General features: G+C 38.3%; 1 protein-coding gene across 1 annotated transcript; it reads left to right on the top strand.

Annotated features, from left to right (window-relative positions):
* Positions 1-11,985: 11,985 nt before the first annotated feature.
* On the top strand, positions 11,986-71,213 carry RNF180 (ring finger protein 180). Its single transcript, XM_030467487.1, is given in 6 exon segments — positions 11,986-12,087; positions 13,987-14,082; positions 17,566-18,507; positions 48,388-48,613; positions 52,022-52,147; positions 71,014-71,213. Coding segments are annotated over 6 exon segments (1,692 nt in total).
* Positions 71,214-72,089: the final 876 nt, after the last annotated feature.

Raw genomic sequence — 72,089 nt, 5'->3', positions numbered from 1 at the left:
GAAAAAACAAACTCCTTTATATCCCTTCTGAAGGATTTAAAAGACATTCTTCAGAAGTTTTGTTTTTTATATACATAGTAAGCACGGACAAAGCAGTGCCTCTTATTGAACACGAAAAACAGAACTAAGCATACAGACACATGCCTAGTTACAAAGTAACAAATTACTGATGATAATCTCCTTTTCCCGGGGAGTATAAAATAAAAACAAACAAACAAATCAAGACAAAACTACCCCCAAAATTGAAAACAACAAAACCAGGTGGACATGTTGTAAAAGAGGACTAGAAAGAAACTTCCAGATTTTCAGGTCCCATTGCTAGCTGCTGTAAGCTTTGTATCATACAGCTGTACTTCATCTTCAGATTATCTGGTATTTTTCCTCAATTCCTCCTGTCTTAAGAAATTTTCAGTAACCTCCCCAGTGGAACAACTACAGCTTTTCAATTTCCACCATAATTTTCTTGATGGCCAACTCATCTCTACTTTTTTTACATAGATGTGTTAGGCAATATAAGGCTGTCATAATGGTTTATTTCCTCACTGACAAACTGAGGAAAAACTTTTATGAAAAACTTTTTTTAGCATTTGCTTTACTGAACTGAGCAAGCAAAGCTCTTTCCATCTTCTCAGGAGACAGACTCAACCAGTTTTTATCAGCTTAGTATTATATCTTTGTCCCTATTCTAGCCCAATTTTCTTTCTTGAAAATTTGATTATTACAACTAATAGTATTTTTTCAAATAAGGAATTACCAGAGCATTCATATTCCCCTTTGTGTACTGGAAATACACCCAGTCCAGGTCACAATTTGCCTTTTCAGATCTACATCATATGGCTAATGCACAGAAATCCTGTAACCAATTAGTATATTCCAATATTTCTCTTTTCTCTTCATTTGATGAGGGCTCAGCTGATAGCAGCTAGCTTTGCCAGCAGTCTCTGAGTGTATAACTTTGCACATTATTCACCTGAATCTCATTCATTTTACACCCCTCTAGCAGCCAAGGTTGTAAAGCTCTTTCTTAATGTCCTTTGCAAGTTCTAATTCAGCCTCAATTTATTCCTGCTCTAAATTCTAAGAAGTATGAGGCTGCTAATCAGTATTTTTAAATTCTTTTTTGTTCTTTTCTATTCCTTGTAGGTGTTCATGTATTTCTAAAATCTTCCTTTAAGTAATTATCCATTTAGGTCTGGCATTCCTTCTGCATGTATTTTCATTGCTCAGATAGACATTCCTGATATTTAAAATAACTTTAACTTCAATTTCAGATTAACTTCAATTTCTCCATTCAAATTCCTGAGCAGTTCAGACTGGCTAAGTTACCACTGCAGTCCCTTCAGTTTATCTAAGCTCACTATTCAAGCATTTTACTTCAAGACACACTTTTGATTGTCTTTCCATTTAATCTAACCTGAATCAATTTAAAAAGCACTGATTAAAATTTTCAATGGCTGGCTTTAATGTCCTTATTATTTACCCAAACTAAGTATAAAACAGTACAAAACACACACCAAAGAGTTGTGCTTGCTTAATGTAATACACTTCAGTTGGTCCTTAAAGATCCATGAAATTCCCTTTCTCATCCAATTTCTAAAATTCTTTGGGCATAAGCAGGTCCTCTTCCATCCCTTGCAGTACCATAGATCATAACATCTTTGAAGCTGTGCCACCTAGGAGAAAAAGAAAGCATGCTTTTATCTTTATCTGTGTAACCAGTATGTTCTCACAAGTTATACATTCATTTGCAGAGCATGTCTTCTTTAAGTCATTTTCTGTTATCCTACTTCAAGATAGCAGGATTCCTGGATATGCAGGATTCTGGAAAGGATCCCTGTGTTCAGCACTGTTCTGGATTCCAAGGAACAAGCAACCACAATCTAAGAAAAAGGTATTAAGAATCACTTTATTAGATCTTAAAATGTGTTTTCTCTAGCTCTAATATAGCCAATGATAGTACACAGCAATTTTAGACTGATCTGATTGTTTTTTTTAAATAAAAAAACAGCAAACGGAAAGCAAATTCTCTGTTAACTGATGGATATTGTGTGTAGCCTTTAGATTTCTTAAAGGAGTATGAGGAGCATTACAAATCAGATTTGAAACCTTAACAGCAAATACAAACCTTTAACTCCAAAGGAAAGGCAAGAAATGTAATTGCCTTACAGCTGAACATCCAGCACATCCCAGGTGCCCCTGCACAACAGATATGGGGTGCTGGAACTGGAGGACCTGTGTAATGAGGATGCTGATAAAAGCCCATCCAGGGAGCTGCCAAGGCAAACAGCCTCTCACACATTAGGACTGCTCCTTTAAAAAATACAAGGAGCATAACTGTCAGAGGACATTCTGTCCTGAGGGGAAGAGAGGGCCTGGTGTGCCAGCCAGACCCATCCCACAGGGAAGTCTGCTAGGGCTCGGGTCAGCAGTGTCACAAGGAAGGTCCCAGCTCTGGTCAGACACTCAGATTACTGCCCAGTACTGGTCATGCAGGTGGGCAGTGACAAAGTTACCAAGAGAAGTCCCAGGACAATAAAAGGGGACTTCAGGGAGAATGGTTGAGGGTTTGGGAGCACGGGTGGTGTTTTTCTCAAGTCCTTTGGTGAAAAGAATAGGAAAGCACACTTGATCAACAGATGACTTGGAGGCTGGCACCATAGGTTGAATTTAGGGTTCTTTGATCATGGGGGTGTTTACATGGCACCAGACCTGCTGGTGTGGGATGGAGCAGAATTATCCACAAGATGGAAAAGACCTTATTGCTCTTTACAACAAATGAAAGGAGGTTGTAGGGAGGTTGCTGGCCTCTTCTCTCAAAGGAACAAGTATGGGACTACAGGAAATGGCCTGAAGTTGCACCTGGAGGTTTAGACTAGATCTGACAAAGAAATTATTTACTGACAGAGCAGGTAGGTATTGAAATGGGTTGCGCAGGGAGGTGGTGGAGCCACTATACCTGGAGGTATTTAAAAACCATATAGACGAGGCACTTTAGGACATGCTCTACTGGGTGATGTAGATACTGATATATATCTTTTATTTGGGGGGGGATGTTGACAGTTGGAAGCAATGACCTTAGAGGTCTTTTCCAACTGTGACAAAAATGTATGTTTTTTAAAAAGTGATGACAAGATTTTAAAGGAGTAAAAGCTCTCTCCCCTAATGGTCTCACTATTCCTTTATGTCAGAAGGTCAAGCCTTAAATGAGCAGCAACTCACTTTAACCTGGATTTTATTTCCCCTATTAGTCTCTCTCTGTTTCTATGCTCCTTCAACAATTAATTTTGCTAGAAAATACAACATAACCTGCAACTCCTTAGGACTTTTTGTAAATAGTTGTTTCAGTTTTAATTTGAACATCCTGTTCCACACTAGATATTATTTCACAGTAGGATTATGTCTCTTTTACACAAAACTACTGCACAATCATGGCAGAGCAAAACAGAAAACAGAATTGAGTATTGTGAGCATCCCAGTTGTGAATTTCTTTACTTAGACCGTCTTTACTGAGTTGACAAGCAAGAAAAAGCAGCAGTTATCACATCTCACCAAATATATAATCATTAAAAAACCTCTAACAACCCTTCCCTTAAAAAAAAAAAAGCACAACAAATTTTTTAACAATGCAGTGGGGAAAATGGCAAAAAAATTGGGTCACAGCACAGAGCAATTTATTGGTTATTGGTTTCTTTTTTGAAAAACAACCATATCCAATAATTTGTAACAAGTTTATAACAAGTATGAAGTAATTTAGTATGGTAGTAGTAGTGCTCTTCTGCACCCATGTGAGCCCAACTTGTCTAGTGAATCCTGTGGCTACCTGATAACAAAACTTTGTCTTTACCTACAGGGAATGTACATTGAAATTCAAGAAAAAAAGAAAAATCACAGGAAATATCTCACACAAATATCAGAGAAACAATGACATGGAGGTTTCAGGGTTTCAAACCACACCCATTCCAAGAGGAGTTAGCTTACCAGCTTTTATTACAGCTGAGGTATAGATGCTCTCAGAGAGGGGCCCACAAAACCAGAATGTCTCTGTTGAAAAAGTCCCTTAAGATCAAGCCCAACCATTACCATTACCCTAACATTGCAAGTCTTAAACCATGCCCCTACGCTCCACATCTATACACCTTTTAAACACCTTCAGGGATAGTGACTCCACCACTTCTCTTGGCAGCCTGTTCAGTGCCTGGCAAGCCTCTCTGAGAAGAAATTTTTCCTAATACCCAACCTAAATTTCCTCTCGAACAACTTGAGGCCATTTCGCCTTGTCCTATTGCTTGTTACTTAGGAATCCTACACCCTCCTTCCTACAGCTTCCTTTCAGGTAGCTGTAGACAGCTTTATGGTCTCCCCCGAGATTCCTTTCCCTCAGGCTAAACAACCCAAGTTCCCTCAGCGGCTCCTCCTAAGACTCGTGCTCCAGGCCCTTCACCAACTTCCATGCCCTTCTCTAGACACACTCCAGCATCCTCATGGTGGTGCTTTGCACTCAGTTGCTCACAGACCTCGAAGCACTATGTCTGCCTTTTTTCCTAGACCCTCCAGCGCTGCATGATTTGCAGCAATTACCTGCAAAGGCTCAGAAGTTTATGTCATTTTTTTGCCTTTCACGATTTATGCAAAGTTTCCTTTTTGTCCTTGCTGCCTATTAAAATTTGGGCTGCTGATGACACTGCCCGGTGTCTCAGTGCCTGCTGGCACTTGTTGGTCCCTCTGATGTCCTTGCCCTCAGTCTTTAAATCTAAGTCCTCTACGCCTGGCCTTGCTCCTCAGGCCTGGATGAGCACATTTTTTTTCTCCTAATTTTTACGGAAAAGTTTAAACTCTGTTCCCTGCAATTCACTACCGCCCCCCTGCACCCCTCTGACAGCTTGCCGCCGGAGCTGACCCCACCCCGGCTCCATCTCTGCCAGTCAGAAGACAGAGGACGTGCCACCTTCAGGCCTCGCCACGGCCCCGGCTGGCGCCGCCGCTGCCCCCTTACCCAGCGACAGAGGGGCTGGCGGCGCAGCGGGCGATGGGCCCGGCCTCCCGCAGCGGCCGCTTGAGAGCACTTGGCCTGCCCCAGAGCGACTTCCAGGGCCGTCAGAGCCAGGCGAGCGCCGCACTACCGGAGCGCCTTCCGTCGCCGTTTGTCTCCCGTCTCTTCCCGTTCGCAGGTGCAGCTGCTGCTGCGCAACCCCTTCCCCGCCTGGCAGCTCTCTCGCCCCCCCAGCGGCGTCGCCTCCTCCTCTCAGCCTGGCGCGGCGCGGCCCGGTAAGATGACCGGGGCAGAGGGGGGGGGGAGCAGCGGGAGGAGGCGCCGCTGCCGCCCGTCGGGCTCCAGGCCCTGGGCTGGGAGGCCGCCGGGCAGCGGGGCGTTTGGGCTGCGGGGTGAGCGCTGCGGTGCAGGCATCTGCCTTCAGCTGCAGGGGGGGCGGCGGCTGCCCGTCCCGGAGCGAGCCCAGCGCCTGCCTGAGGGGGAGCTGAAGAGCGGCTGCGACAGCGCGACTTCTGCTCGGTCAACTTAGTGGCTGTCAGCACCCAGTGTATCCCGGGAGCTCACCGGCGTGCGGGGCAGAGCGGGGATGTCACCCCAGCCCCCCTGTACACCGCTATGGTGGTGGCTGCGGGCCCTCTCCCGCCCAGTCGAAGGCGCGGTCAGGAGGCGGTCGGTGCCCGGCAGCCGAGCGGTCCGGCACCGGCGCCGCCGCCCTGCCCTGCCCTGCCTTTCCTTTCCCTACACCAGGGTTGTGCGGCGGGCTCAGGAGTCCCGACACCGGCGGGAGCGGGCAGAGGCGGCTGCTGCGGCCGTGCTGCTTGGTCACTTACGGCCAGGAGCTCGTGTTACGCTGGGACGTGGTCACCACGTTCCTGCTGGTGTAGTCCTTGATTTTGTGCACCAGCTGGCGTTTGTGAACTAGGCAGCACTCGTCAGAATATTGTGCGAGAAGGAGATGAGGAATGGTTTTCCATTAACGTGAGATCTGTGTCCTGTCAGTGATTTATTTAAACACTCCATGTTCTCTTTCTGTATCTGGTGAACCTGTTGATTTCAGCAGCGTTTTTTTATCAAGTTAAGCAATAAGCACATTGCAAGTAGCATTACCGTTTTTATGTTAATTGATTTTTAATTACATTCATTTTTTAATTACTCTGATTGCATGAGAAGGATATCACGTGCTAGCCACTCTCTCATCAACCACTGGACCATGATATAGAAGCTGATCACCTAACAATAGCTGAACTGTTGGAATAGTTTGCAGTGGAGCAGGAGCTGGCATAGGAACAGGTGGCATCTTGCTGGGTTGCTTTTCTGGCAGCACGGAGGCTCTAGACCTTTCGTTTCTGTCTTCCCATCTAAGTGCTACTCTATTGAGAAACTGCTTAAGTGTGCTTTTAATAGTGTCGGTAAGTAGATCTATACTTTGGGGATCTGAAGCTAGCAAGTTTTAACCGTTCCTGAACACCCTCAGTGGTTGTAACTCGGGCCAGCAAAGTGTCAGTTCCTCCCTTTCTGGGAACTTCAGGTATAGACACTTGTTGGCTAGGACAACTCATCTAGCTGCTGTCATCCTTCAAAGCTGCCACTAATTTAATGTTTTTTCAAGACTCCCTGTAACTAATGCTCAAGTTTCTGTGTCCTAATTTCTTATTGTAACCTAATTATTACTGTAATTTTCATGGCTGCAGTGTTCAGAAGTTTTTTGAACAAAAAAGCATTGAGAACCACTTGTTCTGCTGTCTGTACTCATTTTCTTATTCTGGGCATTTGGCAATGAGGGGCAAGCCAGTTCAAAAGAAATTCCTAACCAAGTTTTCAGTGGAAATACATGGTTTTGTGTTTAGTTTTTCAGTTTGAACATTTGTGAATTTTTTTCTTGAAGTTTTACTTCATGTTTTCTAGAAATATTTTTAAAGAAGAAATGACCAACAATTCAGATTGTATAAAAAACTTACACACAAATTTTAAGGGGGGCTTCCAGATGAGGGAATACCAGAAAAGGAAGTGTCCCATTCAAGGCGTGATGACAGGAAGCTGATCAGCTTTGTACCATTTCTCTATGTCTGGTCCTTAACATATTTTTTGTTATTGTGAATAATTCCACTAGCTTTCTGTGGTGTTGCTTGTAAGGTTTCCCGACAAAGTTGGAGAATGGGAAAAAAAATACAATTCCTGCTTTCCCTTAACATAGTGATGAGCATGTTTGAATCTGAAAATCTTAAGGACCTCATTACTTTCATATTAATTGCTTCTGGGATGTTCTTATTTAAGCTGCTAGTGTTCCCTGCACTTAAAAAATGTAAGAAACAATATTTTCAAATGGATCTAGCGAATTTTGTGTCAGTTTCTACCCTCATAAGGCATCCCCCATGTTTCTTTCCCTTGAAAATATATATAATCTGTCTAGTCCTCTTAGTGCTTATAAGACTTTATTTTGAGTTCTTCATCCAAATTTGAACACTGCTGTACAAGAATAGCTGACTCATTCAGTTCACAGAACAGCAGTGACAAGTGGAGATCAAGAAAGTATGATCTGTGAGGAAAGAGCCAAAGAACTGGATTTATTTAGCCCAAAGACAAGATTGAAGGGAAGCTAATATATAGTAAGTTTAAAGTTGTAAAATGCCAGAAAGAAAGGGAACTGTTTTGTTCTCTGGATTCACAGCAAATAAGGGAAATGGAAAAAGAAATCAAAACAGCAACAAGAAAACAAACAAACAAACAAACAAACAGAAAAGGTTAAAATAATAGAAGAAGCTAATTAAATAGTTTGGGACAGCTGTGAAAGAGGTGAGAGAAGATTAGAAAAATCTGTCTCAAGAAAGGGATCTGAGACTGACTTGGAAAGGAAGTCTTGGGCTCTGCTCCTAGGATTTCTGGGGCTGAATCATAGAAAAATGTTTTAAGGACATTAAACAAGAGCCATGGAGGAACATAGGTTTTTTAGCATTCAGATATGTCTGATATTTTGATATGACTCAGATATATTGGAGACAAATATGAGTTCACACAAAACAACTGCTCTTAAGGCAGTACAGCCACAACAAACACGGCCCTGTGCCAAACTGAAAAGGCCCTGTAGGGGGACATGATATAGTTTCCAAGTGACAAATTGGAATCTTTTCTCTTTATTTGGCATTTTTTGCTGAAAGACAAAGTAAGATGAGAACAAGATGCCTTTTAATAGTTTTAGATGCAAAAAAAGACAATATAACATTAAATACATTCAGAACTTCATGGTTAAGCTGCATTTAATTGTACACACATACACAGAATTTTAACAAGGCTACAGGAATTTTCCTTTTTAAATTCTGCTATGTGAGAGGAACACTTCAGCTTACTCTAATATAGTCTTTAAAAGTAATTGCACTTTGAGGGTTTTTTCTTTTCATGCAGGACACTTAATATTCTCGGTTACACAACATAGAACCTGTGCTGTGTGAGTGATACATATTAGACACTCATGTCTCTTATGACTGTGTATTTTAAAATTAAAAGTATGTGCAGCGATGAGAAGAAACTTTTGCAGTGTGTAAATACATTTTTTTTTAAAAAAAGAACTTTCCTTTTTCAGTAAAACAGTGCTTGCTTGCTAGATACTGTTCAGATGAGGGAGGTGTTTACATCACTTCAAATGCCAGTGATCCTGAGGTAGTCTTTGACTTGAACCTTGTATTTTAAATGTAGCAAGTACATTTATCCATCAGTCCTTTATATATTGGTTCAGAGGTCTATGATAAATTGTTTTATAACCTGCTCCAGTAAGCATCATCAGCTTCAAATGAAGAAGCTGTTTAACAGATAGCAGAACAGCTTTTTTTTCCATAACAATTACCATAAAGGGAATGGAATATGTATGGACACTTAAATATATTCCATCTGAATACACAGGTAGAGAATGTGTTGCTGTATGTTTCTAGGATGCATTTTAGTAGATAGGGATCTGGCTGTATCTGAAAAGCATTTCTGAGCTAGACTGCAAATTGTCTTTCAGTCCTACCTGGCTGGACTTAGGTTCTCGCTGAGCTGATTTAAAATTACATTAATTCCAGAACTGTGTTATGAAGAATAAATGAATTAGAACAGCTCTAAGTTATTTGAATGATACAAATAAATTCATAACTAGTCATCATTATTTCAGTATCCTGTGAAGCCTAATGGATGATTTATCTCAGTGAAGTGATGCACACTGCTTGTAAAAATGTTTCAGAGCCTACATTTACTATTTTTATTTGGTTTGGGTTTTTCTAGAAGTCATTTTGTAGATAGGTCCAGCTTTTTTATACATTCACTTTTGAAATACGTCTAGTACTAGTAGAAAGCAGCAGCATGGACATAGTGAGGCTAATAAAAACCTGAGAGAGAATCTGTTTATATAAAAGGCTCTTGCATATGCACATTTTTTTTGTCCTGAACAAGCCAGGTTTTTTTTTAATTTTTGCCTTTTCTGTAATTGACTTCCATGATCTTTTGCTTGGTTGTCTTAATGTACATTTAAATATGGTCCTAGAATCTTAAAAACAGTAATTTAATTCATTGTGATATTGCAAGAAAATATTTAAATTTTAGCTTAATTTCACTTTCTAAGCTTATAATTAACGTTGTTAAACAACATGTGCACTGAAGCTAGTAGTCTTAAGATATGGACAAATTGTTTCAGTTCTTCCTTGTCAAGCTGTATTTCAGGCACCATATATGTAGAAAAAGTGGGAAATCACTGAAAAGAGACCTCAGATAGAAAGGCAAAATAATGAGTAACCTCTGTGTGTGTGCATCTCATAGTCTCTGATTAATTTAGAAAACAAGGCAAAAAAGGGAAGGGTAGAAATGGGGAAGATGCAAAAGTTGTTCTGCTCTTTTGACAGCTTGTACTGAAGACCTCAAGAGTTTCTTTGGTTACTGAAAACCAAATAAGTTTTTATTGTGGAAATAAATACAAAATCAGATGTTTGGACTATGGAAGAACAGAGGTTCTTTTAATATTGGTTTTAAGTTTTATGCCCCAGCTTCCCTGTCAGTAAGCACTGTGCCCGTTAGCACCATGAGTTAGCACCATGAGGCGTAAGTCCAGCACAATGCTTAAGCTGAGTGACTAGATGTAATTTTTTTTTTTTTTTTAATGTAGCTACCACAAGTGTGTAACAACAGAAGCGGGACCTTTGGAGAAAGCGTGGCAAAGGGGAAAGGCTTTAGAGGGAGATTTTAGAAGACAGAGAGACATCAGGACACAGCCATGCAGAAAGAGAGAAAATAATTTTCTTGTCATTCTTTTTGTCTTAATTTATGTCTCTGTTTCACAAGGAGGTCATTTCAGGTCTGTGAAAAGCTCTGTTGTGTCAGTAGTACTGATTCTTCCCCAGAAAATAATTTCAGGGACCAAGCCTCCAGAGACACACTGAGGAAACAATATTTTTCTTCTGTGGTTTCATGTCAGTGTTATTTTTTATTATGGAGCATCACGTATATATGTGTATGTTTAATGTGTAGGATAATAGTGACATATTTGACTTGTGCAAAGTGTTCATCAGTGTTCCACACAACATTCTGGTCTCTAAATTGGAAAGATACGGATTGAATGGATGGACCACTCAGTGGATGAGGAATTGTCTGGATGGTCGCACTCAAAGGTCAAAGAGTTGATGTCTTAATGGAGACCAGTGCCAGGTTGCATTCCTCAAGGGTCAGTTCTGGTACCAGTGCTGTTTTAGTATCTTTGTCAGAGACATGGAGTTTAGTGCATCTCAGCAAGTTTGCTGACAACATCAGTCTATGTGGTGCAGTCAACGTGCTAGAGGAAATAGATGCCATCCAGAAGGACCTGAGAGGTGGGTCCATGCCAGCCTCATGGTGTTCAGCAATGCCAAGTGCAAGGCCCTGCATGTGAGTTGGGGCAGTTCTAAGCATAATTACAGGGTAGCTGGAGAATGGATTGAGAAAAGCCCTGAGAAAAGGAGTTGGGGGTGTTGGTTGATGAAAAGCTGGACATGAGCCAGCAATGTGTGCTTTCAGCCCAGAAAGCCAGCTGTGTCTGGGGCTGCATTAAAAGCATGGCCAGCAGGATGTGGCAGGCAGCAGTGTTCCACACTCTACTCCACTCTCGTGCAGCCCGGACTAGAGCACTGTCTCCAGTTTTGGAGCCCCTCACACAGGAAGGACATGGAACAGTTGGAGCAAGTCCAGAGGAGGGTCACAAAGATGATCAGAGGGCTGGAGCAGCTCTCCTAGGGAGACAGACTGAGAGAGTTGGTGTTGTTCAGCCTGGAGAAGAGAGGGCTCTGGGGAGACCTTAGAGTGGCCTTCCAGCACCAGAAGGGGCTGACAAGAAATCTGGAGAGAGATGTTTTAGAAGGGCATGTAGAAATAGTGATAGGGGCAGTGATGGGTAGATTTAGGTTAGACATGAGGAAGTAATTTTTTAGTGTGAAGGTGAAGAGACAATGGCACAGGTTGCCCAGAGAAGTTGTGGATGTCTGGTCCCTGGAAGTGTTCAGGGCCAGGTTGGATGAGGGCTTTGAGCAGTGTGATTTAGTCAGAGGTGTCCCTGCCCATGGCAGAGAAGTTCAATCTAGATGATCTAGGTCCCTCCCAACCCAAACCATTCTGTGGTTCTGTGATTCTGTTATCCTGTTTCTATGGACACATTTTGGGAAAACTGGAGCTCTTTAGTCTTCGTCACCAAGGAAGTTTGTTTTTTTAGTTTGCTTTGCTGTCGTTGCTTTCTATTTCTTTATACAACTTGAAAATCAAAGCCAACTGTTTCATTTTGCTATTTAAAATGTTTAGGTGGCGTGCTACACCAGGTCAGAGAATGTTTGTAAGTAATGCACTGGTCACCCCTATAATCAAGACATTACTGATAGACTTCTGGGGCAAGAGAAGAATCATGTCTTATTTCAACAGGTGACTGAACAGTAAAGACCATCTGTTTTATGGTCTTTACAGATAGATGATGAAATAAAGATACAGAGACAGATAAAGAATCACCAGCTGAAATGAGTAAACAAGAGGCTGATGTTCTGAGGTGCTGGAGATGTAGAAAATACATAGCAAATTCTGTTTGCCTTGCAAAATGTCATGGAAAAGAGCCATCTGAAGTAGGTATAGCATCTGAAGGGAGTCTGTAACTCTTTCTAGTGCTGTTGATTTTAAAGAAAGGAGAAGTGTTAGACTTGCTCTCATTTGGTAATTAACCTCCTGTGAAGATAAGTACCAAAATAATGGATGATTCTGTAGACAGCAAGAAGTAATGAAGCCAAGTAGGCAGTGGTCACCTTTATGTTCTGTGATAACATAAAGGCTGATGCTCATGATACATTTTACTACAAGCTTGTGCAGAGGATGTAGTGTTACTATTTTTCATGTAAAAATGGGTTCTATTTTTGAGAGTTTTAAAGCAACTGGGTTTTTTGTTTTGTTTTAATACCTCTTAGCAGATAACTTTTTTTTTCTAAGGTATATTTTAAATACCTCAGAGATACTGATTCCACTTTGGTAGTTAACTGTGTGTCAGATCTTCCTGCATCGGAAACTTTTGCTCTTCATTTTGAAAAAGTAGGAGGCAGTTGAAATGAAAATAGTTCATGAAAATAGTTCAGAATAGCCTGCCCTGAGAGCGTGCATGCCCTGCCAGGCTAATATACCACTTAGTAATTTACATAATATTTATTAAAATAAACAGAAGACTAATAATGCATAATAAAACAATAATGGCAAGTAGTATTCATAAAGAGTTAGAGTCTTTCCAGATACACCAAAAGCACTGTGAGTACATCCTATGATCTTCAGTCAAAGGAAAAAAGCAAACAGATGGGAAGGTGGTGTTCCTTTTTATTAATGCACTAGAAGTGCAACAATGTAGTGAGAAGGAAGAGGTATCTTTGCCCATTTCCCCTGGTGAAGCACTTAATTGTCACTGGAGGACCACCCTGCAGAAGATTTAAGTAGGTCCTTCCTTAATTATGTAAATAGCAGATAAAAGAATGTAATTTAGCACTACTTCTGGAGGCATTGGATGACAAAGATTGTCCAATCGTAATTAACTGATTCATTAATGTTTGATCTGACTTAAATCCAAGTTGAAGTACAGGTACTCTCCACAGATCAGCGGAAAACAGTAGCATAGATATTGCAAACAGATGAATTCTATCTGTCCATTGTTGTTACTTGGAGAATTTTTTAAAGCTCCTGTTTTCTGCTTATAGCCCCACTTTTGATCTTCAGCATAATGAAGCTTCCATTCTTTTAAGTTTCTTAACATATAGTAGTAAGTAATTTTCCACAATAAACTGTAGCAACTGATGTTAAGACTTTAACACCCACCAGATTTTCCCTATATTTTTAGCCATCTTTATAAATTTACTGACATTCTAAACCACGTTAAAAGAGTTAATTACCCTTGTATCACTTCTGTGCTAAAAGTTAGGTATGAATTTTTTTCTATTTTATTATCAGTGAAATGTTACAGTTTTTTAGATTTTGTTTACTCTTTCCTTGTTCACGTCATTGCAGTAGAGCCTCTAAGTGGCTAAGAGTCCCTGGATTATCTGATAGTTAATCTAACAAGCATTAGAAAATTAATTTTAAAAAATTTGTGGCATAGTTGTGCAGTATTGAATACAGTCTTCATATGAACTAGAATTTAATTTTTTCTGTCTTTACAGGAACATGGTGCCAGCTGATTTTGCTTATGAAATCAGTTTCCAGAAATACTTGGAAGTGCAGCAATTGCATACTTTCTGTTCTTGCAAATGAAACAAAACCACCTCCAAATGTCTTCATATCCACAGTGGAGTCTGTCCTTAAATACAGAAATAGAAAATTATTGATAGCTTCTACCTAGTTTTAAAGAATGCATCAACATCTTTGAGTTTTATCATTTGTTAGTAAAATATTTACTGAATTTGGGAAGCTGACTTCTGGCTATATTCAAACAACAAAAAAAGTTTACATAAATATTGCATATCAATACAATATATATATATATTTTTTAATAGACATCACAACCCTCATCTGCTGCTCCTGAGTATTGCAACATATGGCATGTGAACTTAGAAGCCATTCCATAGTGGGCAAAATGTGTCATTGAAAAGGTAGATCTCTTTTTGTTTTCATCTTTATCATTCAAATTGTGAAATAAGCAGGGGGGGTGGACAGATTTCCAGGGCACCTCTCTGCTTAGGTATTTGTACATTACAGGAACCTTCTAACAGGGAATTTTTCTCAAAAACTTCTGTCATTACCCTTGACAGAGGCTTTTTCCTCTCTTAAAGATGATTGGGTTTTTTAATGTATGCCCAAAACCTGCATGTGATAAATTCTGCTCTTGTCCATTTATAGTTGAATGTACTTCTATTTGTCCAAGTAACTGTCATATGCACCTCTTTGTATTTTGTCAGTTTTTAAAATTACATTCATTATCTAGATGTGAGGCTCTGATTCATCTTAATCATTGTACCTCGCAGTGCTAACACACATGTTGACAGAGAAGCATGTATTTCCATAAAACTGTACTGGGATTTTGTTAAGAGATCAGTTGTTGGAATATGATGTGATATCTTTTGAATTCCACATGCTATTATGTCATATGAGAAGGAAGCGGGTACCTTCCTGCACACTGTATGGTCCAATAACAAGTCACCGCATTTGACTCTTTTAACTGCCTACTTGAAATTACAAACTATCTTATAACTTTCCTGTTGTACTCACTGCTTCAGTTGAATATTTAAGTTATGTTAGTTCTAGAAGTTAGTGTTGCACAGACACAGTAAGCAGAAGCAGTGATTTTCATTCTCCCTTCAGGCTTTCTCTGATGAGTGTTTGATTCTGAAAGGCAAATTATGTCTGCATTTCTTTCTGTGTAGAGTTCAGTATCTAAGTTTTACTATATTGTAAGTAACTTCTGATCTGAGCAAATCCATGCTGAAAATTATACACAAACAAAAAATTGTTATGGCCGTAAAACTAAACACTCAAAAATTAAGAAAATTAAAATAATCTTCCTTCATTGTTTTGCTCTATATTCTATTTATTAAACATTAACTAAACTCTCTTTAAAATTAATTATCTCTTATACTTGAATAAGATGTGACAGAATACTGTAGCTATCTTAGAACATTGATCTTGGGCATGTGTGTGAATATTAAGGGTAATGATGTACTCCCCCACTTTACAGAACTGCTTAATCTTCAATGTCTGACCATAAGGATGGAGTTTTTTAGAGTACTTTGTATGTCTTATTATTTCAGTAAAATGGGATTCACTACAAATATTATTCTTCTCACTGCTAGCTGTAAAAGCCTGCCTTCTGCACTTGAAAGCCTAGAGGATCAGGCTGGGGACCTGGGAAATGCAAAACCCATATACTGCTCAGAAAAGGCTTAACATATTTGCTCAAGAGTGCAGAGGAGCAGTGCTCCACTGATGGCAGAGCAAGGGAACGGAATTCTCTGTGAACACCTTCAGTATCTTAGCATTCATTTGGTCCTTTAATAGCCTGAAAACTCTTGCTTCATTCACTTCTGACTTTGCTGGAAAGGTTGTTTAGGCTAATGGATAAGTGTGTGGATTTTGTAAACAATTTTGGCTTATCCCCAGATCCTCCTGGGCTCTGAATAATTTTGTGTTCCTCTCTTACTTTCTTCTGTGTGACTCCTGAACCAAAGGCTAAATCATTTTATGTAAGCACAAAGTCTATTTGCAGGCTGTAGAAACCCATTGCTTCCCAGCCAGTTCTCAGTTCTTTTCAATCTCATTGAATTTTATATACACATCAGTATATAAATAATTTTCAGTAATTCTAAATAGCTATTGTGCCTAGCAACCTTTTTTTTTTTGATCTGCATTTTCTTTTACCTATTACTTATCACTTGTTTTAGCTTCTTTTGCTAACCCTTCCTATTTTTTCCCCTTTATGTAGTCCATAATTAAACATATGTACCTTCAGCAACTTGGCAGATCTTGCTGATTTTCCCCCTACCACCTCCTCCACTACTAGGCTGTTAGTTCTTTTACTGACTCAATGCTTCCACAGCCCATTGCCAAACTCATGCTAAGTAAGTCCTGGACTCCCTTGTACTGCCCCTCATCTCTCTGTGCACACAGGACATAGAAATTACTTCCTTGCTGTCTCCTGCATTCCCATTTTTGCTAGGCTCTTAGCCTAATCCTCATGAATCATTCCTCTTCTACACTTTACTGTTCCAGAGTGCCTTAGTGCCAAAAAACTCACCAAAGGCACTCAGAAGTACTTTTCCCAGAATTTTAGTGTGTAGCCCATGGTATCTGGGAAATGGAGTGTGGGAGACTTACAGTAAGACTCTGACCCAGCTTATTTCTTTGTGAGTAGCATATGCACTGGTTTGTATTGAGCATGGTCAAGAAATTTTCAGGGATTTGAGCATATGTAAACTGAGAAATTTAATTTCTGAATTAAAAATAATGTCCTGACTTAAATAAATTCCTTAAGTTCAATGAAAGGCACTTTTTTGATATTTTGTAAAATTTTGAGGTTTCAACCCACAAAGCAGGAGTAAGTTTCTCAGAGAAGTATGCCCAGAAGCTTTTCTGGCATTGCATGTGAAAAATAACCCTTTTTTTTGGCACAAGCTTTGTTTCTGAAACTGCAAAATAGTTTTTACTGAAACTTTCATTCAGACTACCATCAGTCATGGAATCATCTTTTCAAGGTACCTTGAAAGACATTTGCAAATGAAAGCAATACTTAACTAAAAATGTTGGACAGCTTCTATATTCATGGCTCAGCCACACTTCAGGCACACCAATGAGTAATATGTGATTGGAGTTGATAATGTTCTCATCTGGACTTCTATCCTGCATACACTTTTATAACCTTAATACTTAAAAATACTTCTGCTGAAAGACAAATGCAGTTACTGAAAATAATAATTGTAAAATATGTAGAAGGTTATAGATATTTGATGCATATTTTCTTATGAAAAGTGCCTTTAGAATTTAAATGAAATTAATAGAATTATGAGTAATTAAAATAATGGCCTCCTTAGAATATAAAGGATTTGTTATGGTATCTACACACAGATTGTGTTATAATACTTCACACCTCAAAATACAAGCACCATTTCAAGCTTTCATGGGGTAAGCAAAATGAAAAGCTCTATTGTTTTTGTAAGAATACTCCTGTCACTGTATTTAGTATGCAAGAAATGTATCAGTACTCAGAAGACTTGGCTGAGAAACTGTGCTTGCCAATTGCAGATTAACATGGTAAATTGATTTTCTCTATGAAAGCATTTCTCTAATGCTTTCATTAGTATTGCAGCATTATCCTGTCTGTGGACAAATTTTAAACATATTGCAGAGCCCCTACATTTTGAAATGTATTTTCTAGGTTTCTTAGAATTAATTATCACTGCAGCAAGAAAAGTTTTGACCAGAATGTTATTTAGGGTGGTTTTTCTTTCTGCTGTGAAGTTTTTTCTATTGTGTCTAAAAAACAAACCCTTTTATTAGTGGAGAAAAGTAACTCTAGTAATGATTTCTTGGTCATTCATTTACAATGAATGTGGTGGGTGATTTTTTTCTTTTCTTGTTAATAGGCACAGTGGACAATTGGAAAACTACACTGTCCATTCTGTGAGGCTCGTTTAGGGGGCTTTAACTTTGTTTGCAACACAAAATGTTCCTGTGGACAGTTAGTAAATATACATTTCTGTAAAAGTTGGACGGACTATCAGCCAGCTTTCTCTGTTAGCTTGGCAAAATCATCAGGAAAACAGTTATCTGTGCTCCAGATTAAATCTGGTTTTATCAAGGATACCTGCCATGAAGTGGTGAATGCAACTTTGGAAATCAAAAATCAAGGGCTTTTGTACATGGCCAGAAATAATAGCAGTACTGAAAGATTAACAGAAGCACTTTGTCTTGAAGTAAGAGCTCCCAGATTTGAGAGGGAAAGTAATAAACTTCCCTTAAAGGCATTAAGTCAGAAAACAAGTATTTCTGCCTCCTCTCCTATGAATGATGCATGCACTATGAAACCTTGTCACAGAAGATCACATAGTTTGGATTTAAATATCAGAGAGAGACTGGTTTTGTCCCCTGCCTTAAATGACGCTTGCAATATGGGAACAGTTTACTATGGCCAAAATCAAAGTCTTCTTTATACAAAAAGCAGCTTGAAATTAGACTCCAGTAGGAGGCATGGTAATTGTTTTCAGGACCTATACAGTTCCAGTGCTGACAAACTACAAAAAAAGTTTAAGGTTACTCCCTTAACTACATTTTTACATAGAGAAAGAGGAAATGTGTGTGATTTTGAAGCTCCTGGACAGTCGTCTGGGAGTGCCATTGCTGATGGATCATCTTTTGTAATGAACATTTCTTCACCTGCTGTAGAAGAGGAACAGTGCATCACACCTCTTTGTCTTGTGCAGACTTCAAGTATTTCCTTCAACAAACAGCTGAGTAAGAGAGAAAGAAACAAGTTGAAAAGCTTGAGGAGAAAACAAAGAAGGCGAGAACAGTGGCTGGAGAAGCAAGTAAGTGTTAAAAATTAATTTTTCTACCTTTTTTGTACAGTTTGGCTTTCTGAACTCTTTTGAAGCTCTCTTCATACTGGTTTAACTGGAGTCAGGCATTCTGCAAACAAGGATTTAAGACCTCTTTCTACATGCATTTTTTCTAATTTAACGAAGTATTTTTCTTCTGTGTAAAGCCAAACCTTGGTGGATATATACTACTGTTTGTGATACAATAATAAATTTGAAGTAATAAAATACAATAAAATATTATCAGTGTAATTAAAGGAAAAACTAAATGTTCAAATCTTCTAAATGAGAAACCCTAGAATTTTAGGATTTCCTAGCTTTTAACTAATAGAAGTTTGACTTAAATTTTCAATTAAGAAAAATTTACATTTTAAAAGGTGTGTGCATATATTAGTTGTTGTAAGTCAAATTTTTTTTCTTTGAGTAAAGAATTTATGTTGCTACTTAAAATGTTGGTCATAGGAGGTAGATACTAATCTAGCAGGAATGTTATCTGTTCTTATCAGTTATGCAACCACAGTTTCCTTCTTCATCTAAAGTAGAACAGAATTAAAGGCCATAGATGGTAATGCAATTTTTGTTGGGGGAAGGGGGAGAGAAAGGCCAGGAATAGATCTTAATAACTCAGGTTTTGTTGGCTCTGAAATTCAGTAGAAAGACTAAGTAAATTTCTCATAATAAAATTCTTGCCTCAAAATGATGCAGAATATTTGAATGGACCTACTTCTCAAACTCTGTGTCAAGCAGCAAATATGGCTAGTGAAGGTGTGTTTCCCATGGCTGTGGTATCTTTCCAGGAAAATGTGGATGTAGGAAACTGTATCCTCTGGCATGTGGCAGAAGGGGGTGCTCCTCTGCCATTTACTCCTTTTTGTGACTGCTTTTCTCTCATGTGCCAGTCTAGGTACCCTCACCTTTCTTGAGGCATCTTCACCTTACTTGAAAGTTCCACTTGCCGTATTTTTTCTTAAAGGCCCTGACACCCTTCCTTGTAAAAATGTGCCCTTTGTTACTATGGTATTTATAGTAGAAAGCTGATCTATGATACTTTGTAACTATGGTTTCCAGCATACTTGACATCTGTAATCAGATAGTAAAATTTCACAAAGAGAAAAAAGTATAAAACTCTTGGAGGCTGGAGTGAAAGAGTTTTAGTCAAGTTAGAATGGTCTGTTTTTCACTTAAGTGCTCTTTTAAGTAGTACTTCACTGCAGAAAAGCCCTGATGTGAAGTGGATCTCTTCTAAGCTTTCTCTGTTAAAGGTGTGCATCTTGGTTTTGTCTCTAATTAAAGCTTTTTCAAAGAGAACAGGCTTGTTCAGACTTCAGAATTTCTTTGTAGATACATAGGCTGCTTTGAGTTTATTTTGTAATGCGATAACTTTATCTGTCAAATGTTTTTTCTGTTTTGCAGTAAGCCAAAATGTGTCCATAAACATCATGTTGTGGCAGAATGCACTCTTTTTATGGAGTGCATAAACCTTGGATTGTATATAGAAGCAGTCCTGTGAGCTTCTGACCTTCACTAGCCCTGCAGCCTGCCCCAGTGCAGGCTCTGTAGTGGGCTGAGCTGGCCTGATGCCAGCAGAGCAATCCAAGCCTCCCAGGGACAACACTTAAAGGCTGTGAGGAGAATACTTGCGCATCATGTGTATGTGTACTTGCATGTATGGGGTATGATAAAAACTACTTGAGTTTTTATTAACAATATTGCCAGTATTAACAAGGATTTTCATTGTTGCTCTTGCTGAAGTAGTTCTGTTAAAAATTTTATTTCCTTTATTTAAAATTTTCCTATATCTTGTTATATATTTGCATTTCTTACTGATATCTGAAGCTCGCAATCATTTTCTGTAAGATCATGGGCAGAAATATCATTTGTAGCTCCTCCAGCCTTTTAATTTCTCTTCACAGCCTTTTTACATAGAGGAAGACTATGCAGTGAGCTTCAAAACTTCAGTGTCTTCTTGAAACTGATGCTGATCCGTCAGTAAAAATATTATCGGTCTCTTTTTTTCATCTTGACACATCACCAGTGCTTTTTTAAAACTCTTTTTTAAAACTTGGAAGTTTTGTCTTACAAACTCATGGTCAGTTCCTCAGAACTGAGTTTGCTTTCATGTGCCTTTTGTTAATCTGAACACAGGATAAACAGATGGGTGAGATACAGCATTGTTTAACCACACTGTCAGGTGTTGTTTTCTTGCCCTGCAGCTCTGAATTTTCAAATCCACACTCATGTTCTCTAGCAATTGACAGTCTTGTAGGAAAAGTGCCAGGCTTCAAAGGTTTAACTTGTGACCTTAATTCATGTATTCAGTGTTTGTCTTTTTTCATGGGTATTGGTTCATAGTTCATTCTTTCACTGTCATATTTGCATGTAAACTGCAAATCCTTCAGGTGCAATCATTCATGCATTCATGTACTTGGATTTCAGTCACTCTATGATGATACTTAAAATAAGATTTATCCTTAAGTTGTTTATGAATTCCTCAATTGACTGCTGAAAGGCTAAGAGCATTATTTAGTCTTGGTACCGAAATGAAGCAGGAAGAGAAGTCTGTGAAGTGAAATCTGAGTTGGAGAAACAAATAGTGACTACAAAGTCTCAGTTGTGACTTTTGTTAGGGAAATATGAGGCCTTGGAAAAGTTGCTTAAAGTAAGGGAAGAGGAAGCATAAAGGAAAAAGGGGCAGTCCACATCCCATACCCTGAGATCCATACCAAAAGATAGTGGATTTAATTTGAAGCAATATTCATTTGCAGTGGATGACAATCTGTGAATCCCCTGAATTAAAATTGAGGAATGCAGTAGTGGGAGAACGTTTTTACTTTGTGCATCTCTTACTGTCTCTGCACCAGCTTTCTCATTTGCTTCCTCAAGTGACTATAAGAGAAAAAAAGATCAGTTATTAAGGTAACCATTTCCAATGTGGGAAAGGTGGAAACTCCAATTTCAGTGTTCAAAACCACTACTGCTCTTGTTAAGTTGTCAACATTACATAAGAATTTTTAATTTTATGCCTAACTGGCTGAACTTATGTTTAAAGCACCATAAGGTCTGAGATAGACTGAAGTTCTTCTTGTTAATGCGTTGCAGAGTTCTGTGTTAACATGTTGCAGAGTTTACAGCCCTTGGCCTGGCACATTCATGATTTACTGCATTAGAGGTGCTATAGAATTAGTGGTTTAAAAGCAATTGAGGAGCAAGGCCACAGGGTGTTACACTCACAGCTTGTTTATGGGTGAAGAAGGAAAATTGTAGATATAAAGCCAAGAATTTATTCCTCATATAACTGAAATCTTTAGAGTGTGATTATTGTTCAATTGTTAAAGAAAAATATTGCCATTGAAACTGTGAGGCACCCTTGGTTCCTGCATCTCTGCCCATGGTGCTGTGCCTCAGTGTCTGTGAGCCAGCAGCAGGACTTGGAGTCTGCTGGTGGAAAGTGCTACTGTGACTTGCCAGCATCTGGAGTCCTTTGCTGGGAGCAGTATGATGTTCATGTTGGCGTTTTTCTTTACCCCAGAATCCAGTTGAGGCCATTTTTTATATGGTTGGCAACACACTTTTATACCTTCTTTCTTTCCTGGTATGCAGCTTCATGTTACTTCCAAATTATATTATGTGGTGCATTTTATGTATGTAAGATACAGTGTCTTTGTTCTGTTACCATTAAAACTGTTCTTTCTAGGTCCAAATCTGCATTTATTTAACAGATCCCTGGGAGGTTGCTCGTAGCTGGTGTGGTCTCCAGTGCCAACTCACACCTGTATTCCTCTGTGTTCCACCCTAGATCTCCATTTCTTAAGGCCTCTGCTACCTTTTGCAGGCCTGTAGTTCTTTACATCATTATGATAGACTTGTAAATATTGCATTCTACATGGAATACTTTATAGGAGCCTTCAAGGCCCGGAAGGGTACCTGCAAGAATGCTGGAGAGGGACTCATTTTCAAGGGCATGCAGTTACAGGACAATGGGAAAAGGTTTCAGACCAAGAGAGATTTAGATTTAATATTAGGAAGAAATTCTTGACTGTGAGAGTGGTGAGACACTGGACTACGTTATCCATAGAAGCTGTGGATGACCCCTCCCTGGAAGGGTTCAGTGCCAGTTTGGATGAGGCTTGGAACAAGTTGGTGTAGTGGGAGATGTGCCTGCCCATGGCAGGGCAGTTAGAACCGGATTGTCTGTAAGGTCTCTTCCAACCCAAATCATCCTGTGATTCTATTAATAGTCACTGTCAATAAAACAAATTAGCCACAGATACCTGGTCAGTTACAGAAACTGCTGTCACAGCTAAACCAAGTATCATAGAATCATAGAATCATAGAATTAGCTGGGTTGGAAGGGACCTCAGAGATCATCTAGTCCAACCCTTGACCCACCGGAGCAGTTGCTAGACCATGGCACTGAGTGCCACATCCAGTCTTTTTTTAAATGTTTCCAGGGACGGAGAATCTACCACCTCACTGGGCAGTCCATTCCATAGCCTAATCACCCTCTCCGTGAAGAAATTCTTTCTAATATCTAACCTAAACCTCCCCTGGCACAACTTAAGACTGTGTCCTCTTGTCTTGTTGAAGGTCGTCTGTGAAAAGAGTCCAGTTCCCACCTCACTACAGCCTCCTTTCAGGTAGTTGTAGACAGCAATGAGGTCTCCCCTGAGCCTCCTCTTCTTCAGGCTGAACAGCCCCAGCTCTCTCAGCCTCTCCTCATAGGGCCTGTGCTAAAAAACCAAGGAGCAGGCAGGGCAAGGGAAGTTCAGCCAGACCAAGCACAACCAGCCTCAGCCCTGAGGCCTCACAAGTTCAGTATAAACCTTACAGCTGCTCCTGGCAGCAGCAATTCTGTATTGCAGAGGTACTTGGTTACAAGTTAGAAGCAGCAATTTTTTTTAATTAGTTGTTACACAGAGGGGAGAAGTTTCAGGAATGAGGAGCTTCGCAGCCAAAGCTCTACCTTTGCTTTGATTGTAACTAGTGTTACTACATGGTGAACTTTGTAATTAGGAGATAGATGGAATGATGGATTCCTGTCCAAATTCATGCTTTACCTTTGTTAAATTGCAGCTGCAGTTTCTGTGGAAGTATTACCTGAGAGAAATTGCACATGAAAGTTATTGTTTTCTGAGGCGCATCTGGATCTCCCGTTGCAAGCCTTTAAACCCCAACACTACTTTTGACACTGTACTTTTAGCTGCAGTCTTTCATGCTGCTACTTATATTTACAGCTTTCTAGATCCTTGTCCAACCTGACCTCTTCTACTGTTTACCAAATCTTTTAAACAATTTTTTTGTTAGTAATAACCAGTGGGATAAACAGCTTTGCAAATTTCTGATTTGTCAGAAAGAAACTCTGCTTGTCTTCTGTTATGGATTGTACTGAAGTTATTTAACACTTCACCCCTATGTTGGAAAGGAGAGAAAGTAACTTATGGAGCTGCTAGATACAACATACTAGGTCGTCTCAGTGTATCTGTATACATTCTAAATTTTTTTACAATCTTCTTGAAGCTAGAGTACAAAGGCTAGAATATAGTGCAGCTACAGTGTCATAATATAGCTTTACTGAAAGCCAAACTAGTTGGGTGTGCTGTTTAAGTGGAATATAAATTAATAAATTGCTTTCAGAGTGTACAGGTAGTATAGAAAAGTCTCAGCATAGCAAATGTCTATGAGCTGTTGTGCATTATGTGATCACCTTGCAAAGCAGGGGATCATCTGCTGCATCACGTGTCTGTCCACCTTTGATGGTTACTGTGCTAAGAAGTGGCAGTGCTTTTCACTGACCTTTTTCTGCTTTCCAGCATCATTAGTAGTGTGTGGCTTTTCTGAAGAGAGATACACAAGGTCTCAAAATGCAGCTACCTCTACCTGAAAGATTACTGTTGTATTGGCAGCGCTATAACCCTGACAATCAACAGCTGGGGTAATATGCCATGCCACAGATAAGATCCTGATCCTTCCTCAGAGATGTTATATCTTGCTGGACAAGAGCAACACAGAGAAGAAACTAAGCCCGTTGAAGTGAGTTTGGTATTTTGTCAGTGACTGTCTTTTTAAATAAGTAGGTCTCTAATAGAGGTCTTTTTAAATAAGTAAGTTAGGGTTTGTTTGTGCTGTTCCAAGGTTAAATATTCATTGCGATTCCAAGAAAATGCTGGTGAACAGCCTATACATATGGAAATACTGTATCCTCTTAACTTGTATAAACAATAATTATTAGAAATCATTGTTCTAATTTTTCTAGAAGCCCACAGACAAATTGGATCATAACAATTCATGAGGCTTGCTGTCCCTCAGCTAAGAAAGGCAATGACCTGTTTGTGCAGGTAGGTTGCAGTGGTGTGCCATTAAGTTTATCCCACAGTATTAGCATAGGTTCTTATTACACATCATGAAGAGCAGACTGAATTGCAGGTATGTCAGATGACTCATAGATGAAAATCCAAATTCAACAATAGTATGAAGAAGAACTTAAGAGTACTTTCATATTTCTGAGATTTACTGTGTATTACCAAGAGGACCCCATTAAATACCCAGAGAGGAGTTGAAGATGAGATTTTAGACATTGAAGATTATACTATTATCAATTTTACAGATTTTTTTTGTGCCCTAAACCTGTAGTCCTTCACTTTCATAAATTGTTACTGATTTAGCAACTAAGAATTTGTGTAGGCTTTATATTTCTCATTGGTTTTCATGGTACTAAAATCTCTGAATGCACATAACCTTAGGTAAATTAAATTCTGCTTGAATGGAGAGTTAGGTAGAATGCAGGGCTTGGTTCTTCAGATAAAAAAAAAATATTTTTTTCAGGAAAACAGAAGCTACTAACTCTTGGGAGAGTTAAAGCTCTCTATCTTTTCTTCAAATAACTATTTTTTTATGCTTTGTAGTGGTCTGTGTCTCTGAGTGTTTCTTATCCACAACACTTCTTTACATTTTACTATATCCACTTCTAAGCATTTTTTTCATGTTTATATTTGGGAGAAAATAATCATTTTTCTTTATATTTCTACAACTTTGCTATTTTAAGTAAAACTATAGGCAGTCGCTGAGAAGTATAAGTTATTGTACACATGAAGAGGTGCCAGACAAACAGAATAGAACAGAATAGATTTCATATAAACTTACTGTTTCTGAAGTTGTTTATCAGTGACTCTAGTAGGAAATGGAAAAACTAAAGTTGCAAAGTACTGAAATAATTATATGAAGTACTGCAAAATACATTTCAGAATTATATGCAAGGAAGGAGACCATCTACTGTTACAGCTGAAGAAATTGGCAGTCTGTTGGGCATATGAAAGTCTTTTTCTTATCAAAGTACAATCTTCTACCAGGAAGTTAATATATGTAGAATCAAAAAAATATTTGATACTATGAACTTGTACTCAGAAATATATCATTTTATGCTTCTCCCAGCTTCTAATGGCATTATCTGTTTCATTTATAGTTTCTTCAATAGCTTTTAAAAGTCATTTTTAGTTTTATGATTTAGACTTTTTGCTAAAGTGCAATGCTAATACAGATTCTGGAGCAAAATGCAAGTAATTAGCAAGTAGCTTGAGAGCTGAAATGTGATCTTAGCTAAGGGATACTGAGAGGAAGCAACTGGAGAAGGAAGATGGTTCTTTAACTCTTCCATAAATGCAAGAATTTGAATTCAGGGTTTGGTAAAAGCTGTATAAAAAATGGAAATGTAAAAAAAAATAAATTAAAAAGGGGTAAGGAAAATAAATTCTGTTGGCTATCTCAGCTTCCATTTGCAGATTAAAATTTATATGTCAAGAAGAGGAGAGATAGTACATGGCTACTCTGAAATGCACTTTACTGAGGAACAAAACTTCAACTATGAGCTTTCTTGTAATACTAGTTTCCATGCAAAACAGTCCATGGTTTAAGAAAATAAGCTATAGACAGCTATTTAATTCATAGGAAATGGAGCAAAGAATTTTCACGAAATCATGAAGAGGTACTTGACTACAGACATTTTGAAGGAAGAAAAAACATTAAATAGTGAAAGAAACATCGAAATGTGGAGTGTTCCATTCAGTGGGCTTTCTGAATTGGAAAGAGTTGATGACTTTGTAACATGCTGACTATTTTCCAGTTGGATATAGCAGGAACTTTGTTGAGAAGAAATACAAAACCAAAACCAAAACAAAAAACAAAACAAAACAAAAAAACAAAAAAAACAAACAAACAAAAAAAAAACCAAACCAAACAAAACAGAACAAAAAAACCCAAACAACAGCAACAAAAAATAACAGCAACAAGAACAACAAAAAAACCCACCAAACCAAGTGCATGAATGATTAGAATGAAAAACTATACCTGAGATTTTGGAAATAGGTAAAAACTGAGTGCCAATCATTCATAAGGAGACAAACTTTATTCCTTATTGCTTGATTCTCACTGTTATTTACCTTCTTTGTTCATTTCAGCCACAGTTTTGTGGTGCGGTTTGACCTTCAAATAACTGCTCGTGTTTAGGATATTTTAAAAAGGTGGGTAACCATAGGAGTGCTCTAATGTGGGAAATGCTTAATGTGAACTCTGCAAAGGGAAAAACTACCAGGCAAAACCTGTAGAAATCACACCCCATGGTAGCAGGCCTGACACCATTGGTACATCCAGAAGCAGCACGTCCTAGATAGGGCCTGCTGTTCTTCACTCAATTTTCAGATTGTCTCATACTTTAAAAATATACTTAAATTATCATACCTATTAAAATAAGAGACTCAGTCTTGCACATCACAATATTCAATACTGTGAAGTGTATTCTACTGTTAGCAGCAGAGTTGGCAGGTTTTCTGAGTTTTAAAAAAATACTTGTTTAAATGACAACATGGGAAAAGTAGGATTCTAGAAAAGCAAAGAGAAAAATGTAGCATTGCATGTGGACATTTGTCTGTAGCTTTTATTATTTGCATTTTTCCAGGTGCTACATGCTTAGCCTCACTTGCTACAAATCAGGCAAGTTTGTATGAAAAATATGTAAAGAAAGTGATGGAAAATTAGATACAGGCAAACCTGGTATTTCCTCTTGGCTGCATGATGACCTATCATGTACTGTTAAGTACTACTCCCCTTGAAGTGGGTCCAAAGTCTGAAATGAGAATGCTAATCATGTTATAGTAAAGAGGAACACTGATTTTGATATACTAGCAAACTGAATTTTGGTTTATGCATTAGAAGAAATGCTGAACAGGAACACAGTTCTTCCAGATGATCAAATCTCTTCTACTAGAAACTACTAAGCTGAAAATCAGAACACAGTTTTTGTAGTTGCTGTGGCAATATGCTGTTGTGTTCTGCAGCACAGCAGAACAGACCACTCTAGTTTCTTAAAGTAAGCTGTTTTAGGAAGATAAAAATAAGGCTTTAGAATTACTAATAAATGAATCATTCTGGATTTAAATCTGTTAATCTATGGAATATATCCATATTTGGAATGATTAACCACTGTGTGAATGTCTATCTTTTGAATTTCTTTTGTTTTATGGATATCCCAGTTCCCTTAAGACTAAGTATAGGTGTACCATTGACAAGTGTGTTGAAACTATTTTTATGCAAATATGTGAACAGTACTGAATTTTAGAGAAATTTTTCTCTTGATTCTAACACAGATTTTATGCAGCATTTTGAATCTCAACAATTTCATTGATTAGGTGAGCTTCACACTATCCACCATTTATCTGACTTAAGTTTCTCTAGCTCATCTTCTCCCTGCGCCCTTGGTAGCAGCTTGTCTCTTTTTGCCCTTCCGTGTGCTACACATGGTGCCGGATCAGAAGACTGGACCACTGCATTTGTGGTTTTGAAGTGTCATTTATGTTTTCTCATAATCTGATCTTCAGCCTCTTCCACATTTCTACAGTGCTTTGTTTTGAAGGTGGATTATAATTTTGAAGGGGGTAGTGGGGTGAAGCATTGCAGGCTCTCCAGGGGCTGTTACTTCTTACATCTAGAGAGGTGAAATTTGAGAAGTAGAAAATGGAGACAAAGAGTGGTGTCTGTCAATTTGTGCTTAAATTACAATGTTTAAGAAAGGGAGATTTTTTGGTAGATTTTTTTTTTGTTAGAGATTAGATTTTTTGTTAGAGATTTTTTTTTTTTTTAATTTTTGGTAGATTATGGAAGACACAGAGTAGAGCATGTCTTTTATTCACTTGCGTCTCTTTTTCTGCTTTTAAGAGAGAGGTAAGTTAAGACATATTAATAGAAAGCCAATTGCACCATTTCCAAGCCCCCTTCCCCCTCATTTTAGAGTAGCACAAAAATGCTGAACTTTTATTTGCTTGTTTTTTGTGTTTAGTGTCAGATTTATTCAGAACAACCCTGTTGTTTTGTTTCAACAAAAATTTGTGTTGAAGTCAAAACTTTTTATCAAAGCCAGCAGCTCACTTTTCCTAATTTAGAGCCTGTTGGTGCAAAACACAACCTATATTGGATGTTCTTCTGGAACCTCACTAGGAGTTCAAGGTACTGCTAGTTTGCAAGCTGGTCCTTTAAATGAGCCTATTAACCAAGCTGGGGTTTTGGCACAAAACAGGGCGGAAGGTGTGGTACTTCTTTTGTCCTGAATGGTGTGCTCTTTGTTTAGCCTAGCAACTTTGAACACCAGCCTGTCAGCATCCTGGACTGGTGCAGTGGGTTTGTGACTGAAACAGCTTTTCAGGAATTATGTTTTGCTTTTTTTCAACCCTGAGCAGCAAGTAAGGTATATGACTTGCATGATGAATTTGCACGCCTCTTTGGTCAAAATAGTGACATAGTCAGAACCACATGGCAGTGCCAAAATATGCCAGTGTCTTATCTTTTTAGTTTAAATGATAGTGTGAGTAGGCAAGTTAGGAAGTGTTTTCGTGTTACAGTGGGTGAAAAGGAATATGCATACAATTCTAGCCACAATTGCCAGCGTCTCATCTCACCTGACTCCACAGAGCCTGATTCAGGGCAGAAAAAAAGGCAAAAACTAAGTAGTTTCTTTGATTATTTTCCTGCCACATCAGCTCATTGGATTCAGTAGATTGCTGCAGCCAGCATAAGAGTATAGTTGGAAATGTGTGTTTGGAAGTGAAGAAATCATAGCTGATAGATGAGCTGGGCTGTATCATGGAAGCGTGGCTTTATACTTATTGTTTTTCCTAACAATTTTTTTCGTTTTCTAACAGTCCTGCTAGAGAATATTCCAGTGTTTAAGTTTTGGTCATGTGCAGTCATACTGCTTCCTATCAGCAAATCATCTTCACTTTACGGGTGTTTCTTATGATGGCTTTTACAGTGTAAGGACTGTCAGTGAAAATGCATGAGACATTACCCAGAACTGATCTACTGTGAATTAATTTGAGAACTAATATATAATCACAGTGTATTGATACCCTGGCTTTATAATTTGAACATAAAAACTGATGAATTTTTTTTTTCTTCAAAAATTAAATTTTTTGGTGTCTGTTTTGAAGCTTTTGTAGCCTTGCATATTTAATATATTTAATAATCCATACTTAACTCATGAATTGTTCTAACTTAGCAAATACATGGATAAAATACTTGACAGCAGAGTCAGGGAGTTTATATTTTGTAGCATTTTTCCACTGCTACATCAGTTACTGGGTTTAGAGGTTCTTTTGAGAAGGACTACTTTTTCAGCAGAAGAATAGGGAGCATTATTCAAAAAATTAAGAGGTATAAAAGTAACTGTTACCTTCTGTAAATCACGAGATCTTAATATACTAGGGCAGGGGGGGCTGGGATGTAGATGACCAGTATCATGCAAAGAAACGTATTTATTCTTATTTAATTAGGATCAGCTTCAGTAACAATGCAGTACTATTTGTGTGGGGGAATTTATAAGGGATATTAATACAAATATTTATTTGTTTAATTCTGAGTGGCAAGTCTGGTATATGAGTTCCACCTGTATGATCCACTCCTGTGATTCCCAACCCTCCTGCCCATGGTGCCCAGTGTAAAGGAGGAGAGGCCTTCTCCTGGCCTCTCTGGCTGAGTGCTGGTGGATTGGGGTCTGTCTGTTATCTTTACCTCTACTGCTGCTCTTCCTGCATCTTCTTTTCTTGCTGGAGAACATCCTTCCCCGAGACAGGTCACCTTCCCTGCATCCCAGAGTAGGGCTGGCATGGCTGTGCCATGGTTTTTTGTGGACTGTAACTGGGACCTTGCACTTGGGCACCCTCAGCTGCTGCCAAGTCCAGTTTGGGACTTTTTCTGATTGGGGTGTCATTACCTTTTGGAGAGCACAGGTTCCATGTTTACATATTATTATTATTATTGTTGTTATGCTATTGTTGTTATTGTTGTTAATAACAACAACAATCTCATTAAATCTGTTCCAGGTTTTGTTTTTCCAGCCTTGAAGTCTCTTTCCCTCATTTCCCTTTCATCTTCCCTTGGGAGTGTAGTGGGGGGATAACCAAGAGGTTAACCATGACAGTGATGAAAAGTAGTCGACAGCAGTAATTTTATAGACCACTTCTTAGGCACTAGGAACAGGCTGACCATTTAGGTTTGAAAACTCTCTTTCCACAAGGCACTGAGCTTATACTTGTTAAAAAGTAGGCATGCTAACAAATAGCAAAAGTGCAATGCAAAGTATGTGACTGGGGATTCCAGTGTTTCCTCAGAAACTATCATACCTAATTCTGTGGGGTACATTGTAATTTCCACCTAGTAATGCAAGAACAACGAGTAGGATCATGCTACCCAGTAATTGTGCCTAGGTAACCTATGTGCTGGTCACAGGTTGAACTTAGTGAAAATTTATCTTTCTGACAGCGACCTCTCCTTTTGTCTCCTTACTTGTGCTAAATGTAGCCTGAGTGGCCATAGCAGTAGCTATAACTAACTATTCCCCGTAAATATCTTTGAAGATAACCTGAAATTATGTAAACTATTCTCTTTTTATCCCTTGATAGCAGAAAAAAGTTCAGCCATGGTTTAGAGAACTTGAGTCAGTTGCATATTAATTTTATCACTGTAGAAATTTTTTAATGCCATGTCACAATTTCTGAGAATAGGCAATATGCTCTGAAAATGAGAACATGTTCCAGGAACACTAGCATAGCTGTAGCTGTTGTACTGCCTCATTAATAAGTTATATTACATAGTAGCAATCTGTACACTTGTATTCTATCAAACAAGAATGTTTCTCATTTCCAAAATATGATTCACGGCAGTCACAGAATCATCTGGGTTGGAAAGGACCTCTGAGATCTTCAAGTCCAACCCATGACCCACTACCACTTTAGTTACCAGACCATGGCACTGAGTGCCACATCAGTCTCTTCTTAAAAACCTCCAGGGACAGAGAATCCACCACCTCCCTGGGCAGCCCATTCCAAATAGCCTGATCATCCTCTCTGTGAAGAATTTCTTCCTAATATCTAACCCTCCCCTGGCAGAGCTTAAGTCCATGCCCTCTTGTCTTACTGGTCGCTGCCTGGGAGAAGAGACCAACCTGCCCCTGACTCCAGCCTCCTTTCAGGGAGTTATAGAGAGTGATGAGGTCTCCCTTGAGCCTCGTCTTCTTCAGACTGAACACCCCCAGCTCCCTCAGCCCTTCCTCACAGGACTTGAACTGGATCCCTTCACAGCCTCCTTGCTCTTCTCTGGATCTGCTCCAGCACCTCAATCTCCTTCCTGAACTGAGGTGCCCAGAACTGAACACAGTACTCGAGGTGTGGCCTCACCAGGGCTGAGTACAGGGGAAGAATCCTTTCCCTGGGCCTGTTGGCCACGCTGTTCCTGATCCAGGCCAGGATGCCATTGGCCTTCTTGGCCACCTGGGCACACTGCTGGCTCATGTTCAGCTTCCTGTCAATCCAGACTCCAAGGTCCCTCTCTCTCTGGCTGCTCTCAGCCACTCTGTGCTCAGCCTGGAGCTCCCCATGGGGTTGTTGTGGCCAAAGTGCAGGACCCGGCACTTGGCCATGTTGAACCTCATCCCATTGGAATCAGCCCAACTCTCCAGTCTGTCCAGGTCCCTCTGCAGAGCCCTCCTGCCTTCCAGCTGATCCACACTCCCCCCAGCTTGGTGTCATCTGCCAATTGGCTAATGGTAGACTCAATCCCCTCAGCTAAATCATCAATGAAAGTATTAAACAAAACTGGGCCCAGCACTGATCCCTGGGGGACACCACTGGTGGGCAGCCACCAATTGGATCAGCACCGTTCAGCATCACTCTCTGGGGGCCTGCAGCCAGTTCCTAACCCAGCACAGAGTGCTCAGCACACTGAATTAGCAAAAGGCATACAGCAAACTCCCTTCAGCACTACTGAGTTGCCACACATGTTGCTCTAGCAATAAGGCCAAATTATAATGATGCCAAGAATGTGTATACCAACAATGACACCATTGGAAGTAAAAAGTTTGACCCTGTATTAAGGTTCATTCTTGTACTTTTTTCATTTTCTCTATAAGCAGGTGTAGCTTAGCTTCATCATACAGCATTAGACATTCCTTCCAAAGCCTATAAAACTATTTCATACTCTTTTTCTCCTGTATCGCAGTTTTGGAAAAGACTGCTCAATATTTAAACAGTAGGTGTCATCTCAGATTATTTGTAGCACACAAATTATGTTACTTCTGGATGTACATAAACTTGTTTATGTTAGTCACAGATTGGAAGAAAAGACATTGCATTCTGGAAGGACAGAAAAGAAGCTGTGTAGAATTGTACTGTACTGTACAGTGCATAGTCACACTAAATACACAGTGATGGTGCCTAAGAGCATAAGAACTGGAAAGCACTCATTAAAACTGCTACACTTTTTGTTTTAAGTATTGCTAAATTCATTCTAAAAACCATGTGGTTTGTAAGCAACATTTTGTTTAGTGTGTAGCTTTTCAGTATAATTTATTAGTAGCCTTTTCAATGAAAGCTTTAGGAGGTAGAGTGTCCTAGCATTTCGATTTGTTTCATAGAACTTTGGAACTGTTAGGTGCTTTCAGTGTAGCTAAACTCAATAATCCCTGCCTCAAAGGCCTGCAGTTTACTTTCAGTAATGATTCAGTGGAAAAGAACAGCCAATTAGAACGGTGAAGAGAAGCTGAAGTAAAGAATAGAAGTGGAAGAAATTAAATTAAATGCTCAACAACACCTTGATTATGAAAAAGCACATGACCAATTGAATTTAGTTTATAAATTTAGGAAGAAATAGTGTATTCTTTACTCATGTGGCTGAATTAGGTGTTAGGGAGACCAATGGTTAGACAATTCAGGGAGGTTACAGTGGTAGAAAAAGATTTTAGAGACCTGTGGGAAACATGAGATATGCTGAGGTGAGGCTAAAAGAACTGACAGAGCACAGGCTGTGCGATAAGGTAGATTAGGAATGCTAATTCAAGTGTGAATTTGATCTGATGTAAAACAAAGCATGGCATGTTTCACAGGCAGAGGCTTTGTTTTGAGAATACTGTGCACAACATAGGTTCTTTGTCTGGAGCACTAGAGATCTTGAGGTATTTCAGGGTACTGGAACGATGAAAAACCCAAATAAAACGCATTGTCTAACTGTGCTGAAAAGGCACTTTGATTGTTGCATGTTTAATCATTCTGGGTCTGACCTGGCAGTACTGAGGGGGGGTCTAATAATCCTGTCTTGAGAAACAAGCTGGATTCTCAGGTGCTCCTGAGTTTCTTTGCATTGAGGGCTAGATACAAGTTAATTCCATCATTTGTACTGTCAAGAAAGAGCATAGTAGAGGAGCATCTGAGAGCCTCTGTATGATTCAGTGTGAATCCAGGCAGGGTCACTCAGGTGGCTATGCCATACATACCCATGTGTGAGTTCATCATGCAGAACTATTTCAGCTAACATTGCACAGAAGTGTCTCTGACATACTGCATTTCTGTCTTCACACCATGTTAAGGTAACTAGGCTGCTCACTTATCTAACTGGTGCTGAAAGATTAAGATCAGTTTTCATGTGATTCTGTATCTGTCCTGTGAGGCCTGCTAGATATAAATGACCTTAAAGATCCAGTTGTCTTTGCATTGATGGCAGTTAATCTCAGAAAAGAGTTAATTGTCCATGCAAAGTGCAAGATTAGTCTGTATGAGAATGGCAGCAGACAGTGGAAAGTGATATTTTCACAAGTATTTCTAGTGTTACGGTCTAACAAAAAGTTAAATTTCAAGAAGCAATTACATGTTTGTTTTGCAGGGCATTTTGGATATTCTAAGTTTTCTTCCATGGTCATCTTACCCAATTGCAAAAATTTTCTCTTATATATAATAAACATCTGTGTATATCTGAAAATTTATATATTTGAAATATAGATTATGTGTAAGTATAATATATTTATATATTTCAAATACAAATTGCCTCCTGCAAATCACAAATCATCTCTGATTTGAAAGGTAATCTTATGAAGTATTTTTCTCAGTTAGGCTAAAAGCTGCTGCATTGGTTGTGGTACTGTGGAGCATTCTGAATTATTAATATAGTCTCATTTGGCAGATAAAATACTTTCTAATTTATTATGTTATAAAATATATTTTGGGATTTGTACTATATGGTATTCATATGATTTTGTGCTTTCACAGAGTTATTATCTGCAGTTTAAAGATACTAGTGAATATTTAATGTTGCATATGCATAAGTTAGAATCATAGAACAGCATGCATTGGAAGGGCCCTCTGTAAATCAGGAGCAGTCAACATGGCTTTACTAAGGGTAAGTTATGTCTGACCAACCTGATAGCCTTCTGTGAGTATGGATGGTGGATGGATGACAGCAGAGAATAGATGTTTATCTTGATTTCAGTAAAGCATTTGATACCATCTCCGAAGGCATCCTTGGACCTAAACTCAAGAAGTGTGGCCTGGATGATCTGGTAGTGAGATGGATCAGGAGCTGGTTGAGGGACAGAAGCCAGAGAGTTGTAGTCAATGGGATGGAGTCCAGTTGGAAGTCTATTTCTAGTGGAGACCTTCTACTGGTCAGTACTGGGACCGTTACTATTCACTATATATATTGATGACCTGGATGTAGAGTGTACTCTCTAGCATGTCCAGGTCATGCTGAATGGCAGAACACCTTTCTCACTGTTTTTTTCATCAACAGATTTGTTGAGGGTACACTGTGTTCCTTCATTGAGGTCAGTGATGAATATGTTAACATTCATGACCCAGTACTGATCCCTGGGAAACACCACTAGCTACAGGCCTCCAACTAGATTTTGTGCCACTGATCACAGCCCTCTAAGCTCTGCTATTCATTCAGTTCTCAGTCTCACTGACCACTCATCTAACTCACACTTCTTGAGCTCACCCATGAGAATGTTACAGGAGACAGTGCAGAAAGACTTGCTGAAGTTGAGGAAGAAAACATCCAGTTGCTTTCCCCTCATCAACCCTGCCATTTGTGCCATCATAAAAGGCTATCAGATTGGTCAAACATGATTTCCCCTTGGTGAATCCACACTGGCTACTGCCGATAACATCTTTCTCCACATGCTTGGAGATTACATCCAAGATCAGCTGGTTTATCACCTTTTCAGGGGTGGAGTTAAGGCTGACTGTCCTGTAGATTCTTGGGCCCTCTTTCTTGCCCTCTTTGAATACTGGAGTGATGCTGGCTTTCTTCCAGTCCTCAGACTCTTCTCCTGTTCTTCATGACTTTTCAAAGATGATGAACAGTGGCTTATCAATATGTGCCAGCTCCCTTACCACTCATGAATATATCTCATCAGGGTCTATGGACTTGTATGCTTGGAAAAAAACATAGTCTGAAACTAAAAATACATACTTTGCAAAAAGACAGTCCTGTGAAAACAGTCTTAAAAAAATCCAAAGTATTCTGAGAGACTCGTTCAAGTTATAGATTTCAAGTGTCAGGAGCTGTGTGCTGGTCAGTTACTTGAAGCTTTAACTAATTGCCAAATAGCTTTTGCCAGGATGGATAAATCGGATTCACATTATGCAGTAGCTGTCTGGTGCCAGGAAGGAATGTTTCACAGAGGTTGAACTGCTGGAAGAAGGTGTGTAGTACATACCTTTGGATACGTTCATATTCTCAATATTACCTGTCATTGATTTCTTCCTCTTAATTTGCTTAATTTGCTAGGTTGTTTTTTTGTTTTTGCCTTTCGGTAAAAATCTAAAACTTGTTTCAGAATAGTGAAACTCCTTCAGGGTAAGGGAGAAATAAAAGGAAGGTGAGAAGACTTATGGATTGAGATAGTGGCCAGTAAATCGGCAAAGTAAAAGCTCTGTGTGCAAGCAAAGCAAAAAGAATTGATTCACCCCTTCCTGTCCTGCCACCTTCTGGGAAGCAGGGGTTCAGCACGTGTAATAGTTGCTTGCAGAGCCAATAATCACAAATCTCCTGCCTTCCTCCTGATCCCCCTGAGGAGTTGTTGCTGAGTGTGATATCCTGTGCTATGGATCAGCAGTCATGGCTGTATCAACTCCCAACCTTAAGCCCACCTCTGGCCTATTTACAGTGGCAGGGAGAGAGAATGTATTGACACCATGCAAGCACTCTTCAGCAGAACTTCAGTGTGTTATCAGGACTGCTCTGGCCACAAGTACAAAGCACAGCCACATACTAACTGTAATGAAGGTATTCTTTTGCATCTCTTATTGGTAGCTGTTCCTTAACACACTTTCATGCTTTTTTCTGCATTTTCTTCCCAGCAGCATCTCCAGTTCCCAGCTGAGTCTGAGTCCATTTCATACCCCATGTATCTACTAAATGATCTGTGGTTAAGTGACTAAAGTTGACAGTGATGGACTCAGAGCTAAAACTGCACTCATCCTTAAGAAGGGCAAAGTTTGCATCACTAAGTTTTTCTTTCAGGTTGTCTCCACCAGTTAAATTTTACTACTTTTGAAGGCTTATCTGCAGAGCTAAGTACTTCTTTTTAGAAACAGAATGTTGAGTGCTAGAGGACTTGAATTCATCATGTGCACTCAAGTATTTGTGCTGGTCATACCTTTCACAAGAGCTCTGGCGGATCATCTGCTTGAGGGCTTTGGTTTTAGTCCTTCAAGACCCAAAATAAAGTCCTAGCTTCCAATGGAATGCCCTGTGAAAACCACAAAATAAGAAGTATGTAGCCTAACATGTTTTATTCTTTTTAGTATAGACAGGTCTTTGAACAGTATAGAAGTGATCTTTGTTGCTCCAAACATGTTTTTGCCTGAAGAACTTACATAAATAATACATCTAAAAAATGTCACAGTTTATCAGCTACAAACTTAAATTAAGGAGGCAACCAACCCAACACAATCAAACTAAGTGCTACTGGTATGCTTTGTGCACTTGCTTCTTTTTTCTTTGCCTGTTATGTTTCCTTGTTGGAAAAGACATTTTTTCCATTCTGCTGAACTGGGACGTAGTATGCTCTCCCATTAAGAAAACTAGTAGCTAACATCAGAAAGTTTTTAAAGACCTCACTTGGCAGTCATGAATTATAAGGGATGCTCTTGTGGAAGATCTGTTATCTGCTGAAATATAGTGGGATTGTTTTGATAGTTTACCCTTTCTTTTGTTTCCCCCACTGATCTACTAGATGCAAAGTAGGAAGAAGTCTCCTTTTTTGTAGTTGCAGGCCATTGTGCATCTTAAAGAGCAATGATTCTGAAATAGCCCTTTCTGATTTCCTTTTTTATTTTTGGGCGTTTTGAACTGCTTTTCACATTAAAACATTGTAATCTGTAATCTCTTATATTTATATAACAGAACTCTTTAATACCTTCTTAGTGTCAGTCTTGCAATGTTTTTCAGGCTGTCAACAGTGAAATTTTTGAGATGCCCTGTCTACTGATGATGAATTGTTTTGTATGTTGGCTACCATCGTCAAATCTGAGGCTCATTTTTACCATATATCTAAGTTGAGTCAAATTCATGAAGTAAAGGGCTGTGTATTCAGTTCTGCATGTCTAGGTTTCGTGAGACTTCAATTAATGCATATGGTGGTTTTGCTGCTAAGCAGTCAAGTCTTTTATATAACGTGTGCCAGTACTAAAATATATTAAAAACCTTAAGATTATAATGTTTAAGGTGCTTTTTCCAGACTACCACTGGAAAAACATTAACTCTTGAACAAGAATCTTGCCTTTATCGAAGTACCACAAATAATTTTTTTTTTACAATATTGCTCTGCTGAAAGATAAATTACTGCTAAGGTTTACTCTGTGTCTGTTTATGTCATAAAATAGTAACCACAGCCTGTACTCTTAAAATTTTCTTGTCTAGAAGTTCTAAATGCTACTGTTCTGATGTAATAAACTCATAGCTGTCTGTATGATGATCATGTCTCTTTCTGCAGAACAAAATCCTGGACCTGCCCAGGTGACTTTAACGAGACATCAGTTTCACCTCATTCTACTCTAGTACTCAGGTAATTGGAATGTGGATTAACTTTGTTAGAGCAAGAAGACTAACTCAGGTCCACCTTCCCACCAAAAAAATAATATTTTTTTGTTGAGAATGACAGTATCAGTGCTTCGTGGTGGCTCTTTGACTGATTTGTCTTTGCATCTCTCTTACCTTCTGAAGACATAGATTAGAGATCCTGTCTTGAAGCAAGTTTGTCCCTTGCAGTTTACCCTCTGTCACAGAAGTCTAACTATGCTCATTCAACATCCACTTGTCAAGGGTGAAAATGTAACATACAAGCAATGGATCGCAAAACTGGCAGTGAGGCTTCCCCTGGAAGCTTTGCAAGATGTTCTATGTAAGGATAAGTCTAATTCTACCTCCTAAATATCACAGGACCATTCTGGTTGGAAAACACCTGTCGGATCATTGAGTCCAACTGTTAACATAATTCTACCAAGTGTAGTACCAGACTTTCTTCCTAAGCACCACATCTGCATGTCTTTTAAACAGCTCCAGGGATGGTGACTCAACTACCGCCTTGGGCAGCCTATTCCAATCTTTAAAAAACATTTATGTGAAGCAGTTTCTTTTAGTATCTAATCTAAACCTCTCCTCACACAACTAGGGGCTATTTTCTCCTGTCCTGTTGCTTATTACAAGGGAGAAGAGACTGACCTCCTCCTCACTACAGCCTCCTTTCAGGTAGTTGTAGAGAGCAAGCAGCTCTGCCCTTGGGCCCCTTTTCTCTGGACTAAACAACCCCATTTCCCTCAGATGATCCCTCAGAAGAATTGTGCTCCAGACCCTCCAACAGCTTTGTGTCCCTTCTCTGGGCCTTCTCCAGCACCTCAGTGTCTTGACTCTTGTAGCGAGGGGTCCAAAACTGAACACAGTGTCCAAGTACAGGGGGACAGACACTTCCCTAGTCCTGCTGGCCTCACTGTTTCTGATACAAGGCAGACCTTCTTTGCCGTCTTGGCCACCTGGGCACCTTGCTGGCTCATATTTAGCAGGCTGTCAACCTACAGCTCCCAGGTATCTCCCTGCTGGGCAACTTTCCAGCCACTGTTCCCCAAGCCTGTAGCTTTGCATGGGGTTGTTGTGGCCATAGTGCAGAGGCCTTGTTGCAGAACTTGGCCTTCTTGAACCTCATACAATTGGAAGATCAACACTCCCACCCAACTTGGTATCACCTGCAAACTTTCTGAGGGAGCACTGACATTTCCATGTCAGTGATGAATATTTAACAACTCAGCACTGAGCCCTGGGGAACACTACTGGTGACCAGCCAGAAGCTGGATTTAACACCATTTACCAGAACCCTTTGGTCCTGGCCACACAGCCAGGTTTTTACCTAGCGAAAAGAGTAACACTGGTCTAAGCCATTTGTAGTCAGCTTGTCCATGAGAATGCTGTGGAAAACAGAGTCAAAGGCTTTACTAAGACCCAGGCAAACAACATCCACAGCCTCTACCTCATCCACTGAATAGGTCAAGTGTATCAGAGACATACAAACTGTATCAGAGGATCCTTAAATGCTGAGCACAAGACAGGTTTTGTTGCATCCAGCTCCTTCTTTGCTAAACGTTTTCTGTCACTTCTGTGTTGTCTACAGGGCTATATTCCCCTTACACACACACAAAAAAAATATTAAATTCCTGTGCAAATGTAGTCAAGTGCTTGCTTTCTTTATTAATTAAATTTCATCAGCAGTGCAAGTAGAACAGAAAGTCCCATTCTTTTCATTTTTTTACTATAAAATTCCGGTCTTGTGGGAAAATGTAGGAAATAGTGTTTGAGAAGTGATGAAGTGATGGTCAGTGGTAAATTGTGTGGAATTTTTTTAATCTCTGTGTTCTCTTTTACACTGTTACCAACTACTCTGAGGTTTTCTTTTTGCTAATGATCCTATTTATTGTCAGTTCTTGTTCAGCTTTTCTATTTTAGAATCCTGTCATTCCAAAGACAAGCTTTAAGCCCTCTATTTTAATTTTTTAATTATTATTTTTGAGGGATGTGGGTTATCATATTCAGTTTCTGAGTTTTGTGAGAGACTTCACTAAACTAAAGTCTGAATCATTAAACTAGAGCAGAAAAAAGACAAAAAATCATCAGAGGTCATTTTTCAGATCCCTCAAGGCTTATGTAGGAGTGCTCACAAGAAATGTTGCCACCCTAAAATTTAAAATGGCCTTGCCATCTTCGTAAATAACTTCCAGGGAAAATGAGGTATGAAGCAATGCACTGTTTATACAACACAGACTATTAATGTCTAGCATAAAATAAAGTCTAAATGTTGTAATACCTGCACAGAAAATATAGTTATCTCTGAAAGAAAGGAAATATTTATGGAAATGTGTGTGAAATTACTAATTAATGCAGAAATGTGCATGTGGACATACAAGATTTTTCACTTATACTGAGAAGCTAAAAAGAAGCGATAATATTTGCACTGTTTATCAGACAGAAAAGATCTGGATAGCAGCAGTTTAAATCAAATATCTGAAAGGAGAATTTACATAAGTATCAGCATGCTGACTGCTGATCCCTTTGAAGCCCACCATGTCCAGCACTTTCAGACTGAAGTTTCTAACAGTAAAAGCAAGTTGAGGAGAGATTGGTTAACCAAGTTAAGCATTTAGATGTTGTTTGTCAGAAAAGCAATATATGAAACAGTTGGATCACATTTCATTTCTGCAGATTCACCGGGAGTGGCTTTTTTAAGCAGCACAAGATCATTTTTCAATGTCACTCTCCAAAGGCTGCATGAAAAGAAGGGGAACTCTTTTTTTCCTATTGCTACATGAAGACATCTGAAATGCTTTTGTATTTTGGTGGTTTATCATTTTAATTTTGCATTGCAAGTCTGCTGCAGATGGATTACAAATTGCAAGTTTTACTGCATCAAAGTAACTATAATGAAAAGAAGAAAAAAATCTCTTGTTGCTTGTTGTTGTTGACTCCTAGAGTCTAATCTTAAAGCTTTTCTTTTCAAGGTGCCATTTACAACTCATGGAAAATCTTCGTTAAGGTAGTGTGAGTTTTGTAGGAAATCGAACAGGTTTGGTCTACTTGTAAATTTGTAGGAATTATTTTTTGAAGTAAAAACATGTATTTATGTATTTCTGTGATTTGCTTTCTTTCATTTTAAGGAAAAACTGCATCTGATCTTTTTCAAGTTATCCTGAAAAGGCATAAGAAGTGAATTCAAAGATTCAATTCCAATGAAGTTAGGATTTTTCAGTTGTGATAGGTATAAAAAATTTGGCAGCTAACCTGATTACCTTTCCCATAGGTTTCTTAGACACATTCTTCTTTGAAGTTTCTTATTTGTCTTTATTTTCTTTCAGTGTAAGTGAATGTTATACTTTAAACACATTTTAGAGATGTTTTTTATTTATGTAATCAATAATTAAATTGAGTTCAAGAAACTCAGCCAAGACACTTTAAATAGGTGGCCTGATTGTTCTCAGCAAGATCATCACCCAGGTGATCCATCCAGATAAGGAAACTTTTGAAAACTGGGCTAATCATTTAATCATCTAAATATAATTTTAGGTTCCTAATTTTAGGGCCACTTATTTTAAAGCAATTCATCTCACTAGGTGAACCCTACTTTTGCTGCAATTTGTGACAAACTATGCTTCAGTTGTGGAAACAGACTGTACTTGCAGATTCGTAAATCTAGGTTGTTCTGTTTGTATCTTGGTTTGGGGGTAAGAGGTTATCTGGGTTAAATACCTGTTCTGGGCCATAGCTGTGATGGTTCTTGCCTAATGTCTCTTCTATTTGATGGATAAAAGTAAAGAACTTTCTCACTTGTGTCCCAGCCTATCTGGTAAACTGTGTAACTGTTAATACAATCGGAGTAGCCACCACAATTAGTAACTGAAAGGAAGGTTGTACTTAATGTAATACTACTAAGAAGCTTCTCTAAAATTTATTTAAAGAAATTTCTTAAACAGCCTATGATGAGCATTAAGTTAAGCAAACCCATTTTTTGTTCAAAATGGTAGTAAGTCTTCTATAACCATATCTAGTACCCAGAAATTCTTTGTAACTTTAATTGTGTTGATCTTTTGATATCTGTTAGCAGACAAATCTATACAGTTGCTGTGAATGAGATGAAGCTTTTGTTAGAAAAACTCAAATCTGTGGGCTGATTTTATTTATAAAGCTGTGTTCTGGAAGTGAAAATACATCATTGTTCCGGCATTGCATTAAGATTCTAGAAGATTCATGAAAATTTCTACAGACCTCTCTGAATAAATTTTCTTCCTCTTTATTTGAAATACAGATTAAAGGGAAAATTACTTATTATTAAGGACAAGAAATTTTAATGCATATCAGAGAAAATAAATTCAGCTAACCAGACAAGTCTTGGTGAGTTGCTCTCATAAAGTGCTCAGATAGTAAAATAATGGATGCTGGATAATTATCTTAGGCAGAAGTATGATAAACTCATGGACTTAGTGACCTGGCTCTGTTTATAGCGTATGTAATGTTTTGATACAGTAAACGTTAAAAAACTGATACTCATTTTTCTCAACAATGGCATACACATAACAGTTCAGTAAATTTTAACTAGATAAAAATTTTTACTTGTTTGAGTTGTTTGGTGTCACATCATTCAGGATTAAGGAAAGATGGGAGTAATACTATTGTAGTCATCAGTACCTAAAGATAGAAATAATTTGAGATTGATAGGGAAAAGTTAGTATGTGTACATATATTTGATTGAACAAATTGAATAAAGCTTATTTGATTAGGCAAACTGCTAGAGTATGGGAAAATAAATTGGAGGGTCAAAAAGTCTTTTCAGTTTGAAAAGCGGTAGTCCCCATAAAGAAATATGCCTTCAGAAAAACCTGTAATAACTCAACTAGAGAATGGAAGGGAATTTGTGTGTTAAGGGCCATATCTTCTTTGAGAAGCAGGAAGATAGGTAATTCAATTTCCCTGGAGCATGGAAGAGGTTAACTAGAGGTTAGAGTGCAAGTATCTGTTAAGAATGTTCTGCTTCCCTGTTTCATTGTTTATTCTGTTCGTTTATTATTGTCTCTTTTCATCCTCATGTACAAAAAAGTAAAGGTGTTCTATCAGTATTGGCCTCAGAAGCCTTGATCTGCTAATCACACATGATGTACAATTCAACTGCCTGAAGCTACTTCTAAATATCACAGAATAAAAATAAACAAATAAACAAAATCAAGCCAAAACCAACCAACCAAACAAACAAACGATCCTCAGTGTTAGCTTTAAACAAAAGTTCTCTAGAAGAAGAATGTAGAAAAGGTCCTCCGGTTGTTTGTCCTGGCATAATTTATGCAAACCAAATGCAAGAGAGGATCAAACTGGAGACAGGGAAGTAGGTAGCTCCAGAGAGCTGCTTAGGCTGCTTTGCTCAGCTTTGAAGATTTGGCTTGCCTTTGGATTTTCCTTAAATATTGTTAGGGAAGAAATTTGAAGTGCAGGGAATTCTAAATAAATTACTGATTTGTATAAATTTTAAGCACTGGGCATTGGCATCTTTGCCTTACTATGATTTCAATTTTTCAAGCTTAAGTTTGCCAGGCATCTGAAAAGCTGCCATTTTGCATTCCTTGTACCAGTCAATCAAAAGGGTGCTCAGAGGCATACAAACCCAGTGTATCTTATGGCAGGATTATTTGGGAAAACTTGTTAGTTCAGCTAGTAAAGGTTTTTTGTATGGTTTGTCCTACATTTTAAAATTGGACTTGAATTTTTTTTTTGGTTGGTTTTGAAACTCCATCAGAATTCACCAGTTAAGTCAGTAGAAATTAGGCTAGATAAATTTTGTTCAAAGCAACAAAGCACCTGCAGACTTTCCCATAGCAACAACACTAATTTCAGCCTCTCTACTCAATCTAGCTGTCAACTTTGATGAAATTTTCAGGAAGTCAATATACCTGAGGTCACAACCATCATTTCAGATTTTGTTATGGACTGATGTGTTCAAAAGCTGTTGTGGGATGCTCGACAAATGGATCGACATGGCACTCCCACAAGCTCCATTCCTATTGGAAACATGGCTAAACCGACTGATAATTTTTTCCAGCAGCAATTAAGAAGTATTTATTTATTTATTTATGATTCATTTTGGTACAAAACAGAATCTGTATTCATTCTTTCAAACTTTGTCAGACCTGGGGTGTATGATTCTGATTATATAGTATTAAGTGAAGACTTAAAGTCTATTTTAGAGCTGCAAATCATCGTAGATTTATTTATCTATAGCTTAAAAATACCATGAATACCATGCATACCTTCACACGTGAGGTATGCAAATATTCAGTAAGTCAGGTCTTCCTCCAAGTTTGTAAGGGTGAAATTGTGGCTTCTCAAGCCTCCCACACCACTCTTCACCTTTGGGGGTACTGTTTCAGGTATTGTTCATGTAAGAGAATAGTGAAAGAGTTGCCTCCACAAAGAGACTACAGTTTTATCCACCTTTACATTAAGCCTACAAGAACAGAAAGAAATATTCTCTCCTAACCAGCCTATTAAGCATCTAACAATATGTGTTAAGATCACCACCTCTGTCAGTATCTTTTAGTAAGGAATTACTGGGAAGGATTATAATTGTCCAGCATGTGGTCACTTCTGTGTGTAAGTGCACTTGTAAGTACAGTCTATAACGGGATCTCCACAGTTTTATGGCAAGAATGAATTATCTTTCTCATTTTTAGAGAACTTTTGCATATATTTTGTGGGTCACACATTAGTAATGCATCTGTCTTTTTTCCCTAGTCTCCATTCCACAGAGTTCTCCATCACTCTTACACAATATTCTGCACCATCTTAGCTACTTAATACCCAGCCATCTCATAGAGCACATGACTACTCAGCTTACCACACTACTAGGGGTTTCACTGGTGTTCCATACTGTACAGCACTTGGCTGCTTAGTACATCCCATCCCATACTGCAGAGACAATTTCTCACTCTGAGTACCACAACACTGCAGAGTGCTTCCCTGAAAATGGCATGTCCATGCTTGTCCCCAACTCCTTTTTTATACTAACTTTGTTTAGATGGGAAAAGAGAGTCCCTGGCATTCTGTAGTCTTAACTCCTGTTTAGTAGAAGAATGTAGGCCTCATGAGGCATTTAGATTCTCCTTCTGCTGTCATTTCAGGGCAGTTTATTGGCAGTTACTATGCACCAAAAGTAAGACAACTGCTACTTAACTAGGAGTTGTGTTTGTATTGACTGGCATACAGAGGTATCTTTAGGCTTTCATTCTTCAAACTTTCTCTAGTATCTACTTGAAAGTCTCTAAAAATCCCACTGTTTTATCATTAACCTTTTCTGGGTTAATATTTCTATGAAATACAGATTTATTTATCTAAGTTTTATTTCAAGCAGTTATCTTTGCAAGATAAACATGTGAAGTATAGATTATTTTTTTTAATTTTTTTTTTTGCTGACCATTGCCTTTTGCAGTGAATGTATTTGAGCTTAAAAAGCATTCTAAGTTGGTCAGTTTTAAATGAAAGGGTTTGCAGTGTTTGGGGGTTTTTTTATACTTTGACATCTTGAGGCTAATGTTGTATGGGTTTTATTTTTATCACTATTCTGATCATACTCCCAGACTTTACTCTGAGCCTCCTTTTATTGGTAGCATACATATGCAATCCTGCTAGTGTCTGTGTCCACTAGTTCTAGGTCTTTCACATGTTTAAAGGTAACTCTTACATTAAATAACTCGTTATTCATGTTCTCTCAGAATGTGGGGATGAATCAAATACTTTCATGTAGTCCAGCCAAACTACTTTAAACTCCTTTTTAGTTAACATTCTTTGTAGGATTTCAAGCAGAGTTGATCCTTTTTTACTCTCTTTTTTTTTTTTTTTTCCTTTTTTTTTTCCTTTTTTTTTAATATTTAATATTCTTCTGCTGCCCAGGTAGTAAAATATCAGGTGTACAGTCAGCATTGTCAGTTCCCAAGTGACTTGGGAAGATTAAAATATTTAAAGGCTCTTACCTTTTATTTCACAGGAGTTATAGTTTGAGGTTTTGTCAGTATTTGGCAATCTTTTGCTCCCATCACTGTGCTTGGTGTCTACACAGCCTTTCTCAGCTTTGTCCATACTTTAGTTCTGGAAGAACAACATGAAAGACAACAGAAATCCAAACCAGAAAGCTGTACATTGGATCATGTCTGAAACAGATTTCTATATATAGGCACAAAATAACAAATATCAGTAGTATTTGTTACATGCATATCAGGCAGTTGTTACCTGTCATGGCCTATGAATGTCAGAAGTGGCTTTCATGAAATACACCTAGTGGATTGCAAATTAGGTGCAAATAAAGCAGCTGCTTGAGCACAGAGTATTTTTTATTGGGTAAAAATGTGCCAACATGTATGCTTAATGTGAATAAGCCCCAGAAGGGCTGGGATGACTAGCACTGCAGGACTACCAAAGAGGTAGCTGCAGAGCAGTAGTTGAGCAATAGGCATGAGAGTGTAAAGTATGGCTGCCAGAGCTTGCAAGAAGTTCCTCATACTGCAACACAGCTTAGAATTGAGACAAACAGATCATTAGGCAAGGAATGGGAGTTTAGAACAAAGGGTGTGAGAGAAGAATTATGACACTCAGCAGGGTCTAACACCTTGTTTCTTTCCTGGTGGGTTCCTTGGATATTGGACTATGTTGTATTCTGATAGCTGTGAAACCAAGAGGATGGGCAGAGGAGCAAGAACAAAATCAGTGTTTCATGTTTGGCTTCCATGGAGATGACTTGTTTTTTTTTCTTTAAGCCAAAGACCCTGGATGCCACTAATATACAATCTTCAGATTAAATTGAAAAGTTTAGTCATCTTACAAGAGCAAAGCAGTAACCTGGCAATATACACAAGTTGTTACATTCGTATGACATTCCCACTTGGGAAGTGCAGCTTCAGGTACTCTACAAATATGAGTGCAGAGAATTTCAGAGCAGCTACCAAAGTTGATAGGAGTACCTGGATCTTGTGCTCCAAGGTTAGATTCTGCACTGTAGTAATGAAGTTGTGGAGTGTATCAAAAATTCATCACTCTTGCTGAAAGGTGCCCTTCACAATATGCTTTTCAATTGCAGAACAATCCACAGGTTATTTTTAGAGATTTTTGGTTAGTTTTACTTTCTTGGCAAAGTAATCCAGTATTTTGGTAACAGAATTACAAATAAATAGTTAAAATTAATTTTTAAAGATGAAATCTGATTATAGTACAATTTTATTCACGATTTTTGGTTCTTCTATTTCCTTCTTTTACTCATATGATTTTTGTTCTCCTTTTACACCGAGTTCTTGTTGTGACATTCCTGTCTTACCAGTATGTTTCATCATCTTGTTAAAAGCAACCTGTATTAAAAATTAAGAATATCACCAGTGTGTTCCAACTTCTAAAGCATTATGTAAAGTCATCTTCCTGATGATTGTCTTATCTAAAATAGTTATGAGCTTAACTGTGAAAAATACTTTTTTTTTCTTTTTCTTCTTGCAGACTGCAAATGATAACCTGCATACAGATGATGAGCATGAGCTCAGAGAAGATAAAGAAAGCTATCTTTGTGCAGTTTGCCTAGATGTTTATTTCAATCCTTACATGTGCTATCCATGCCACCACATCTTTTGTGAACCTTGCTTAAGGATGCTTGCCAAAGACAACCCAGCCAGCACTCCGTGTCCACTATGTCGCACTACAATTGCAAGAGTCTTTTTCCAAAGAGGTATAAAAATGAAACTTTTTACAATGCAAAAAAAAGCATAGCTTTCCTTCTTGTACTTCTGGCCTGAATGAATACTTAGATAAAAGTACAGTAAACCCCTATTAACCAAACATATTACTAAAAAGAAGAAGAAAAAAAAAAAAAGAAATAATAAAATGCAATACACCACATCAGAAATGCATTCAGAGCAGAATTTGGTGATGGTAATCTACAATGAGTTCTTTGCATTTAGCTCTTCCTAAGACTTCCTCACAGGCTTTCTTCAGTAGGAAGAAACTATTCCAGATGCATATTTTACAACTTTTTTATTTTTGAAGTGAGGTTATGATATTTTGCAATTCTTTGGTTTCCTCTTTCTTAATAATCATGAACTCCAAACACAGTAAACATTTTTCTCAAAATATCCCAACAGAAAATAATTTTTTTAATTACTGTCTTACTGACAGAAAAACAAGCCAAAACACTCTTGTCTTGGTGTTACAGATTTAATATAGATACAATTGAAAATAAAGGCTGGGAGACTATAGAATCATTTTCACAAGATCTTATTTCTGAATTTTCCTTTCCTGGCCTCTTTCATCCTTATCTCTAGTGTCCCTGACTTCTAGCATTTGGCAAGGGGTATTTGTGGTTGTGATGGGTACAGGGATAGAAGAAGGTGCATAGCACTGCAGATGGGATACCTGTAACAGCATGAGTCAGTCTGGAGTTTAAAAAGGTAATTTTAAGTGTCATGAATAAAGCTGCTCTGCGGTATCTCGATTTAGGCCCTTCGCAGCACTTTAAACTGTGCATAGACAGGTCAAAAAGTAATGGAAATGACTCAGCCATGAAGGAGTGTTTGTTTATACTTGGATGCTGCAGAGATCTTGAAGCAATCATCTTTAAACTGGGAGACTGCTGTGATGATGACAGGCTGGGGATGCAGATTAAAGTGTGTGTGTGTGCAGATACATACGCACACATGTATAGGTTCTGCTTCTGGTTGGGCATGGACTCTTCTGCACAGGCACAACTTAATAGAATTTGATGGCAAACCACTTCAAGGAACTCAATGGGCTAAGTAAGAACTCATTTGGGTGGACCCCTTCCAGGCAAACTAACTGTCCCAGGATGGCTCACTGGGCAGCAGTGGGTAGCCAAGGACAGGAACTGACTATATCAGCACTGCAGCAGAGAAAATAGGTGGAAAGCTGTAACCTGAGCACACTCAGTACCCTACTTGGCTAGTGTATACAGCTGTCAAGCTATTCTTACGTCATTTGCTTAGAATTTATTGCTCCTTTAATTTTGATGTACAGATTAAATATATTTCTCCAAAAGAGTATTACTTTTAGTTATTTGAGGGCTACTTTATTTTTTAAAGAGGTGTTAATAGATAAACTGCTTGATAAATACTACTGAAAGAGCACAGAAAGAGAATATAGGTGCTTGCTGAAATTGATCTGTGGTACTTCCTAACACATTTTAAGTAATGTTATTTAAGTGAAATATTACCAGGATCATTTGTAGTCTTTGAGTAATAGCCTCTTCTATCAGGAGAATGAGTGAGCCAGGGATTGGCTTCAACACTTCAGTTCATAAAGAGTTTCAGTTATGTTCAATGATTCCATCAGTACAATATATGGCATTCATGTACAATAAATCCACCACTTTGGAGAAGCACAGATTCAGTGTAGTGGTTGTGGATGGAAGATCCATGCATGTGGCAGGTAAAGTGTTAAATGCATACAAACAGACAGGTGGCCTCGCCAGCCTGAAATGGTCTTCATTAAAAGCCTTAACTGAGCAGCCTTCTAAAAGCCAGTAACAGTTGTCAACCCTGCCTCTTTTGCAAAGGAATTAGCTGCCTCACCAGAGTTTTCAGTGTTCCAGTTTGAATAAAAAAGCTGAAAGAACTGAGTTGATTTAAGAGGAAGTTGATTTTAGAAGGAAACTAAAATCATAGAACAATAGAATGTTTGTGCTGGAAGGATCTACTATCTAGTTCCAACACCCCTCACTAGACCAGGTTGCTCAAAGCCTCATCCAGCCTAGCCTTGAACACTTCAGGGATATGCTCAGTAGCATATAAGCTCTTATATAAAAATATATTTTTTTAAAATGATGGTGAAAAATATACAGCTTGCTCCTTTTACATTTAGAACAAAATGGGCACTCATCACTGACAGGTTTATGAGTGCAGTAACAATCTTCACACACTAAGAGATAAAAGGATTTGGAGACTTCTGTACTCTGTGTTGAGTACCCTCATTCTTCCTGCGTTGTCACATGAAATACTGGATATGTTTAGAAAAAGACCAGTATTTATTTTTTTCTTGCTTCAAATCTGCTAATGCATTTTTCTTACGTAGAATAAACTTTTGCAACCAAACAGCATTTAGATTTTTTTTCTGCTTTCTGGAGCGTGCTCACAAAAAACTTAGAATTCTCAAAATTGCCAGAAAAAAGGATTTGATCCTTTCATCAAATATTTATTATCAGAAAGTATGTAAAGTTGCAGTGAACCAGGCAAAGTAATAATACATAAGCCTTTTCAAAAATTTGTGAAGGACCTTTTTCTTTCTTTGAGGGTACAGAAGGAATTATGGTAGTGGCTGCTCTTATTAGCATTTGTCTGGACCCATGGTGGTTTGAAGAGCCAAAATTAGGCTGTTTGAAGTTTTCCTTGTTAACTACTATCTTGGCAACTCTTTCTGTGATCAGCAGATCACTTAGTCTCTGTGGTGAGAAAATATTGGGAGTATTAAGTTGTTTTCTCCTGTTGTATTGCTACAGATAGTTCAGTTTTGACTTGTAGTCCATGGAGATATTTCCCCATTTTATATCCTGAGAAGCTGATGTTTTCTTGATATTAATAAATAAGGCCAGTTCTTGCAATGTGTCATTAACCATTCTACAAATGGGTTCCCGAGTTCTGTTAATTCACAACATTTTAAAATCTTGAACAAATTTTGGATTTCTCCCTCTGCATTACTATTTCCCTTGCATTACTATTACTAAGTGATGGTGTTTAAAAAAAAATAGTGTGAACTGAGAATTAGTCCTGTACTCAGCTTGATAGATGTTCTTTTTCATTCACAGAGCTCATCACAGTTTTGTAACTTAAATAGCCTGATGTATTATGTGCTTCATTTTGCTAGAATTTGACATCATCTTTCCTAATTTTATTTTATTCCAGAGGAACAGAATCAAAATGGCATGTTTAAGACTAGTTCTTGCCATATCTGGAAATGCTTGGGATTGTGTGATTTCAAAATAATTTAAGAGATATTATAATCAAAAACAAGATTACGCAGGAGATAAGGAGGCCTTTTTATTTTGTAGTATAAACATGTACAAATTTTTTCTAAATTTATAGCATTGATATATATATATATTTCTATTCTTTTTCATTGATTACTGTAGAACTGAACAGCTCTACAAGATCTTTTTTCCCTACGGAATATTTGAAGTTAAAAGAAAACTTTCTAAAATCAAAATCTGCAAAATGGCCTTTACCAAGCTACAAGAAAGCCTACAGAGTTTTTGAAGGTAAGTTTTTAAATTTTTCCCTAAGCTTCACTCAGTCTTGAGTATAATCATTAAAAACCAGTCTACAGCTCATACATGCCGTAGGAATTGCTCTGAATCTAAAGATAAATTGCAAATTGTAAAAAGGAAATTTGTATGTGTTCCTTTTGGTTTACTCTTAACGCTTTAATTTTATGCACATTATCAGCATAATTGTATGTATTTTCCCGTTTGGAAAAAAATGTTTCTGTATCACAGAATGTTAGGTGATGGAAGGGACCTTGGAAGATCATGGCAGAATAAAGAAACTTTCTGTGGTAAAAAAGTTAAATAGTTCTGAGTGTGGTCAATAACGGCCTCTCCAGAAAAATATATCAGTATCAGTCTGTAATGAAAAAAGTCATATATAAAAGTTGGAATATTATATATATTATACTGTATTGCTTCTTTTAAACATAAGACATAGAGTAAAGGGTGTGGGTGGTTTAGCTTTGTTTTTCACTTATATTAATAAAGTTTAGTCCTGTTGTTGCTACTTTAAGATTTTAACATTTTCATGGTTACTAACTGGTTGGTAAATGAAAAATAATTTAAATAAGACCACTGAAATATGGGATTTGCAGCTTACTCCTGTTTCCTTAGTTTCAGTCTAATGACATTTCTTCACCAAGACTCACCTACATTTACTTATAAGTCTTGCTAGCCTATACATTTTTCCTGTTTGTAAGAACAATATAGATTGCTTATAAAAGTATATGGAAAAAGTAAAACAGGACATCCTTTTTACAGTCTTTTTTTTTAATCTAACCGTACCTTTCTATGGGTCAAATTTGATAAATTCTGGTCCTCCACTTATAAAACTGTGTCACACAAGTTCATGATTTGATACTGAAAATAACAGGAAATGTTCCTAGTTATCAAAAATGTATAGACTTGAGAAATTTGAGGACTGATAGATCATATTTGGTATTATTGAAAGGGGATGCTGTTGGCAGGAAAAGCAAAGGTGAGCATTTTTTTTAACAGCAACTAAGGTAGAATGGATGGACGTTCATGCTGAGCTTACTGGCTTCTTTTAATACTTTCTGTATCCACTGTTGTCCCTCACAGGTCCATACTGGGACCTATATTGTTTAATATTTTTATCAAAGATACAGATAGCAGGATTGAGTGCACCATCAGTAAGTTTGTGGATGACATCAAGCTCAGTGGTGCTGTCAATAAGCCAGGACAGGATGTCATCCAGAAGAATCTGGACAAACTGGAGAGGTGAGCCCAGGTGAACATGAGGTTCAAAAAGAACAAGTGCAGGGTCCTGCACCTGGGTTAGAACATTCAATGCTATCATTATATGCTTTGATAAGGTTTTAGAAAGCTCTGTAGAAGAGGATTTGGGGGTGCTGGTGGATGAAAAGCTGCACATGAGCCAATTGTGTGCTTGCAGCCCAGAAGGTCAATTGCATCCTGGGCTGCATCAAAAGAAGCATGGCCAGCAGGTCAAGAGAGGTGATTCAGACACTTTGCTCTGGTAAGATTTCACCTGGAGTACTGTATCAGTTCTGAAGCCTTCAGTACAGAAAGGACATGGATCTGATGGAGCAGGTCCAGAGAAGGGCTTCAAAAATTATTAGGGAGCTGGAACACCTCTCCTGTGAAGACAGGCTGAGGGAGCTGGGATTTTTCAACCTAGAGAAAAGACTCTGATGAGACCTTCCAATACTTGAAGAGGACCTACAGGAAGGGTGGAGAGGGACTGTTTGCAAGGGCTTGTAGTGATGGGTTGAAGGGCAATGTTTTTAAAAGAGAAAAATACATGATGTTAGGAAAAAATTCCTTACCTTGAAAGCAGTGGAAAAATGAAACAGGTTGCCCAGGGAGGTAGTTGAGGCCTCATCCCTGGAGGTATTCATAGAATCATAGAATCATAGAATTGGCTGGGTTGGAAGGGACCTCAGAGATCATCGAGTCCAACCCTTGAACCACCGTTGCGGTTGCTAGACCATGGCACTGAGTACTACATCCAGTCTTTTTTTAAATATCTCCAGGGACGGAGAATCCACCACTTCCCTGGGCAGCCCATTCCAATGACGGATCACTCTTTCCGTAAAGAAATTCTTTCTAATATCTAACCTAAACTTCCCCTGGCACAACTTAAGTCCATGCCCTCTTGTCTTGTTGAAAGTTGTTTGGTAAAAGAGCCCAACCCCCACCTGGCTACACCCTCCTTTCAGGTAGTTGTAGAGAGCGATGAGGTCTCCCCTGAGCCGCCTCTTCTTTAGGCTGAACAACCCCAGTTCTCTCAGCCTCTCCTCGTAGGGTCTATGCTCGAGTCCCTTCACCAGCCTGGTTGCCCTCCTTTGGACCTGCTCCAGAACCTCGATATCCTTCCTGAACTGGGGGGCCCAGAACTGGACACAGTACTCAAGGTGTGGCCTCACGAGGGCTGAGTACAGGGGCAGAATCACTTCCTTGGACCTGCTGGCAATGCTGTTCCGGATACAGGCCAGGATGCCATTGGCTTTCTTGGCCACCTGGGCACACTGCTGGCTCATGTTCAGCTTCTTGTCGATCCAGACTCCCAGGTCCTTTTCTGCCTGGCTGCTCTCCAGCCACTCTGTCCCCAGCCTGTAGCGCTGCATGGGGTTGTTGTGGCCAAAGTGCAGGACCCGGCACTTGGCCGTGTTAAACCTCATCCCGTTGGAATCAGCCCAACTCTCCAGTCTGTCCAGGTCCCTCTGCAGAGCCCTCCTGCCTTCTAGTTGATCAACACTCCCCCCCAGCTTAGTGTCGTCTGCGAATTTGCTGATGATGGACTCAATCCCCTCATCTAAATCATCAATGAAGATGTTGAACAGAACTGGGCCCAACACTGATCCCTGGGGGACACCACTAGTGACCGGCCGCCAACTGGATGCAGCCCCGTTCAGCACCACTCTCTGGGCCCGGCCCTCCAGCCAGTTCCTAACCCAGCACAGGGTGCTCCTGTCCAAGCTGCGGGCTGACAGTTTTTTCAGGAGGATGCTGTGGGAGACGGTGTCAAAGGCTTTGCTGAAGTCTAGGTAGACCACATCCACAGCCCTCCCCTCATCCACCAGCCGGGTCACCTGATCATAAAAGGAGATCAGGTTGGTCAGGCATGACCTGCCCTTCCTAAAACCGTGCTGGCTGGGTCTGATCCCTTGCCCATCCTGCAGGTGCTGTGTGATTGCACTGAGGATGATCTGTTCCATGACCCTGCCAGGCACTGAGGTCAGGCTGACGGGCCTGTAGTTTCCTGGGTCCTCTTTCCGGCCCTTTTTGTGGATTGGCGTGACATTCGCCAATTTCCAATCATCTGGGATGTCCCCAGTGAGCCAGGACTGTTGGTAGATGATAGAGAGAGGCTTGGCGAGCTCTTCTGCCAGCTCCTTCATTACCCTTGGGTGGATCCCATCTGGTCCCATAGACTTGTGGGGATCCAAGCATCGCAGTAGGTCACAGACTGTGTCCTTCAGGATTACAGGGGGGCTGTTTAGATCCATGTCACTTTCTATGAGCTCCAGAAGCCATCCGTCTTCAGGGTAACCTGTCTTTCCGCTGAAAACTGAGGTAAAGAAGGTGTTAAATACCTCAGCCTTTTCTTCATCTTTAACAACTATATTCCCACTCGTGTCCAGTAAAGAATGGATATTTTCAAGGTGAGGCTTGACGAGGCTCTGAGCAACCTGATCAAGTTGAGGGGTGGACTGCAGGAGGGTTGGACCTGATGACCTTTAGAAATCCCTTCCAACCCAAATTATTCTATGTATGAACATAGTTCATATATGCTCCATAGCGTCAAATAAATTACATCTTTCATGCATATGAAAAGCTACCATGCAGAGCTTTGTACAAAACATAAAAAATAAAAGGAAGATCTGGAGAGATCATACAGCTTCAGTAATGTCCTACCTGAAAACTGTGCATGTTGTTCCACAAAGGCAATTCAGAATGCTAGATTTACAGGTTTCCAAAGGATAGCCTGAAAGTCTGACACTGAGTGGGAACGTGATTAGGTGTAGATAATAGAATACCTGTAGCATATAGCTGTCTGAAACTTTGTCTTGCCTTTTTAAATAGAAGTGTGGTTGTCATGTCTCTCCCCCTTGACTTTTTATTTGAATAAAAGCTACTGCAGGTTTTGTGCCAATGCAGAATGCAAGTGTGTGATATTTTCTATCATTGTTTTTTGGGGCTTTCATCTAAGTTGTTCTTGGCAGCACCTAAAGTTCTATATTTGGTTTTTTTACTTTTGCTTATGTTCCCTGCCTCAGGAGGCTTCAGAGGACCATACAGGCATGAAAGGCAGAGCAAACTGGCAGCAAAAGGCTTCTGACACCTTATCAGTTGCCCTGGCCAATGCAAACCCCACTGTCACTGGCAGCAGTATGGAAAAGAGACTACATCCTTAGATTGATTCTTGTTTAACTAGGAAGGTATCAGCCTAGCAAGATATTATATTTGCAGAAGGCAAAATGTGAACAATGGGAAGAAGAAAAAAGTGGGTACATGACTAGAGTGACTGGAGTGAAAAGAGACATGATTACCAATGTTTTATTGTGAGAATAACTGCTTCTTTAGTCAATGCTGCATAGCCAAAGAATAAATTCTGTGCATCTGATAGAAAGGGATATGCTCTTCTGTCTGGTTCATACCCAGCAGGTTCAGTGGGCACTGATAATCTAGCAGCTTGTTTTAAACTTCATATTATTTCAGTTTTCAATATGACAAAACCTCTTCCACAGTATTGTTTTAATACTTCAGACATAAAAATGCTAATCTTCTACATTAAACCAATCATTTGAGATTCTAGACCTCATAAAACCAGATTTCTGAATTAGATTGGTATGCAAGAGGAGGAAGATGGCTGTTGGGAAACCTAGGTTACTTAAAAGATTTATCAGTTAATTCAGATTTTCTGAACACTGTGGAGAGATGGGTAAAATCCAGCATCTCTTCTTTCTCCTAAGTTTTTTTTCCTGAACTGATTCCCTGAGCCTAAAAAAGATTTTGTAATCGATATGTTAGTCTTCATATGAGAATTTCCACAAGGAATGTAAAATTACCTTCTACCTAAAAAAATTCTGAAACATTTATAGCTTTTTAGTCTCTTTATATGAAATGTAAGAAATCTCAGCACTGTAGAACTTCTGTGCTTTCGAGCTGATGAAAGTTGCTCCAGAGTGTTTTTTTCTTTACATTGCACTGTATTTTTTTTCCAAATAAAAACAATGGCAGAATTCCCCCATGTTTCATAAACATTACATACAGCATTGCTCTGTATATGATATTCTGTCTTTGGCCAAGGATAGAATAATGATAAAGTGGAAATGCTGTGCAAGAATGAAAAACAGTATTCTTTTACCATTAATATTTTTAATTTGTCTGAACTTTATCAAGCTCATTTTAAATATCCCTCTAAAATGTTTTCTGTTTTATATGTGATAGATACAGAGATTGCTTTACTTTTGTTCTGAGTAGAGGCAACTTTTTAAAATGCAATTGCACAATAGATACAGCATCACAAGTAGCTATTTACTTTAATAGATTTAAAAATAATTAAGAAGTCTAGCTTGAATAGGATAGTTAAATAGCAAATATGCTTGATTTGATCCTTCTATCATATATTTATAGTTCAATAGCATAACGTTTAGCCTTTGTATGCCATTGAATTGGAATTGCATTCTATAAAAACTCACAGAAAGTTTACAAACAGAACAAAGGTCTCCAAAAGTAATTTGATACCTGAAATGTGGACCATAAGCAGCAATAATGATAATTTAAATTGAAAATATGACACTTAATTTGACAGTGATTTTTGAGTAGTGAAGTGCAGGACTTAGAGAAACAGACTTGGGGCAGTTAGTGCACTGGATGTAAAAGGGTTGTTTCAAAAGCTTTTGCATAATTCTGAAAAAAAATCAATGAGAGCAGCAATACAGGATGGAGTAGCCAAGATAGTGATGGTAACATTGTACAAGAGTGTTGAGAGAAAGATCACAGATATGCCTCAAGAAAAGTATGAAGCTAGGTGTTCAGGATGAAACAGGGGAATTAGGAAATCTCTGAGTTAGAGCCCTTGTTGAATATTCTAAGATACAGTTATTCCTAGGCTAATAAGGTATTCCCTTCACCTGCTTTACACTAAGTTTTGGGGTTTTTTTCAAGTATGATTATTAAATTGGAAGTGGGAAAGCCTATGTAATTATTGTTATTTGGTTTTTGCTTAATGCCTGATTAGAAAATATTCTCTCAATAATACATGAAGTGAAATCTGTTCTGATTCTTCACTTCTCTCACTGGTTTAGTGACTTAATAAAAAGCTACAGACTTTTGTGTCAATCAAGGATTGCAAGATTCAGTGTTCTTAACGCCTCCTAATGGCAGTGGAAATTCCCACCACTTCAGTAGGTCACATCTGCCATGTTCTTTCTGCCATGTAATCATTCTCTAGATAAAGGATGCACAATTTCCTACATTTTTTAAAAAATAAATATTATGAAAGCTTTTAGTAATATCTCTTGATACATTTTTTTATCTCTTTGTCTTTAAAATTGGGTTACAACAGTTTAAAATTTACTTTCTTAAATCAAGATTCTTATTGTATCCTGATTTCAGTTAGATAGGAGATAAAAGAAGGAAAATTTACATCCATAAAATTACATCACCAAGGTTTTAGATTCATGCTTCTCTGTATAAAAAGAAAGAAGTGACAGTGAAGTGATACCACTGATATGATACTTTGATCTGTTGAGAGGAGAAACATGAAACTGAGAATGGAAGGTGCAGCATTGATTTTGGCTATAAAGAGTTATGCTCACGTATAAGAAGTCTCTCAGAATAATCCTTATATTGAGCTATTTTTCCCCAGTCCTATTATTCCATCCTTCCTTTTTTCTTTTGAGTTAATTTCCTTAACTTCCTCATTTCTTTGCTTTAAGCTCTCTGTTCATTCACCATATTACTCAAGTCTGCTTTTGTGGGACCATGTAATGCTTCTTCACCAGAAGGATTTCCTTTTCTGGGCAGGATCCATCAAATGCTTCAGTATAGCTAGTGGAATTGCAAAAAAAACCTGATTTCCACACACACATTTCTCACCAGATGCATTTACAGTCTTCACAACAAGTGAAATTTTTGCCTCAAGTAGAAACACATTAATGGGAAGTGTTGTCTTTGAGCATCTGTTATGCCTATAGTGCACAAAGACAAGACACAGAATCCAAGCACTGTGGGTTGAATATGTGTTAGGTTAAGCCACATGTATAGAAACTTTGCCATTTTGCTGATTTGTCAGCACATGAATCCTAATACTGGCATCCCTTTTCCTTGCTCACGAGTCTTTTCAGCTCCAGCAGGTTGCTGGCAAGAAACTCAAGTCAGATTTCTTGATTCCAAGGCCCCACTTGGATCCATAGAGTACCCTGAAGCCTTCATTTCTGCACCTCGTCACACAGAAGTCAATATGAAGGAAAAGCACAATAAAATGGAGGGAAAACTTGAAGTTACAAAGATTAGTGCCACAGAGATGTTAAGCTTCACTCCTATTAGCACAGCCACTTTCTGTTCCTGCTGATTTGCCAAAAGCATTAGTACAAAACATTGTGTATTAATAGTCATGTTTATCTTTAAAGCTGTTTTGCAGAGGCTCTTCTTTAGACCTTGTCCAGAGCCATAGTCACTCTGGAAAAGGCCTTTTCCAGGTCCTGAAGACTGCATTCAGAGCTGTGTAGGGAACTGAAATTATTGCTGCTCAGTCATCTCAGTTGGTTCATCAGTGTATTGAAGGGAATCAAATTCTAGCTAATTTGTATGTGTCATTAGGATTGCTTGTTTCTATTTAACCATGATATTGCTAGACTGCTGTACCAGAAATACTGATAGCTATAATAATGCAAACCCAAAGATTGTGATAGAGTGACCATTGCAAAAAAACATACTATAGCCATGCCCCATATACTGCTTGACATATCCTTGAATGGATGTTATTTTGGCATCTTTAGTTCTAATTAAGGAAGAAGCGTTCCTACTGGCTGGTATGACGAACTAAGAATATTTTATACCTTTTACACAGCCATGGTTCCATAGCTATATCAGAGGGACCAGGTGAACATGTAGAAAAGTTAGCGATATCGTGCTTTTCACCCTGCAGCTTGTAAGTTCCAAGTCCTATAAGAAGATTCTTTCTTTGAGATGCTTGAAAAAGCATAGCTATGTTCAGGGTAAGGGAAAACCTCTCATCAATTAATAGCCATTTAAAAGATATCAAAAGATGGAAATAAATTACTCATTTTTCTCAGTGGAGGGACATTAGCAGTCTGGTCCTAGGTACACCTTGAATTATCCAGCATATTTCTTACTGAAAAGGGAGGTGATAACATCTGCTTTACAGTACTGAAAAACTCAGGATAAGAGGAGTGGAAGCCAGCTGCAACCATTGGCAGAACATTGTCATAGTACCATGTTACTCAGCAATGTTTACATAGTTTTCCATTCATTGCAAAAGGACATAAATTAACTGGAAGGCTACATAGAAGATAAATAAAAATGCCACTTTTAATAACTTCCTGATAAAGAATATGTAAATGAGCTACAATGCTTCAGTCAAAACAAGAGGTGACTGAAAAAGGAGGATGATAGATGTAATTAAAGTCGTGAGAGGCATGGCAGAAGTGAGTAGATAGAGTTATCATTACCCCATAGCCTGGTTCAAAGAATGGCAGGTTCTTGGAAAAAAAATAAACTGAAGTATATTAAACTCAAAGATATGACATTTGCTTGCATTTGAACTGCAAGTCGCTGGGAGCTGAGAGAGAATACCAGGAAATTATTTCAATACGCTTTCCCTGTTTTCATGTTCTTTCCTTGCTATTCACCAGTTCCTTCTTTTCTGACCTTGTCAAAGAAAGAAAGCATAGGAAAATATTTAGTCTTCTCTTAGTATGCTGTTCTTATGGATTTAGGTATTAAAGAATAAAATACCTTGGTCTTAAGTTTATGCTTTGTTTAAGATTCTGCTGAGACTAGTTCAGGTTATGATGGGTCTCTGAACAAGTGGAAAGCAAAGATGCCATCTGTCTTCATCACTGGCAGGAACTTGCAAGTATCTTTCTGTACATTTCAGTGGAAGCAGACAATGGTCCTTGCCAGATATGCCAAACAGAATTCCCAAAAGATAGTTTTTAACCACTGAGAAATGACCCATAAAATTTGTTATATTCCTAATTAGTTCTGAACTAATTATGTTTAGTCAAGGTTATGTCAGACACACTTCCCTAGCACATCCCCCTGATCCACTTAGCACTGAAATGGACTGAATGGGAGAACTGTTTGTACTGAAGTAGCCCCCTAGAGAGTCAGCTTTGCTGTGTAAACACATCACACCTTGAAAGTTAAGTTTGCCTGGTGTTCAGTCATTTGATTTGATGCTTGATACAAATCACATTTACTGTAAGAATAAAAAAGGAATTTTGGCTGAGATTGCAGAAATGCTAGTTTGCTTGGCCACTACCAGTGAGTTAATAGAGAAGAAAGTAGAATGAACACATATGGTGTGTCTGCTACATGTTATCATGCCTGTGATGTCTGTTTCATACATCTGTACCAGTGACACAGGTAGATCCATGTCATTCCAAATTATGGACATGAACATGAGTTCACTTTGATCCTACAGCACTTACTGTGTAGATTTCTGGAGGAATGTGCATAAAATAATTGTGCAAGGTAAGGCAATATTTTTGGGGCAAGGCAGAGTTTTGGAGACCCCCTAAAAGTAAAAAAAAGAACCAAACTGAAAATTGTATTTGATGAAGAAGAAAAGAGGACACATGAGAGAACTCAGGGTGACTGTGAGAATAAGCAAGAAAAAGTGATTTTATCTTCATTAGATCAGAGCCAGATTAAGCATATATTCTCCAAGAAGCTAGAGAAGCAAACTGTGGAGCAAATTCACAATGCTTTGCTGGATATCACAGCTGAGTAGATAAAGATGGATCTTTGACATTACATCAGAAAAAATCAGACATAACAACCATTACATATTAAATGAAGTATTAAAGGAAGGATTTTTAATGGTTCATAAACAGAGATTTTTAATTTTTAATATCTTCTCTCAATAACATTTTAAGTACTTTTTGTAGTGGAAATTTTAGTTTTCTATTGAAAATATATGAAGGCTTTTCAGCTCATTTTGTAAACATTTGTCAGCTACTAAAAACTGGTTAAATACTATAAGAGTCAGCTCAGAATACTGTCAGAATTTCAGCTCAGAAAAACTGCCAGCTTGTGCTTCATATTTCTCATTTACTTGATAAATTAATATTTCTTTTGTTTGTTCAGATGGGAAGTAGAAATGTCTGAGATTAACAGGAATTAAAGGAGGCATGTTGCCAGACAAATTTACAAATAAACTAAATGTTTTGTGTATATACATACAGCATGGTTTTATAAAGGGGTATGTTGAGGCCCTGGCATGCTTATTTTGTGTGTTCCCTCTTATCTTTGCTGCCAGACCAACCCTACTTTAAAAGATGTAAAGACAATTCATGAACTTATTTTTGAGAAAGTATTAGCATGACTATTATCTTACCTTGTTCCACTAAAAAGGGGTAGAAGGAATTTAAGTAATTAATAGTACTTCATATGTTATAGTTTAGAGGAAGAAAGAAAAATAAGACAAATTATTCGCATGGTTATTTAACAAAAAAATGTACTTCCTGGTTTCCACAGTCAAATGATTTTTTCATTGTGAAATGTAAGATTTAAAACTCCTGTTTTAGTATGAATCCCAGTAATTAAACAAGCAATTAGCTTGTGTTTATGAGTGTTGTTAATTACCGAATAATCACAGATGTTTGGACATAGCATATTTTCCACACTCATTCTGCCCTCCCACAGTCCTCTTGCTTCTTACTTGGCTCTTACTTCCAGAGAAATAAACAGCCCAAGATAGAAAACACAGGTTGTTCTAGTGTTGTTTTGAATTTCTGATAAGGACTGGGCACACTAGTAAATTAATATTTCTCATAAATAACAAATCTCATCTTCATTTCCTATCCCGAGCAAAACTGACAGATTTCTTTGTCAGCTCTTAATACTTGTAATTTTGACTTAATGAAATTTACAGTATTTCAAAGAGGGAAAAAGTAACATTAAATAAGGGGTTGCCTCCTCTCTGTCCTGAGGTCTGAGAAGTGTTAATTGCAGTGGTTAAAAAGAAACAGTCCACACAAATGCTGGATTCAAATTCAGATTTTATGTATTTATGTGTTGTGTATAACCACAAATTGGGGGTTTATTGTAGTTACATATGTAAGCCAAATAATAGCTTAAAAAAAATGAAAATAAAAGAATTACAATCTTGAAAAGAGTACGTCAAGTTAGGGCAGCATGGTATAAATATTTATAAGATCTATAACTGCTAGAAGAATTTATTCCTTTGGGTTTCTTTTTTTCTTCTTTTGTTAAGTGATTTATGGTTCATATGTTATATGTTGTTATGCCAGACCCATGTAGCACTTATAAAGTTTAAAGAGTGTAGGGGTGATTCTTAGTTCTAAGTGTCAATAGTTAGGCTGATCAGCAGGACATCAAGCTGCTGGAGCAAGTTCAGAGAAGGGCAGCAAAGCTTCGAACAGGCCCTGTGAGGAGAGGAAATGTCTAGAGGAAATGTCTAGGAAAACTAGAGGAAATGTCCTGCAGTCGCACCAGGGGAGGTTTAGACTAGATACTAGGAATAATTTCTTTACTGAAAGAGTGGCCAGGCGCTGGAACAGGCTGGCCAGAGAGGTGGTAGAATCACCATCCCTGGAAGTTTTTAAAAAATCATGCAGATGAGGCATATGCTCTAGTGGGCACCGTGATATAGATAAAGATAAATATCTCCTATTTTACTCGGGGAGGGAGGATGTTGACAGTTGGACATGGTGATCTTGAAGGTCCTTCCAACCTTGTCAATTCTGTGATTCCATGTTTTTTTGTGTAATTGTTGAATCTGTGGGACTGCACAGGCTTTTTACTTTAGCAGATAAAATAGATGCCACTTACTGGCATTACCACTTTTGGGCATTTCTCTGTAGTTTTGTCTGTAGCATAATGTTCTTTTTCCTTATGAGAAATGCCTTTTGAAAGTCACAAAAAAAAAAAGCTACTTTTAACAGTGGAGAACCACGGTTCCTAAGCCTTCTGCCTTATAAAAAGAAGTGCCCCTTATGCAAAGAAACCTTGTGTCCCATGTGAAAGGCTTCAGGACATGACTTTATCAGATTTTTACAGTTGTAAATCAGTTGCTTTTCTAGACCATTTGCAGACAACTTTCTTTGACATCCTGAAAAGCAGATACTGTGTATTCCCTGCTAATATGCCTATGTGTATTTCCTGTACAGAGGGCCACTGTATTGTATGCACAGTGGGTTCAATAAGTCACATATTATGCATGTTCAAGTAACTGCTTACACACAGTTTACCTCTCTGGAACTGTCACAGATTTCAGCATTTAAAGCAAAAAGCCCTGTGAAGTCCTGTAAGTAGTAAGAACGATAATCAAGGTGAATATGAAAATAGTTTCCAATCTAGATTATGTCCAGTTTAAGTACATTTGACACCCAGATTTTCCAAAGCCTATCTGGTAGCAGAAAGCAGGACTTGGGTTTTGGTAATGAAAAAGAAAATGAGAGATGTTTAGGCCATCATGTAAGTTAAGTCATTAACTTACAGTTAATGTGAGCCAGTGAGGGTACACAGGTGAAATCAGAAGGGCAAGAGGAAACAAATGTTCAAAGAGAGCAGAGGGAAAGTGAGAGGAATGCTCAAGTAGGACATTGAGGGAAGTTTGGGATGAAGGTTAGACTTTGCATTAGGAAGGGTCTTAAAAGGTGAGGGAAAGGGACAACTCACCACGACCAGCTCCCTGCCACCAACTGGTTGCCAGACACTTCTACATTCCCAATTCACTCTTGTAACAACACTGACAAGCAGGTAGCTTTTCATCATGAACAGCATCATGAACAGAACCTTGGGAAGGAGGCAGCTCTGCTTGCCATGCTCTGATTTCTGCAAGGAAACTGTTCTTTATGGAAGTACAAGCTATATAATATGTAACATAAAAATTAACAGTGACATAAAGGCAACTCAGTCATGCATGAGATATTTTCTGAAAGTATTGTCGAACAAATGGAATTTTAAAAATATCAAAACAGTTTTAAAAAGTGATGTTAAATAAATTCACTTACCAGCATCCAAAAAAAAAAATAAAGTGATGTTAAATTAATGCAATTATAAGCCACACAAAAACATTTTCTAGAATTAATATTAAACATCTGCACTTTAAATACATCAAAACACAGTTTTTAAAAGTGATGAAAACTGCAACCTGAAACTAGCTGTTGGTAATAACATTTGATTGAGTTGCTTTTGTCTCATTAATTTTTCATGTTGCAAATGGTGTGACTCATACACTCCTCTGTATATACACAATTTCCTTTCAAAAACCAGAGCACCATAAGCAGAGCCACCTGCTTGCTGACGCTTTTCTCATATTGCTGAACAAGTGCCACCTGCTAATCGGTGTCCAGTTCCTGGTGGTGAGTTGTTGTTGTAGAAGTGTTCTGCAGCCAGTTGTCCCAAACCTGAAAGGTAATGGTAGAAGTATCAGCATAGGAAAGTGGGAGGCTTTGATGTGCATCCACAGGCAAGAGGAGTTTGGAATTTGAGGGTTCTCTCTAGGAAATAAAAAGAGGTTCTGATTTCTGAAACATTAGGTATGTAGAGCATGAGGGTGCAGCAGTGCAAGCTTTTCCAGCAGGAGAAGGAGAACATCTGAAACTCTGAATGTGAGAAAAGCAGTGATTGGGTTGACTTGTGGTAGTTTGGGAAAGAAACTGGATGCTTTGAGGACTTGAGTGTGATGACGAAAGAGCTTGAGACTTGAGTTAGAGCTTAGCACGCAAGATCAGAGGTCAGTGGGACAGGCTTGCTGGCATTCACAAAGGATAATTGCTCATAATCTTCTCCAGTAAAATGAAGAAGCATGTCTGCCATTCAGAGAGAGCCATTCAGGCTGGAGAAATGTGCTGCAATGAATCTTGTGAAATTCTGTAAGATCAAATACTGAGTCCCACACCTGGGAAGGAAGAACATCCAGTGATGAGACAGACTGGGCACTGATGGCCTAGAGAGCAGCTCTCTGGAAAGAGCATGGTCATCCTAATGTTGAGCAAGCTAAGCATGAGATGGTAGTGTGCTCTGACAGCAAACGAGGCCAACAGTATTCTGGTCCTGTGGAACAGAAGCATGATGTGTAAAGAGCAGTAGATGAGGGAAGGTTTTATCTGCTGCCACTCAGCAGAACCCCTCTAAAATAGTGCAGTTTTGGCCTCCCCCTCACACTCCATCCCCTGCTTCTACCTCTGCTTTGTAGAAAAGATGACCTAAACCTAGCTGAAGGATATCAGGATGCTTGGTGTTCTGGAGTACCTATGAGGAGAGGCTGAGGGCATTGTCTTGTTCAATCAAAAGAGTAGGGTCTGGGGAGGGTCTTCAGGCAGCCTTACCATACCTGTAAGGATACCACCATGAGGACAGACCAGCTGTTCACAGTGGTGTATGGCAGGAGGTTGAGCAGTAATGGATATGAGAGGTTCAGACTGCAAGTAAAGCACTTTTAAGAAGAAAAACACTTTAACTGCGAGGCCATCAAGTGTTAGAGCAGTTGCCCACAGAGGCTATGCAGTCTCCTTAATACATAATCATAATTATGATGGACTGTAATTTAACCATTCTGCATAAGACAAAGGCTATTACCTTTTATAGGGTAATAACTCTGATGAGTTTTCTGAAAATACTCAAAGTACAGCCACAGTCAAAAGGTTAGTAGAAATTGCTAGGATCATAACAACATGGAAAACATTCTGTCAGCATCTAGGTTTGAGGTGATCCTGCATCTCCAGTTTTATATATAATTTTAGATTACATCACCTCAAAGACAGACAAAGCAGGGTGAGGCATAAAATGGAAAGCATGATCTGAAATATGGAAGCTCTTTCATACAGAGGAAATTTAGTATTTTTTTGTTTGGAAATGATATTACAGAAGATAGGTACAAGTGGTCTGTAAAATTATGATGTAAAAAGGTGTTTTAGGAAAGATCATTCACTGCTGTCAGAGGCATTCTTGTATTAGCAATTTTATCAGCCATATCATAGAGGACAACACAACTGACACTGAGGGCTGGATGTCCACATTTGTATTTTAGGGAACAGAGGCACCTTACTACTGATCCCGAAGACTGAATGCCCTTTAGTGTTTGAAGCATATTACTGAAAGACATCAGAGTTCTTGGAGCTCATCTTCCGGTTTAGTTTCACCTGAAAGGAAATCAATGTATTTGCTCTAAAACAACTCTACCATGGGATATGAAGCAGAGGCAATATGAGATCTGGTTCAAAAGTATGCTTAAGGCAATGCTATTTTAACACATTCCGAGCACAGCTTCCAAAGCACTGGGGTCCTAGGATCATCTTGCTTCAAGGGCCTATGTGGGAAGATGTTGGCCTGCACTTCCCTTTTTAATTAAAGTCTTTCATTAGCTCTGTCTGCTGCAGCTCATGATCAGAAAGAAGAGACTGTTTCAGAATTATCTTGGTATATCTGATTACCTAAGAACACTTGTTCTTAGGTAATTTAATTTTATGTGAGCACTTATAATGTAAATTGTTATTAAAGCTTGCATATTATTCATCTGGGCACATTTTTAGGGTAAAATTTTCCATTTCATATTCTTTAGTCATAGCAAAATAAGGTCAGTCAATTAATAAAATTAGGATAATATTTCACATTGTTTGTAGACTTAGTTTGAACATTGCTAGTGCCTCAACAGGATGTTGCAAAAACTTTGGCAAGTACCCAAGCAGCAGATTCGCCTATCAATGCTCTAGTGAAAATCCTTTTTGATTTGCACTCTTTGGTTGTTACAAAAGTATGATGTGCACACAACATTGTTTTTAATATCTAGTAACAGGATTCCATTAGCAGTCTGCCAGACTATACTGGCAGTGTTTGTGCATATTCATGTGATTTGTGTGAAAGTCCTAGTTTAGAACACAGCAACACAGAAGAACACAAAAAAGTAAAATATATCTTTCATCAAATTCGTACCTGTTTAGAAAGAAATTTAGGGACTGTGATGATTAAAAAAAAATCTGTTTCATTTTTTAAAAGGACCAAATACATTAGAAGGGATTTGAAGCTGCTTCAGCTCTTCTGTTTCATAAATCACATCTGTATTTCATGTTGCTGTACAGTTTTTGAAGATTTCTTCAGCTCTCGGTTTTTATCTGCGGATGGCTAGACTCAAATGCAGAGATACAGTTTGTTTCCACTCTAGCTGGGGAGACAGACATCTGAAGGTATTTTTCATCCCTGTTGATACAAAAACAGCCTGTAGCATTTCGTGTTCTATTTACTTTAAGCATAGAAATAAATAAGAAGAAAGCACTTAGAGCATTCTTGACTAGGACCCTCCAGAGAGGATAATATACACTAAAATTCATGTGCAAAAGGCAAAGTGAATGATACAGCATTAATTATAAAATCTAATGCCATTTACAAATTTGATTTTAAAAGTAGAAGATAGCAGCATAATCTAACATTTCTATTTGACAGTAAAGTTTTAATAGTGTTATAAAAGAAATTAAGAAAAATACAGGTTTGAAATTGAGATGTTTTTAAATTACCATTTTTCAAATAAATTATATCTTGCCAGAAAGATATCTAAAGAAAGATATTTAAAGAAGACTAACACTTTTCAGAAATTTGTTACTGAATTAGTAATGTTATTTTTCAGTAATCAAAGATGCTGGTTTCAACTAACTTAATTATAAAGTAGCATGAGCTAAAGCATAACATAAAGAACAAGTTTTTCCATGTCATACTTTTAAACAGATCTTCAATAGCTTTAAGTAAATGTTTAGCTCATGCGCTTGCATAAAGTTTTGTGGTGTTACTGTTTAAAACTCTTTAAAAGTAATCATCTGGATTGGTTTTATTTTTTATTTTTTCTAGAGTTAGTATAGCTTATTTAGCTGTAGGGTAAGTCAAGTCACTGAAAACCATCATAAAATGAGACTCTCTTGACTAGGATGATTTCCTGTATAGTCTCCAAAATAAGGTAATTTTAGAGAGATTCCAATGTACTCAGATTTAGAAATTTAGTATCCGCATATGTAAAACTGATCCAAATGACATTAAAATAAAATAAAAATATAAAGAGATGCAGCAAAATAAGGATGTCTAACCACATGTGATTGTCTAAAGGAAGAATTTCTGTGTCTCAGTACTCGAATTTCTAAAATTTCTAAAAAAAAAATTTTCTAAAAAAAAGAAGTCATTAAATAAATACAGGGGGTCTGTTTTACCTATGTAGTTTGGAGCCTAAAGGTCTCTGGTGAACTATCTTAAAAAGAATAGCAAAGAGGTAAAATACTTTTCTCTGCAAGGTATGGAAATATTTGTGCTATGAAAGTTCTGAGAAAAATATTAAGAAACAAAATACAAAGAAACAGTCAACCACTGAAAAGGAAAACTATTGACATTCCAGTGAAGTTCTGTGTTAGGACACCTTAAAACTGTATTTCTCAATTATCTTGAATAAGATCTGCAAAGTCAAAATGAAAATTACTGGCACGTGAACACCAATTGTACATAATTACTCTTATTAGACAAATCCAGAAGACAAAGGAGCTTCAAGGAGGCTTAAGTAAGATGGACTAGAAGGCAGCATAGTAGTTCACACTTCCACGCACCTTGAGGCTCCCAAAAAGCCATGATGACAGTGCAGAGGAGAGGAGTATAGGCTGCTCAGCAAAAATACATTTTCCATAATTGAGGAGTGCATCATAAAGATGGAAAGGAATACAATCCAGACCATTATGACTGCACTACCTCCTTCTCCTTCATCAGAATGGGACAGATCTTCTGCCTTTGCACGTACAGCTCCCAGTCTGATTCCTGTCCTTCAACCTATTGTCTAACCTAGGTGCACAGATGCTTCTCTTACCTTTTATCTTAACATATGCAAGAACTATCCACCTACAGTACTTCTTTTATTACACAGATAAGTCTGTGTAGTAAAGAGAAATTAAGAGGAAGAACCTTTTTCCTATACACCACAATCAGGCCACTCTTAAGGATCACAGGATTTTTACTTCTATTAGAAGTGCTATGTTTGCATCTGCCTAGCTGTTGTTTAGGTATTATCAGCACACAAACAGTAATTTTAATACTGAAATTTTATCTAATTTGTACCATCTAGAGACAAAATTTTAGAACAATTTGGGAAAAAAATCAAATACTACAAGAAGGGTTAGGATGTATTTGTGTTGCTGAACTATGTATGTACACATAGAGATGGGTTTTGACCCATCTACATAAGTAGATTTAGGTCTAGATCCAGAGATTAATTACTCAAGAGATTGATAGCAGTATATGGAGACTTTCATTTTCATGCCACTGAACCAAATTCAGGGGAAGTATGCACCAAAACAAAGATATTCACAGGTATTGGTGAAATAAGCAGATACAATTACTTTACCATAGTACAGAGTGCCAGATCCAACCAACCAACCAACCAACCATTATTTTCCAGATCTAGAAAACAGCGTTACTTTTTAAACCTTTCAAAATAAATTCCACAGAGAACTTGCTGTCCAGCATGGTGGCATAACCTAGCAATGGGGCATGATATTTCCTGCTTCCATTTGTCCTGTAAATACCAGTACCCAGGAGGCTTACCTTCTTTCATTTCTGGGTTTTTTTTTCAACTCAGTCTAATTGCTTTTATAAAGACTTTTATGTCCTAATGTGTTTTTCAGCAGGTTTTCAAAGACACTCAGCTACAGTGACAAGGAGGCATTTCCCACATGCTGCTCACAGGATTGACTACATGGACTTTGAAGATGATAGCCGTGGGTGGAGATTGGATATGGACATGATAATAATCTACATTTATTCAGTCAACTGGGTAATAGGATTTATTGTATTCTGTTTTCTTTGTTATTTCTTTTTCCCTTTTTAGTCTGTAGTAATCATACGTAAGGAAAACGGCAGTCCTGTGAACCACAGTAATGTGAATAGAAAAAAACATGAAGAACACAAAATGTTTGACAGTGCATTTTGATCATTTAGAATTGTAACAGACTGCATCAAGCATGCTGTGAGGCTATTTGATATTTCTTCTATGTGTGACAAAGTAATTCAGTTTGGATTTAGATACAATGTGAAATCCAGGTCATACTTTATTCAGTGAGAATTTTGTCTTGATTTTGGTGGGAACAGGGTTTACCCCTAATGTGAAAATAATACTTTGTAGAAATATTGAATAACATTTGTTCTTAGGGGAATTCTGTGTTCTATAACACAGTGAGATCCATGGAGTCGTTTTGGGGTTTGATTCTGTGTTGACACACTTCGCTTAGTCACTTGTGCTTAAATTTCTCATACATAAAAGCAATAAGGATATTTCCCAATTATTGTGAGATCTTTCAGGGACAGATTATAAGCATCACAGTGCTGCACCATGCCTTATATAAACATTTATCAGAGCTGTTTCAATTGTATAATCCAGATCCTGGAAAATGTTGACAATTGATAAAACTGTCAGCTTTCTACTGTGAAGATGTGCTGTACTCCGTGCCTGAAATTTTGAGCCTGTTAACCAAAAAAAGAAATTATACTGCACAGTGTGCTGGCAGTTCATCTTTTTATCATATGTCAATCAGAATGAATCAACTAACAACCCCAAGTTCTGCACGTAAAAGAATCATTTTTGTGATGATTCCCAGAGCAGCACTATACCCTTTTTTTTACCCATCCAGATGAGTGTGTTTGGATCCAGCAAGACAGCTAGTGGAGGGCAAGCAGCAGGCCTGCTGGCTGTGAAGACGTGAGACAC

This window comes from Calypte anna, chromosome Z, assembly GCF_003957555.1.
Source record: "Calypte anna isolate BGI_N300 chromosome Z, bCalAnn1_v1.p, whole genome shotgun sequence".
In the NCBI taxonomy this organism is placed as follows: domain Eukaryota; kingdom Metazoa; phylum Chordata; class Aves; order Apodiformes; family Trochilidae; genus Calypte; species Calypte anna.
The sequence above is the reverse complement of the archived record's forward strand: the minus strand, read 5'-3'. Positions and strand labels throughout refer to the sequence as shown.